Source organism: Nicotiana sylvestris, chromosome 2, assembly GCF_000393655.2.
Source record: "Nicotiana sylvestris chromosome 2, ASM39365v2, whole genome shotgun sequence".
NCBI lineage: Eukaryota > Viridiplantae > Streptophyta > Magnoliopsida > Solanales > Solanaceae > Nicotiana > Nicotiana sylvestris.
This window is the reverse complement of record NC_091058.1, coordinates 80,749,753-80,821,841: the sequence shown is the minus strand read 5'-3', so window position 1 is coordinate 80,821,841 and position 72,089 is coordinate 80,749,753. Positions and strand designations below refer to the sequence as shown.

Genomic DNA, 72,089 nt, shown 5'->3' with positions numbered 1-72,089 from the left:
GTTATATGCGACCTCCAATTGAGTCGGGCTATCATGGACACGAGGTGCGGTCCGCGTTCCCGTAAGGGAAGCGAAGCGACTATAGAATGCACGCTTTGCTCTTTGCGGTCGCATAAGGTAGAGTACGATCGCGTAGGATGGAAATAGTAGAGGTACGCATTTGCGTAGGAGCAACCGCGTTCGCGTAAGACAAATTTGAGGGGATGGTTGGCTTGTGCTATGATAACGCGGGAGGATGCCCGCGTTTGCGATGAAGGATAGCTGGGCAACAGATTTAAATGTTCAAAATGAGGGTTTGAGTTCATAACATAAAAATTGATTTGGGAGCTTGGTGAGAGGCGGTTTTTGAAGAGATTTTCACGTGAATGTTTGGGGTAAGTGATTTTGACTAAATTTTGTGATTATATTCTTAATTTCATCATCTAGTTTGTGATTTGGGATGAATAATTGGGGGAAAAGTAGAAGAACCTTGAGTTAGATTTTTGAGGTTTTGAATGAGATTTTGATATCGGATTTGAGTAATATTAGTATGTTTAGACTCGTGAGTGAATGGTCTTTCGGATTTTGTGACTTTTGTTGGATTTCAAGACGTGGGCTCAGGGCCAGGTTAAGCCAATTTCGGATTTTTGGCTCTAATTTAGTAGTTTTCTTGTGGAATTGATCCCTTTAGCCTATATTAATTGTATTGTACTGCTTATGGCTAGATTCGGGACATTCGGAGGTCGACTCGCGAGGAAAGGGCATTATGGAGTAGAGTTTTGCTCGGACCGAGCTAAGTAACAGTTATAAATGTATGTAACCCCGGATTTTGGTGTCTTGTGACTATTTTATAGGTGACACGCATGCTAGGTGACAGGCGTGTGGGCGTGCATCAAAGGGATTGTTACTTGGTCCATCCCATGAGACTGTAAAGTCGAATAGCTTTCTGTTAACTACATATTCTCTCTGTTTTAAGGAAATTTGACTGTAATTCATGTTAGAAATCATTTGTTGTTTTGTTCTCAGTCATGATTATACATGCGTATTATACCTTCGTCTCTTCTTATTTCTTGTTGATACATGTTATTATCTCTGTTTGGGATTATTTCTATGATTTCTGAGAGCCCGGGGGACTAGAGAGGTTGGTGATTGAGATGGGGCCTGAGTGCCGAGCTATGAGCTATGTGAGTATATGGATCGAGTTGCATGCCGCAACGAGCCTGAGGACTATTTATATATATTGGAATGGTTTGTACACCACAACGAGCCTTAGGGCTATTTATCTATAGTGGATCGAGTTGCACGCCGCAACGAGCCTTATCTCTCTCTCTCTCTATATATATATATATATATATATATATATATATATATATTAGATCGGGGTGCACGCCGCAACGTTATGGAGCTTGGGCTGAAGGAGACCCTCCGGAGTCTGTACACCCTCAGTGAGCGCAGGTACCTATTGAGTGTGCGTATTGAGGTCTGAGAGTTGAGTGATTGAGTTGTTGAGATGAGTTGAGTGACTGTTGCCTTGAGAGGTTGTACTTGCTTTCAATTGTTGTTGCACTTAGTTGTTATCTTCGTTGTGGTGCAATTTCTTAAAGATTTTATATCTGGCTTACTTGAGCTTGAACTGATTTGACCTAAAACTGCCGGATTAGAAAGCATGTTTAATCTTTACTGAAATTTCTGAAAGAACTGTATTCGCATAGCTCGTCACTGCTTCTCAGTTCCTTAATTGTTTATGTTACTTACTGAGTTGGAACTGCTCACATTACTCCCTGTACTTCATGTGCAGATCCAGGCGTGTCTGGTCACAGAGGGTGTTGATCTCGTGCGTGGTTGAATATCGGAGACTTACGAGGATGTTGTCGGCATCTGCAGTCCTTGTCTCTCCTTTCTTGTTATCTTTTCTTTTCTGTTTTGGCATTCGGCACAGACTATTTTAAACTCTGATTCAAGACTGGTTGTAGATGCTCATGACATAGTGACATCCCGATGTCGGGCTATTATTTCGCAGCTGTGTTTTTGGGTTTTACCCTATTGTTATGTAAACCTCTAGTTAATTTAATTGTATTAACTCATTTCTGTAATATATATTGAAAGTATATTGAGAATGTCGGCTTGCCTAATTCCACGATAGGCGCCATCACGGCGGGCTAGGTATTTGGGTAATGACAAGTTGGTATCAAAGCCTAGGTTACATAGGTCTCACGAGTCATGAGCAGGTTTAGTAGAGTCTTGCGGATCGGTACATAGACGTCTGCACTTATCTTCGAGAGGCTGCAGAACCCTTAGGAAACTTCACATTCTCAAATCCTTATCGTACAAACCTGTTGATTTCGGTAACTAAACTTTGTTATTCTATTCTCCCACAGATAGTGAGGACATGTGCTATTAGTCAAGATGGACAGCCACCAGTTCCACCACTTGGGGCTGCGAGAGGCCGAGTTCGTGGTAGAGGTCGTAGTAGGGGCAGGGGTGCAGCCCGCACAGCAACCAGGGTAGCACCTACAGATCCACCAGTTGCCGCAGTTCAGGATCAGGTCCCAGTTGTAGATGTACCAGCGGGACCAGCTCAGGCACTAGTTGTGCCCATTGTTATTCCAGGTCTTCAGGAGGCCATAGCTCAGATTCTGACGGTGTGCACCAGTCTTGCTTAGGCAGTCTCTGTTTCGGCCGCAGCAGCCACTTCTCAGGCCGGGAGAGGTGCTCAGACTCCGCCACCCGCACACCCCAGCAGGTGATGCAGGGACTCCAAACACCGGGGGCACCACCAGCCCAATCGGTTGCAGTTGCTCAGGACTATGTTGTTCCAGTCATACCTGATGATGAGAAACGTAGATTGGAGAGGTTTGGGAGGCTCCAGCCTCTATCTTTCAGAGGTGCAAAGGGAGAGGATGCCTAGAGTTTCTTGGACAAATGTTGGAGGATCCTCCGTACAGCAAGTATTTTGGAGACCAGTGGGGTCTCGTTCACTACTTTTCAGTTTACTAGAGTTGCCTTCACTTGGTGGGAGGATTATGAGAGGCGTATCCGGTTGGTGCAGTGCCACTTACATGGCAGGAGTTCTCTATTCTCTTCTTGGAGAAATATCTGCCACAGTCTCGTATAAAGGAGCTGCACAGACAGTTCGAGAAGTTGCATCAGGATGATATGACTATGATGTAGTATGAGATGAGATTTTCTAAGTTGGCCCGTCATTAAGTTTGGCTAGTTCCCACTAATAGGGAGAGGATCAGGAGGTTCGTTGATGGCCTCACATTTCAGTTATGGGTGTTTATGACGATAGAGAGGGTGATCGGTGCTACTTTTGATGAGGTTGTTGACATTGCTTGGGAGATAGATTCTGTCCGCTGCCATGAACGGGTTGAGAGGGAGGCCAAGAGGCCTCATGGATCAGATAGTTTTGGTGGTGTTCCTTATGAAGGTCAGTTCTACCATGGTAGAGGTCGACCTTACAGGCATGCTCAAACGGCTCGCCTAGTTCACTGTGGTGCATCATCTGGCCATGGTTCTCACAGTTCACATCAAGGCCACTCATATCTAAGTGTTATTCCAACTCAGAGTACGTCCCGTGCTCCATCGTGTCAGGGCTCATCTATGCCAGGTCCTTCTACTAGTTATCCCAGTCCTCGGGGCTCCCTTCAGTCCCCATCACTAGCTCCGGGGAGTTGCTATGAGTGTAGAGAGCTTGGTCATATCAGGAGGCAGTGTCCCCGCCTAATGGGAGATCCAGCTCAGCAACAGAGGGGTCAGCCTTCGACTTCAGCACCAGTTACTTTACCACCCACCCACCCAGCTCGGGGTGGAGCTCAGCCAACTAGGGGTCGCCCTAGAGGGGTAGGCCGATTAGGTGGCGGTCAGGCCCATTTCTATGCACTCCCTCGCAGACCAGATGACATTGCTTCAGACATAGTGATCATAGGTATTATCTCAGTATGTCATCGAGATGCTTTTATATTATTTGGCTCTGGTTCTACCTATTCATATGTGTCGTCATATTTTGCTCATTATCTGGACATGCCCCATGAGTCTCTAGTCTTATTTGTTCATGTATCTATGCTAGTGGGTGATACTATTATTGTGGACCGCATATACTGGTCATGTGTAGTGACTATTGGGGGATTAGAGACTAGAGTTGATCTACTGCTCCTTAGTATAGTTGATTTTAATGTGATATTGGGTATGGATTGGCTGCCTCCATGTCATGTTATTTTGTACTGTCATGCTAAGACTGTGACATTGGCGATGCCGGGGTTGCCAGGGATTGAGTGGCGAGGTTCGTTAGATTACATTCCCAGTAGAGTGATTTCATTCTTAAAGGCCCAGCGGATGGTTGGGAAGGGTTGTCTTTCTTATTTGGCCTTTGTGAGGGATGTTAGTGCAGAGACCCCTCTATTGATTCTATTTCGGTGGTGCGAGATTTTTCGGATGTGTTTCCTGCAGATTTGTCGGGCATGCCATCGGACAAGGATATTGACTTCGATATTGATTTGGTGTTGGGCACTCAGCTTATTTCTATTCCACTGTATGGTATGGCACCGACAGAGTTGAAAGAATTGACGGAGCAGCTTCAATAACTCTTTGACAAGGGGTTTATTTGGCCTAATATGTCACCTTGGGGTGCACCATTTCTATTTGTGAAGAAGGAGGATGGTACTATGAGAAAGTGCATTGATTACAGGCAGTTGAAAAAAGTCACAATCAAGAAAAGGTATCCTTTGCCTCGTATTGATGATCTATTTGACCAGCTTTAGGGAGTGAGGGTGTTCTTCAAGATCGATCTGAGGTCTGGGTATCACCAGCTGAAGATTAGGGACACAGACATTCTTAAAACAACTTTCAGGACCCATTATGGTCATTATGAGTTCCTCGTGATGTCTTTTGAGCTGACCAATTCCCCAGCAGTGTTCATGCATTTGATGAAAAGTGTGTTTCGGCCTTATCTTGACTTGTTTGTTATCGTATTCATCGATGATATCCTGGTGTACTCTCGTATCCAGGAGGAGCATACCCAACATTTGAGGGTTGTATTGCAGCGGTTGAGGTAGGAGAAGCTTTATGCTCAATTCAGTGGCGTTCTTGGGGCACGTTGTGTTCAGTGAGGGTATTTAGGTAGATCCGAAGAATATAGAGACTGTCCAGAGTTGGCCCAGACTATCCTCAGCTACAGAGATTTGGAGCTTTCTTGGGTTGGCGGGTTATTACCGTCGGTTCGTTCGGGGTTTCTCGACTATTGCATCGCCCTTGACCAAATTGACTCAAAAGGGTGCTCCTTTTAGGTGGTCGGATGAGTGTGAGGCGAGCTTTTAGAAGCTCAAGACTGCCTTGACCACAGCTCCAGTTCTAGTTCTACCATCAGCTTCTAGTTCTTATACAGTATATTGTGATGCTTCTCGGATCGGTATTGGGTGTGTTTTGATGTGGGGGGGGGTAGAGTGATTGCTTATGCTTTGCGTCAGTTGAAGCCCCATGAGAAGAACTACCCTGTTCATGATTTGGAGTTGGCTGTCATTGTCCATGCATTGAAGATTTAGAGGCATTATCTATATGGTATGTCTTAAGAGGTATTTACCAATCATCGTATCCTCCAGCACTTGTTCAAGCAGAAAGATCTCAATCTGAGGCAGCGGAGATGGTTGGAGCTGCTAAAAGACTATGATATTACCATTTTGTACCATCCGGGAAAGGACAATGTAGTGGTTGATGCCTTGAGTAGAAAGGAAATGAGTATGGGTAGTCTTGCATTCCTTCCTGTTGGTGAGAGACCCCTTGTAGTTGATGTTCAGGCCTTGGCCAACTGGTTCGTGAGACTGGATATTTCGGAGCCCAGTCGGGTTCTAGCTTGTGTAGTTTCTCGATCTTCCTTGTTTGATCACATCAGAGAACGCCAGTATGATGATCCTCATTTCCTTCCATCAAGGATAGGGTTCAGCACGGTGATGCTAGAGATGTGACTATTGGTGATGATAGGATATTGAGGATGCAAGACCGGATATGTGTGCCCAATGTACATGGGCTATGGGAGTTGATTCTTGAGGAGGCCAACAGCTCGCGGTATTCCATCCATCCGGGTGCCACGAAGATGTATCGGGATTTGAGAAAGCACTACTGGTGGAGGAGGATGAAGAAAGATATAGTTGGGTTTGTAGCTCGGTGTCTCAACTGTCAGCAGGCAAAATATGAGCATTAAAGATCGGGTGGCTTGCTTCAGAGGTTAGAGATCTTGAAGTGGAAGTGGGAGCAGATCACCATAGATTTCGTAGTTGGGCTCCCACAGACTTCGAGAAAATTCGACGCTATTTGGGTGATTGTGGATCGGCTGACCAAGTTCATGTACTTCATTCCAGTCGGTACTACTTATTCTTCAGAGCGATTGGCTGAGATTTACGTCAGAGAGATTGTCCGCCTACACAATGTGTTGGTTTCCATCATTTCAAATAGAGGCACACAGTTTACATCACAGTTATTGAAAGCCGTACAGCGAGAGTTGGGCGCTTATTTTGAGTTGAGCACATCATTTCACCCTCAGACAGACGGACAGTTCGAGCGCACTATCCAGATATTTAAGGACATGCTACACGTTTATGTCGTTGATTTTGGGGTTTCATGGGACTAGTTTCTGCCACTCGTAGAGTTTGCTTACAACAACAGTTATCAGTCGAGCATTCAGATGGCTCCGTACAAGGCTTTATAAGGGAGGCAGTGTAGATCTCCAATGGATTGGTTTGAGAAGGGCGAGGCTAGGCTATTGGGTACTGACTTGGTTCAGGATGCATTGGACAAGGTAAATAGATCCATAAGCGACTTCACATGGTGCAGTCGAGACAGAAGAGTTATGCGGATAGGAAGGTCTGCAATGTGTCTTACATGGTTGGGGAGAAGGTTCTGTCGAAGGTTTCACCATGAAGGGGTGTTATAAGATTTGGGAAGAAGGGCAAGTTGAGCCCTCGGTTTATTGGGTCGTTTGAGGTGCTTCGTAGGGTTGGGGAGGTGGCCTACGAGCTTGCTTTCCCACCCAGCTTATCGAGTGTACATCCAGTATTTCATGTTTCTATGCTTCAAAAGTAAATCGGCGATCCGTCTTATATTTTGTGTTTCAGCATGGTCCAGTTGGATGGTGATTTGACTTATAATACTGGTGGCCATTTTAGGGCGGCAGGTTCGAAAGTTGAGGTCAAAAGATATAGCTTCAGTGAAGGTGCAGTGGAGAGGTCGACCCGTGGAGGAGGCTACTTGGGAGACCGAGCAGGAGATGCGGAGCAGATATCCACACCTATTTGAGACTCCAGGTATGTTTCTAGACCCGTTCGAGGACGAAGTTTGTTTAAGAAGGGGAAGATGTAACGACCCAATCGATCGTTTTGAGAGTTGTAGCCTTGTTCCCCCCATTTCCTTCTTCTTTTATGTTCTACAATTGTATTATGGCTTACTGATCACTCCCAACTAGGCCTTATAAAAAGGACAATGCGGACGTTGCAAATATAACCTGAGTATTCTGCCCAGAGTCGAATCCACAGAGAATTAACCTATCAATCACTATCTTTAGAACTACTAAACTCTTGAGAACCAATTTTCCCAAATGTTTGAATCACAGTTGATGGTGTCTTCAATAACTAAAATTGCAATTAAATAAACAGTTGTAAACTAAGGATGCTAAGGTTGTAAACAATAATGAGAAAACGTTAAGGTAATGACTTCCCCTATTGACGGAATCCCTTCTGCTTATGCTTCATACAAATTGACCAACACCTCTTTATCAACCATGAACGCTCATCTTACCGTAAATCTCTCCCGAGTAATCACAGTAATATACTCAATGCACTCTCCCGAGGTACACTAGCTAGCTCTAATTAATACGGTTCACTTTAGATTGCACTCAAGTCTTCGTTATCCCTAATCTCGCCTTTAAACCCGCAGTTATAGATCCCTCTTATACTTTGGGAGTGGTGTTGTTCAACAATAACCTAAATATGTACTCTCTCCCGAGTTATGCACACTAAATAGGCATAGCAAATTGAGGATCCTGTCAATTAACTACAACATACATAAAGTTGAACAAGTAAAGATTGAGACTAGCAATTTGTATTAACATAAACAAGAAGTTCATCCCCAAATAGGTTCCATCAAAACCTTAGACAAAGGATTTAGCTACTCCTAACTATGGATAAATAAACTAAAACAATATTCATCATAAAACTTGCAAGAAAAATAAAGAGAAGAAGAAACCAAGATGTTTTGGGTGCTCTCTCACACTTGTTCTTCTTGCCAAAAAACTCTCCAAAATAATACATGTCTCTCTTGGGCGAAGTCTAGTGTTTAAAATAGGGTTTTGGGCTAAAAATCTCATGTTTTGCACTTTAGTCCCTGAAATTTCCGCCTCCTGCCACGGTTCTACCGCGGTCGCAGTCAAACCGTGGCCAAACATGGCCTCTGATTCTTCAATTGTCTGCGTCTGCACTCTGCCGCGGTTCTGTCGCGGTCGCGGTGAAACCGCGGTGTTTCATCCTGTTACCTTTGGAATTTGGAAAAATGAAAAACATGAAAGTTGTAACTCTTTGCATTATCTTTCCAACCATATATTACGGAGCCAAAATGGAGTTCTGAGTAAAACGCTATGTGCATTTTACTAGACAGTATGCAATATGTCTCATCGAGTCTTCGTTTGTTCTCAACTATCAAATTTGACCCCCGAACACGATCCCGGATTAATTCCTTGAGCTTTTACTCAGACTTCAAAGCTTCAAATCACTTAAATTCATTTCATAACATCTATATAGCTCGGAATCACACCTACAAGGCATAAAACACATAACTAGTGCAAAACACTGGCGATTAAAGTGCAAACTCAACTAAAGTGCAATAAATTAGAGTGTAATAATCAACTAAAATACGTAATTATTGCCAATCATCAACACCCCACACTTAAACCATTGCTCGTCCTCGAGTAATCAAACTACACTTTATATAGACACGACCTTTTTAAAGCAATTTTCCTAACTCATCACACAAAGAATATTTAAAATAGACTAAGCACAAAAGCGTAACATCTTCATCTCAAGATTTGACTCACAAGTACCACGCATTATTCACAACTCACCTACATACTCTAATATAGAGGTCACTGACATTACCTTTCCTTCATGAATCAAGTGTCCTTACATAACAACAACAAAAAGAGTGGTTCCACACAATAAAATTTAAGAACACTTAGGAACTCAAGATAGAAAGAATTCACTCACTCTCAGAAATAATATTCATATGCCACAAAAGATGCACCATAAGCTTGCCCGTAGTGTACTACTCTACTAATCGAGCCCATTCAATCTAGGATCAATTAGGACTTTATTTGGTTGTAATGTAGGCTACGGGACGGGTAGGATACATTTAGATATAAGAGTGACTACACCTCCCTAAACACTTTAATACATATAATTTAACATTCAAACCCCATACTTATGTCAAACCAAACTCCACCTTCACATCAATATACATCAACTCCCAAATTATTTAAGCACAATTATATCAAGAGTCACCACTATCAAAGAATATTTTTTTTTCTTTTCCTTTTTTTTTCAATTCAAGTGGCTCTTGCTTTTTCAAATCAGTGCACATTTCTCCTTATTTCATTGGTTCCACTCAAAAGACAAGCCAACCACCCCACACTTTAACTTTTAGAAAGTTCATTACAATTCAAGTGCTCATGAGAGGTTACAATGGTTCAAATATATGGTTAATTCAAACAAATGGGTAAGGCTTGTAATGTGGTTGCCAAAGAAACTAGATTACAGGCTCAAAGGGGTTAACTACGATACATAACAATTAGGCGGGTAAAATATACATATCTGGCTCAACAAAGAAATGCCTATATCACTTCCAAGACTGAACAAAACTACTATTTCGCTTTGCAAACACACAGGGCAAGTTCTAGACATCAAATGCAATGCACAGAATACAACAAACCTCACACACGCATGACACATAACTCACTCAGGATTGGATTCATCAAGACACTCTAGCCAAAGCAGTTGAGCAAAGTTAAGATAATACAATTTAAGGTACTTCTACAAGAGTGAAAAATTGATCCCAAGCGTCACAACCAAAGTACTCACTATTCTCAGGCATAACAAAGTCAAGAGATATTGCTTCACTTCAAAATACAATACAATGGCTCCTACTCCCAAAAAAAACTAACTACACCCGGTTCAAATAAAACCCTTGGAAAAGAACCGTGGTTTAAAGAAAAACCAAGGGAGAATTACTACACTACCTAGAAAAGAACAATAAAATAAAATAAAAAGAAGCTACATGGACTACTTCCCTCAAGAGTACTGTCCAAGTGGTCCGTCCTCAAGAAGAGTCCTGTACCTTTGTTTTTTTTTTAGATCCGACTTTGACCCTCAAGAGACCCGTCGACAAGCGTCCGTCGTTGGGCCAAGTCAGTTATTCCTAATGTGAGTACAGTCAACTATACACAACAACACATATACAATATTACAACATGTTCCATGTCTATGTACACTACAATACAGTATCAAGGCAAGTCTCCCACCCCACACTTAAAATTGTGCATTGTCCCCAATGCACATCATACTAATAAGAGGGTAAAAGAAACTCCCTGGTAGGCCAAAGGCCGAAGCACTAGCAGCTCATGGGGTACTCAGACTTCTCCCAATCTTGGTCCTTCGTGCGGGTACCTCACACTTAGTTCCAACCAATAGTTTGTTGTTACATCCTTCCAATGGCTTTGTGTTCCATGTTCCTAAAATTAAAAAATCTACACTACAAGAATAATACAATAATAAATAAAAATAAAATAAAATAAAATAAAATAGGGTTGCCTCCCAACAAGCGCTTGATTTAAAGTCGTGGTACGACGCAAATAATTTTACCACTTTTCTCGCCACTTGGACGATATGAACTGTGCACCTAGCTTGGAATCAAGCTTGTGACCACGAGCGATAGGGGTGGTAAGTTGATTATCGAGCCGAGCCTTAAATTCTTCATTTTGCACTTCTTGGCTCTCATGTGAGGAATGTCATTTTGGTTTTTTGTTTCCTCAAATTGTAAAATGTATGGTTGTTGCCTTTCCTCCTCGCAGTCCCTCACGGACTCATGTAGTTTAATTTTTATATCACTACACAATTCTAATGTTGAAAAATGCTTGGAATGTGACTTCAAACCTTCATTTTGCAATTTTTCTATTCTGACATCCTCTTCTTCCCTCGGACTAGAGTCATTCTCAACCAGATTTTTATTTACACCAGTTGATTCTAAGTCCATGTTTTTTTCGGCATCATTGGTACTCATGGGGTCGGTTGGCAGAGGTTCAATTCTTGACTCTTCAAATTTTAGCTCACATTCTTCCTCATTTTTAAGAATGGTCTCCAACATGAGCATTATTTTCTCATTTTGGGCATTTGAGAGTTCTTGGTTTTGATTAAGTGCCAAGGAATTTTGGAGACTATTTTCCAAAAGCTCCTCCAAGGCACTTTGTTCTTTGTGTCCTCCTTCAAGTAAGCACTCCAACATGAGCTTGAACTCTCCCTTTCGGCCATGCTCAACTTCTTCCAATTCGTTAGCCCTATCATTTTCATCAAAAACAATAGAATCATCATAGCGGGGGCTTGGGGAAGGGAAGGACCAATCAACACAATCATCCCAATGACCATTTTGAAAACCACACTTATCACGAATACTCCACTCATGAGGTGCGCACAATCTACCCCCGGGAAAATTTAAACAATTTTGCCACGAGTGTGGTCCTCCACAATAAAGACAAGGGTCATCACAGTATGAACAACTACCATCCCACCAATTTTTATTATATGATGCCATTTTTCAAAACTAAGAAAATAAACAAGACCCAAACAATAAAAATAGACTAAGGTAAGAAAAATTAATTACACAAATATTCACAAGTTGGGTATAGAGAAAACTGACAACACAAAGAATTTTTGTTTTTGTATCAATAGTAATTGATAATTCCGTTAACTCCCCGGCAACGGCGCCAAAATTTTATCACTCCCAACTATGCCTTATAAAAAGGACAATGCGGACGTTGCAAATATAACCTGAGTATTCTGCCCAGAGTCGAATCCACAGAGAATTAACTTATCAATCACTATCTTTAGAACTACTAAACTCTTGAGAACCAATTTCCCCAAATGTTTGAATCACAGTTGATGGTGTCTTCAATAACTAAAATTGCAATTAAATAAACAGCTGTAAACTAAGGATGCTAAGGTTGTAAACAATAATGAGAAAACGCTAAGGTAATGACTTCCCCTATTGACGGAATCCCTTCTGTTTATGCTTCATACAAATTGACCAACACCTCTTTATCAACCATGAACGCTCATCTTACCGTAAATCTCTCCCGAGTAATCACAGTAATATACTCAATGCACTCTCCCGAGGTACACTAGCTAGCTCTAATTAACACGGTTCACTTTAGATTGCACTCAAGGCTTCGTTATCTCTAATCCCGCCTTTAAACCCGCAGTTATAGATCCCTCTTATACTTTGGGAGTGGTGTTGTTCAGCAATAACCTAAATATGCACTCTCTCTCGAGTTATGCACACTAAATAGGCACAACTAATTGAGGATCCTGTCAATTAACTACAACATACACAAAGTTGAATAAAAGTAAAGATTGAGACTAGCAATTTGTATTAACATAAACAAGAAGTTCATCCCCAAATAGGTTCCATCAAAACCTTAGACAAAAGATTTAGCTACTCCTAACTATGGGTAAATAAACTAAAACAATATTCATCATAAAACTTGCAAGAAAAATAAAGAGAAGAAGAAACCAAGATGTTTTGGGTGCTCTCTCACAATACCTTAGACAAAGGATTTAGCTACTCCTAACTATGGGTAAATAAACTAAAACAATTTTCATCATAAAACTTGCAAGAAAAATAAAGAGAAGAAGAAACCAAGATGTTTTGGGTGCTCTCTCACAATTGTTCTTCTTGCCAAAAAACTCTCCAAAATAATACATGTCTCTCTTGGGCGAAGTCTAGTGTTTAAAATAGGGTTTTGGGCTAAAAATCCCGTGTTTTGCACTTTAGTCCCTGAAATTTCCGCCTCCTGCCACGGTTCTACCGCGGTCGCGGCCAAACATGGCCTCTGATTCTTCAATTGTCTGCGTCTGCACTCTGCCGCGGTTCTGCCGCGGTCGCAGTGAAACCGCGGTTTTTCATCCTGTTCCATTTGGAATTTGGAGAAACTCAAAACATGAAAGTTGTATCCTTTTGAGTTATATTTCCAACCATATATTACGGAGCCAAAATGGAGTTTTGAGTAAAAGGTTATGTTCATTTTACTAGACAGTGCGCAATATGCCTCATCGAGTCTTTGTTTGTTCTCAACTATCAAATTTGACCCCCGAACACGATCCCGGATTAATTCCTTGAGCTTTTACTCAGACTTCAAAGCTTCAAATCACTTAAATTCATTCCATAACATCTATATAGCTCGGAATCACACCTATAAGGCATTAAACACATAATTAGTGCAAAACACTAGCGATTAAAGCGCAAACTCAACTAAAGTGCAGTAAATTAGAGTGTAATAATCAACTAAAATACGTAATTATAGCCAATCATCACTTACTGGGTTAGTTGATTCGGGTCCGAAGTGATTTCGGAGTGAATTGAGCTGTCACGACCCAAAATCCACTATATGTCATGATGGCACCTAATGCCCACGTCAGGCAAGCCAACGTTGATATATCAATTTATTTAATCATTTTATTACTTTCAAAATCATAATCTCCATTAATTTAGTGATATAAATAGAATTTTCAGGGTAATATGATAATAAATATGCAATTACAATAACGAACAACCCATAGGAACCCCACAAACCTGTTGTCACAAGTGATGAGCATTTTCTAAGGAGTACGACAATAATACAATATATGTCCCGGATGTAAATAAGACAAGATAAAATAAATAGTACATTAGGGACTCGGTGGACTGCGATGCGTAGCCTAAATTGCCGCTCATATAGAGTCTCCTCAATAGATGCGCCTACGCGCCAAAATGATCACCAAATAACCTGTCAGATCCTGTACATTTAGTCAGAAGTGCAACATGAGCACATAAATCAACGCGTACCCAGTAAGTATCTAGCCTAACCCCGGAGAAGTAGTGACGAGGGGTCGACATTGACACTTACTAAAGGTCCAAATAAACAAATGATAATTCATAACAGGTATGAAGTGCACAACAATAGTGGAGTAATATGTAATTCCATAATTTCCGTTAATTTCTTTTAAAGTACGAATTTGTAAATCTCGTATTCTACATTAACAACTCATAAATGTCAAGTGCCAATACCATATAAAATGTCGGGCATTACTGGGAAGATTAGCTCGTGAATATTTGGACTACTAGCGATATAACGCATGATTCTGTCGAGGTTGTTCGGCCCGGTCCAGAATAATGTGTACACTACCGAGGGTTGTGCACCACGAACGGTAGATGCATCTATATAGTTACGTACGGACTTTAGCTACGTATGTATGCTCGTCACCTTGTGCGTACGTAGTACCCACAACTAGTTGCACATAACAATAAATACCACCTAGGGGTAGTTTCCCCCTCACATGGTTAGACAAGAGACTTATCTCGCTCCAAAATTCCAAAACCGGATCCGACATTAATCTACTACCTCAAACTGATGCCCATCGATTCAAAACTAGTCATATGAATGTGCAAATCAATATGAATATACTCTAATACCCATAATTAATTAATTTAACCAATTCTCAACTCCGCTCGAAAAGTCAATAAAGCCAGCCATCGGGCCTACATGCCCGGATTCTGAAACTTTTTGACGATAAACTTTATCCATAATACTACAAACTCAAATATATAATTTTTCCCAATTTCATGTCCAATTTCGTGCTCAAAATCCAAAAATACCAATTTCTAGGTTTTTCTTCAAAATTCCAAATTTCTACCAATTTCCATGTTTAAATCCATATATAAACCATGCATTTAACTCATAATGTGCGGGAATTACTTACCTTGACATAGATGATAAAAACCTTTCCTCCAAGAGCTCTAAAAATCGCCCAAAACTAAAGAGAAATGAGTGAAATGAGCAAAAATCCCGATTTAAAACAATCTGCCAGGCCAGTCCTTCATCGCGATCGCGGGAGCTCCTTCACGATCACAAAGGCTAAAACAACAACCTCCAATATTTCCCTCATCGCGTTCGCGAAGCCTCAGACCCCTGCCCCTGCCCCTTTGCATTCGCGGGCCACGATCCGCGTTCGCGAAGGCCAAACTGCTCCAGGCCCAGCTCCCCCTTTCCTTCTGCGCGTTCACGACCGCCCCTTCACGTTCGCATAGGTTCCTCAGGCCCTTATCCACGTTTGAGACCTCTATGTCGCATTTGCAATTAGAAATCTCCACCTGTCCCAAAAATCCTTCTTCGCGAACGCGATAGCCACCATGTGGTCGCGATGAAGGAAAATAGAACCAGCATCAGCAGCAGCAAAACATGGAGAAATGACCCGAAACCCTCCTGAAACACACCCGAGGCTCCCAAGACCTCGTCCAATCACACCAACTAGTTCTATAACATAACACAAACCTACTCGAGGTCTGAAATCACATCAAACAACACCAAAACTATGAATCGACGATCAAAATCCTTCTTTAAACTTTCAAACTTCCAAACTTCGACGAACGCGTCCAAATCATACCAAAACATTCCGGACTGATGCCAAACTTATTGCACAAGTCACAAATCATGATACAAACCTATTTTAAGGATCGGAACCTCAAATAAATATCGATAACACCAAAGTCCACCTCAAACTAAACTCAAGAAATTCTTAAACTTTCAAAATGCCAACTTTCTACAATAAGCGCCGAAATGCTCTCGGACCACCTGATACTCAATCCGAACATACGCACAAGTCCCAAATAATCAAATGAACCTATTGGAACATTCAAATCTCAATTCTGAGGTCGTTTAATCAAAAGTCAAACCTTAGTCAATTCTTCCAACTTAAAGCTTCTGAAATTAGAATTTTCCATCCGAATCAACTCTGAACTTTCCAAAACCCAGTTCCAACCACACGTACAAGTCATAATACCTAAAGTGAAGTTACTCAAGGCCTCAAACTACTGAACGATGCACTAGAGGTCAAAATGACCGATCGGGTCGTTACATGAGCGGCAAGCTCGATTTACGATTAACAAAATATAGTTTGAATTCAATTCCTCTTCCATGAATCTGCCTACAACATCTATAACATCATAATTATTCTTGCCATATCATTTCCAGCCCAAAACATCATAAGAATATTCTTCAAAAATAGTACACACGCCTAACACCTTAACTTTTATCGTCAACCTCTTATTTTTCATGTTATCTCATTTTATCAGCTTAATTAGCACATAGATAACATTAACAACAGTAGTGATAACATAATCAAACTATTTATAACAATTTCCAACCACGACAAACCACATATATAGCCCGAACACATCCAACAAAAGAGATAACGATTTCTTATGCCATGTCAATTACTATCTTGTAGATTTCCTCTCAAACAACTCAAGCAACACATGATTAACCTTAATAAAAACCAAGAACATGATTTAATTACCTTAGTCAGTATATACAACTTGAAATCCCAGCAGGAGTAGCTCACAATTACCTTCAATCACACCACAACACTATAGGAGTTATATTTTCTTCTAGAATCTACTTTTGTGTTCAAGTTGGTGTGTAAACACTTGTATTTTGCCTTGAAACTCTAATATATATGAAGGATATACTGATTATTACCTTAATAAACAAGAACAATACAAAATTTGAGGTTACTTCACTTGAAGAATCCTCCAAGCAGCCACAAGAATAAGGAAGCGAAACTAGCAATCAATTCGGGTTTGTCGATACTAGAATACTAAGAGAGTATTTTGCAGAACTTAGACCACTTTAAACAAATCCCACATGATCTGGAACCACACCAAAATCAGCAACCATAAGAAGAACAAGAAACTCACTAGCGCCAGGGGATTCTCGGCACTTAATTTGTATTGTTTGCCCTTGGTTTGGGTCTTGGATCGTGAGAGAACTTTGAGAGAAAGTTTTTAGGTGTCTAGGGTCTGAAGAGAGTGAAAAATAATTAGTAAAAACGTGCTTTAGGCATCACATATATATATATATATATCAAGATATCTCAACTGCCTAAGTGGGTCCCATAGGGAGCTGTTTGCGTAGTCTCGCAAAAATACGAATATCTCTTTACTTTGATGTCACATCGATGAACGTTTTAATTAGTTAGAAACTATAATCATAGATATTCAATCTGGTAGGTGTATCATTCCGTAATTCCAAGTAAATAGGGAGAAAAGCTCAACTACATTTGACCTAATTTTCATTACATTTATGAAAGTAACTTGTGATGACCTTTGCCAACTTTTGTTCCACAACTCGCTTGACTTCAAAGCGTAATACACGACTAAAATAACTCATGAAATAACCTCCTTATTATGTTAATCACCCAGGTGTCACCCTCAAAGTATATGTTATAATATTCTCAACTTGTCGACTTTCAACGAAACTTATTTTCTTCGATTTGCTTAGCTTCTAAGCCTTACAACCCTCTTGGTACTTGTTGTTAATGATCTTAAATATTTGTAACCTCCAAGGTAATATGATTAACATACTTTATGTACGTTCAAAGATGATCTCATCTCAAATCTTACATCAATTGACTTACGACGTACTTTTGTATACGAAAACACATCATTCCCCCCTTTGGAACATTCGTTGACCGGTGCGCTTATCAGTCTCATAACCTATAGCTTTTATGAATACTTTAATATTGTTTGCCATCTAGGCAACTGTTCTGTGAATAAATCCAAATGCTAGGGCATTCCCCCCCCCCCACCACCACCCTTTAGGCCTCTTTCTCACACCACGACTTACGGTCAGAATTCTTCCAATCTCGTAATTGTTGCTACCTTCTGTTATGTAGTTTGTACGACTCTGACCTTGTTTGTGCACCTATGCGACTCTTCTCTCCTTTTTCCTCCAGCTTTTAGCCAATATCTAGGCCTCACTTTGTGAACATATACAGAACTATAACATGTTGTCCGTCTGGGATCTATAGGTGTATTGAAGTTCTTCCCTCGGTACTTTGTCGAACTTACGACTATTGCTATATTTTGTTTCATAACCTCTATTATCTATACTTATGGATTTACAATATCTAGGTAGGTTATACTATACCATAACACTTACTTTGATTTATTATTACTGAGTTCTGCTACCCAACTCCAAGTTACTCTCTCGTTGTTTATCCTATATGTAAATATCTAAGTCCTTTAATGCTTCCTCATTATTGTTCATATTAAGAATGACAGTCTAATCTCATCTCATACTTTGGAACTTTTATCCATCTATTATTGATCTCACTTTAATGTTGATCTATAATCTACCACTGATAACTTGAAACCTCTTATGTAATATATTGTCACCAGGGCTCACATCTCATCGGGGAACATTTGTAGTTATTTGCCTGATCCACCTAGGGACAACACTATACTTTAATAATCATATTTCATAGCATCCCAACGTGATTCATCTTATGGGGGTATTCTAATAACATGCAATTCATGAAATACCTTTTCTTTAAATCATTACTCAATAAAAGGCCTAAGTGTCATCCTCTTATCTATCTCAATTACACCCTTATTCTACTCCCATAGAAGCATTCCATCTCTTCTAAATGCACCTAGTCTTATACTCCTCTGAGTTAATTCAAGCTATACTGATGTCACGACCCGAAAATCCCACCCTCGGGACCGTGATGGCGCCTAATTTTTCACTTGCTAGGCAAGCCAAAGTTAGAATAGTGTATCCATTTTTAACAGTTCAAACTAAGTAATAATAAAGAAACCAAAATAACTGAATAAATTCTGAGGTAATGAGCGAAAAACATAACAACTGAAATCTCTAGTACAACCCGAATCTTATGTCATAAGTGCACGAGCTACTAGAATACTACAGATAAAGGTCTGAATAAAAGTAAAATTGTCTGAAAGAAAAATACACATCTAAGATAAAGTGGGAGGGGACTTCAAAGATGCGAAAGTCGAGCAGCTATACCTCAAGTCTCCACACTAATAGTCAACCTGAGCATGCTACTGATCGCCGCTAGGACCGACTCTAAAATCTGCACAAGAAGTGCAGAGTGTAGTATGAGTACATCTGACCCCATGTACTCTGTAAGTGTTGGGCCAAACCTCGACGAAGTAGTGACGAGGCTAAGGCGGGTCACTTACACTATAACTTGTATGCAGTATAAAATAATGACCGGAAAGGAAAATATAGAACAAAATAAAGTAGTTAACTTAAGAAAATAGCTCAATCCTCAAAGAAAACCAGTGAATGCCAGAAATACCAATCCCTAGAGTCTCGTATGAAACTATCGAAGCTAACACAACAAAATAAGGAATAGAAATACATAAATTATTGCGGCGCACAACCCGATCCCACCGTACAATACTATCCTCCCTCATTCCACTATACACATATCAATAATAATAAATAAATATATGTTGCGGTGTGCAACTCGATCCCACTATATAATCAGAATCATTATAGTAATTCACCCTTATTTCACCTCATCAATCCATCCTTATTCCACATGTTGCGGCGCGCAACCCGATCCCACTATATCAATATAAATCCACCATTATTCCACCATATCAATCCATCCTTATTTCACATGTTGCGATGCGCAACCCCATCCCACCATATCAAATATATAAAACGATGAGTGAAATCAAATTAACTACTCAAATCACAAGAATCTCTACGATTCATGAATATGATGCAAAATCAGAAAGGAAATCTCGTGCCAATTTGAGAATTCACTATAATCAATGTTTAGCAGTAAGAGAAGTTAAGTAAATGAAAATTAAAGGGTGCAAGTAAGTCAATTAAGGCAAGTAGCAGTCAATCGCGGAAACATGGGGGGATCTAACATTTTTAACACTAGAATAATAGATGGTAAGTAGCAAGTAAAGGCATGGGAAGAATTTGAAGCACATAACAGTTAAGACATGGAATGAAAATATTAACGAAATATGGGAAAAGCAAGGAAACAAGTACGTTGGTGTGCGTATATACACTCGTCACCTCGCATATACGCCGCTACACATGAATTTCATATAGTACATACCTCAAACGTTCCTAATTCCCTTAAATCAAGGTTAAACTCAACACTTACCTCACTTTGCAAACAACTCAAGATTCACTCACAGTCTTGCCTTTCGACCAAGCTTCTAAACCAACCAAATCTATCAATTTATTAACCAAACGATTCAAATTAAGCTTTAGAAACTACTCACGATTGAAAGAGTTTCAATTTAGATCATTATTGAAAAAGTCAACAAAAAGTCAACCCCAGGCCCGCATGGTCAAATCTCGAGGTTTGGACCAAAACCCGATCACACATTCACCCCCCCGAGTCCGGTTATGCAATTCAATTCAAAATCCGACCTCAATTCGAGATCTGAACCTCAATTTTACAAAAATCCCTAATTCTACCCAAATCCCTAGTTTCTACCATGGAAATCCTAGATTTAAGGTTGAAATCTTATGAAAGGTAGTGGGTAATTGAAAGAAAGTAGATTAGAGTCATTTACCAATGATTAAGGAAGAAAAGCTATTGGAAAATTCGCCTCTAGGGTGTTTAGGGTTAAGAATTTGAGAGAATAAGCTAAAATCCCGTCTATCTCAGCTTTTTGACCAGGCACAGATGTCGCAATTATGACCTTCGAAAATGCGAAGAAGCTCCATCTTTGCTATCATCGAATTTGCGAAGATTTGTTCGCAAATGTTAATTTTGGCCCTCCACAGATGCGACCCTTTTTTATTGCAAATGTGATCCCTCGCTGACCTAGTCATTCTTCGCAAATGCAAGAAAGTGGTTCGCAAATGCTAACCTGACAGGGATTTGAAAGTTCGCAAATGCGAACATTGAACTCGCAATTACGAGATCAGAGGTTGCACAAGAACCAGAAGTTCACCAGCTATTTTTCCTAAGTCCAAACCACTCCAAAGCCAATTCGAAACTCACCCTAGCCCTCAGGGCTCCAAACCAAACATGCACACAAGTTCAAAAATATCATACAAAATCGTTCGCACGATCAAAATACAAAAACAACATCTAGAACTATGAAAAGGACACCAAAATGAATAAATTTTCCAAAGAACTTTCATTTTAACAACCGGGCATCTGAATAATGTCAAATCAATTCCGTTTTGCACCAAATTTTATAGATAAGTCATAAATACAGTAATGAACTTATACCAACTTTTCGAACCAAAATCTGAACCCGATAGCAACAAAGTCAAACTACAGTTTATTAATTCTTTAAACCTTTAGCTTCTAGTTTTCAATAAATTTCGATAATTCGAGCTAGGGACTTCAGAATTCGATTTCTGGCATATGCCCAAGTCCCAAATCATGATACGAATCCACCAGGACCGTCAAAATACTGATATGGGTCTCTTTGCTCAAAATATTGACCGAAGTCAACTCAAATGAGTTTTAAGGCACGATTTCACGTTTTCGTCAATTTTTCACATAAAAACCTTCTGGAACAATATAGGGACTATGCACGCCAATCGAGGAAGGTTAAACGGAGCTATTCAGGGTTTCAGAACATAGGATTTTAGTTTAAAACTGTAAATGACCTATCGAGTCATCATATTCTCCACCTCTAAAACAAACATTCGTCCTTAAACGGATATAGAAAAGTACTTGGACTGGGGAAAAAATGTTGATATCTAATCTGCATGTCCGAATCAAACTCCTAGGTGGCTACCTCGATCGGCTGACCTCTCTACTGCACTCGAACTAAAGGATAACTCTTAGACCTCAACTGTAGGACCTGTCAGGCTAGTATAGCCACCGGCTCCTCCTCGTAAGTCAAATCCTTGTCCAATTGGACTGAGCTGAAATCTAACATATGGGATGGATCATCGTGATACTTTTGGAGCATGGACACATGGAAAATCGGATGGACTTTTGATAAACTGGGTGGTAATGCGAGCTTGTAGGACACCTCTCCCACTCTCTGAAGAATCTCAAAGGGTCTGATATACCTAGGGCTCAACTTGCCCTTCTTTATGAACCTTATCACACCCTTCATGGGTGAAATCCGGAGCAACACCCTCTCTCCGACCATGAACGCAACATCATGAACTCTACGGTCGGCATAAATTTTCTGCCTAGACTGAGCAATGAGAAGTCGATTCTGAATAATCTTGACCTTATCCAAGGCATCCTGTACCAAATCTGTACCCAACAACCGAGCCTCCCCCGGCTCAAACCATCCAACTGGCAAATGGCACTGCCTACCCTATAATGCCTCATAGAGAGCCATCTGAATGCTCGACTCTTAGATGTTGTTGTGGGCAAACTCTGTAAGTAGCAAGAACTGGTCCCAAGAACCCCCAAAATCTATAACAGAAGCGCGAAGCATGTCCTCCAATATCTTAATAGTGCATTGTCCGTCCATATGGGGATGAAATGATGTGGTCAACTCAACCTGCGTGTCAAACTCACATTGTACAAACCCTCCATAAGTGTGAGGTGAATGGCGTACCTCGATCAGAAATGATAGACACGGGCACACCGTAAAGACGGACGATCTCGCAGATGTAGATCTCAGCTAACCGCTCTGAAGAATAAGTAACTGCCGTTGAAATGAAACGTGCCGACTTGGTCAGCTTGTCCACATTGACCTATACCGCGTCGAACTTCCTCGGAGTCCAACAACAAAATCCATAGTGACACGCTCCCACTTTCACTCACGAATATCTAACTTCTAAAGCAAACCATCAGGTCTCTGCTGCTCGTACTTAACTTGCTGACAATTTAGACACCGAGATACATATGCAACTATATTCTTCTTCATCCTCATCCACCAATAATGTTGTCGTAGGTATTGATACATCTTGGCAGCACCCGGATGAATAGAATATCGGGAATTGTTGGCCTCCTCAAGGATCAACTCATGAAGCCCATCCACATTGGGCACATAAATACGGCCCTTCATCCTCAAAACCTTATCATCTCCAACCGTAACTTCTTGGCACCACCGTGTCGCAGCGTGTCATTAAGGACAAGTAAATAAGGATCATCATACTGACACTCTCTGATGAGCTCGTACAAGGAAGACCGGGAGACTGTGTAAGCTAAAACACGACTAGGCTCTAAAACATCTAACCTCACAAACTGATTGGCCAATGCTTGAACATCTACAGCAAGCGGTCTCTTACCAACTGGAATGTACACAAGGCTGCCCATACTCACAATCTTTCTACTCAAGGCATCGGCCACCATATTAGCCTTCCCGGCTTAATACAAAATGGTGATATCATAGTCTTTCAACAGCTTCAACCATCTCATATGCCTCAAGTTGAGATCCTTTTGTTTGAACAAATACTGTAGACTCTGATGATCCGTGAATACCTCACACGACACACCGTAAAGATAGCTCCTCCAAATCTTCAGCGCATGAACTATGGCTGCCAACACTAAGTCATAAACAGTGTAATTCTTCTCATGAACCTTCAACTGTCGTGACGCAATAGCAATCACCCTGCCATCTTGCATCAATAATACACCGATCCCAATGCGAGATACATCACAATACACCGTGTAAGATCCTAAACCGGTGGGCAACGCCAACACTATCACTATAATCAAAGTAGTCTTGAGCTTCTGAAAGCTCAACTCACACTCATCCAACCATCTGAATGGGGAACCCTTCTGGGTCAATCTGGTCAATGGGGCTGCAATAGATGAAAAATCCTCCACGATCCAGCGGTAATAACCCGTCAAACCTAGGAAGCTCCGGATCTCTGCAGCTGAAGTAGGTCTAGGCCAGTTCTAAACTGCCTCAATCTTCTTAGGATCCACCTTTATGCCCTCTACTAATACAACATGTCCCAAAAAGGTGACTGAGTCTAACCAAAACTCACACTTTGAAAACTTGGCATATAACTGGCTATCTCTCAAAGTCCAAAGTACAAACCGAAGATGGTGATCATGCTCCTCTCGATTAGGGGAGTAGATCAAGATATCGTCAATGAATACAATCACAAAAGAATCCAAGTAGGCTTGAACACCCAGTTCATCAAGTCCATGAATGTTGTTGGGGCATTTGTCAACCCAAATGACATCACTAGGAACTCATAATGCCCATATCGAGTTCGAAAAGTTGTCTTAGGGACATCGGATGCCCTAATCCTCAACTGATGGTAGCTAGAACTTAAATCAATCTTTGAAAAAACTTTGTCACCCTGAAGCTTATAAAATAAGTCATCAATCCTCAGCAACGGATACTTGTTCTTGATAGTGACTTTGTTTAACTATCGATCGTCTATACACATCCTCATCGACCCATCCTTCTTCTTCACGAAGAACATGGGCGCACCCCGGGGCAAGACACTAGGTCTAATGAAGCCCTTATCAAGCAAATCTTGCAACTTCTCCTTCAACTCTGACGGGGCCATAAGGTATGGCAAAATAGAGATGGGCTGAATGCCCGAAGGCAAATAAATATATAAATCAATATCCCTATCGGGTGGCATCCCCGGCAATTCTGCAGGAAACACCTCTAGAAACTCACGAATAACTGGTACTAAACCTCCATACTAGAATCACGTACATAGGCCAAATAGGCTAAACACCCCTTCTCAACCATATGTCGAGCCCTCACATAAGTAATAATTATGCTGGTAGAGTGGCTAGGAGTCCCCCTCCACTCTAATCAAGGCAACTTCGGCATGGCTAAGGTTACCGTCTTGGCGTGACAGTCCAATATAGCATGATAAGGTGACAACCAATCCATACCCAAGATAACATCAAAATCTACCGTAGCAAGAAGTAGAAGACCTCCACTAGTCTCAAGACTCCCAATAGTAACCACACACGAGCGATAGACACGATCTACAATAATAGAATCTCCCATATGCATGGACAAATACACAAGTGCACTCAAAGAATCACGAGGTATAACCAGATATTCACCAAAATAAGATAACATAGGAGTAAGTAGATCCCGAATCAAATAGAACCGAAGTATCTCTATGGCAAACAGGAATAATACTGGTGATAATGACGTCAGATGACTCGGCCTCAGGCCTAGCTGGGAAAGCATAACATCAAGGCTGGGCCCCACCACTCTAAACTACTTCTTTGGAACGGCCTCTAGCTGGTTGGCCTCCACCTCTAACGGCCTGACCTCCACCTCTAACGACCTAACCCCTACCCCTGGCTGGCTAAGTAGACGGTGGAGCAACTTGTGCCGGAACCATGGCATGAGAACTCTATTGTAGCATGCTACCCAATAACCTCGGACACGACATCCTGATGTTCCCAAAAACACCACACTTAAAACACATATCCTGATGTTGTGGCTGCTGGAACTGATGCTGAGGCAAACGGGCTAGATAACCACGGTGATAGCTGTGAATCGGAGGTGCACTGACAGGAGTTGATGGTACATTGTAGGTTGGTTGCCCAAAATAAGGCACATACGGACCACAACTCCCTAAAGCATTATGAGATTCCTGAAGCGTTGAATGAAATGGCCTGGGAGGATGGCCTCTACCAAAAGCACCCCTACCTCCAGATGAGACACCACTGAAACTACCGAAATGACGGGGTCTCTTGTCTGACACCGGTCCCCTCTCTTGAGCATGAACCAACTCGATCCTTCTAGAAATCTCCTCACCTATTTATCATATCTTACTCATAATGCTTCATTTATTGTCTTCTTATTCTCCTACTAATATTTCTGTCTATCACTTTATTATAGAAACTTCAACAAAACATTCTTTCATTTTTTTAGCTCTCTTTGCTCTATCCACTGGCTCTACGGGTTGCCTAATATTCTCTCTTGACTAGGGATGAGACCCATACTAAGGTAAATAGTCATCTCTTCTAGGATTCTAGTGCCTATCTTCTGTATTCTCAGAATATTCTAGTATTCATATCTAACTATACTTATTCTAGAGTGCACTATCTCGTTGTCTCACAATGAGAAGTACTATCATATTTGCAATATCCTTCGGAAATGTTAGCTAATGCTAACAATTCATACACCATTTTGGGTTACTCTAACCCCAACTGGATCCTGATATCCCTTCCTTCTCTTAAACTATATCTTAGCTCCTATAGAGCCTAAGTGAGATGGGTGTGGCCAGTTGTACATACCTCTATTTCTGTTGAATGTAACTCAAAATGCTTATATTTCTCTGACTGAATTATAAATGATGATTATCTTCACTAACTGGGTACCTCGTACCCTTCTTCACCTTGCTTTTTTTATTAGTTGAAACTTGTATCTACCTTCTGATTCTCTCATTGCTTTTTACCATATGGGTGGATAGATAATCATGTATTGGGGCTCCTTATCAAGAAGCTTACACGTCTTAGAATACACATGATCTACTTAAGACCTTTTTTTAACCATCATAAGCATGATGAAAAATCGAGTTCCTCTGACTCAACTCTTCCAGAACCACATTCAATCTCTCACCAACTATCTTTCTAGATGTTGATGTCGTCATATTATGAATGAAATGGAATTTGGGAGTTTGAATTCTTACAACTGAGCTCTACCACACGATCTAGAGTAAGAAGAAAGAGTAATAGTCTTAAATGTCATGTAGCCTCCTACTTATAAGTATGATGCATAATAAACCCATAAACAAGACTTTACTAGACACGGCTTGTAGACTCCCTAAGACAAAATTGCTCTAATACCACTTTTGTCATGACCCAAATCAGAGGACCGCGACGGGCACCCGATGCCTTACTCGATCGAGTACCAACGTAGTGTATCTTCTTATCACACCATCATAGGTAAATGGCCCAGAAGGGCAGTCATGAGATAATCAGAATAAAACATAAGGGAATACTAGACATAGAACGACCCAATAGGATATAGAAACTTATACATGTGACATACATGCCTATAAGGCCGACATGATCATTTGTACACTTAACACATAGGCCGATAAGGCCATAAAGTATCCATATACATGACATATGTCTACAAGCCTCTAAGAGTACAAAAACGTTATAAAGGTCAGGACATGGCCCTGCCATACCAATCAATATATGTTCAAATCATACTAACAAAATAGGCAACTCCGGAACAAGTGGAGTGCACCAACACCTTCCACTGAGTTGATAGCCTAGTAGGAAGACTGCCAACTAGTCTATCGGAACCTGCAGGCATTAAATGCAGCATCCCCAGGCAAAAGGAACATCAGTACAAATAAAGTACCAAGTATGTAAGGCAGGAAAGCATAAATAAGAACAGTAATGTAAAGAGAGATAAAAAAGATACAACCTGTAACATCTAAGTGCCTCTGAAGGCGACAGGCATAAAATGCATGATACATATATATACATATACTTTTAATAACATATGCCTCTGTGGGCATCGTCATCATTATATCATACCCGGTCTCGAAGAGGATTCGGTAAAAACGTACACAACCATCATAAGGCTCGGTAGAATCGTACCCGGCCATGTGAAGTTTGGTAAAACCCAACTGATCAGTTGTTACATAATAGGTGTCGTACCAGGCCGACTATAGCGCGGCTCGGTGGAGTAAAATAGATACATATATATACTGCATGTTGCACTCATAGAATCACGTTCTAAACCTTTCGGAGTGACGTAACGTCATTGCACCCTTGATTAACATTATTGACATTCATACCATCAATATGAACCTCAATAGGATTCAAGGATTATATATACTTGCTTAGAATAACATTATAAGGAAAGAACGACATGGACAGTCTTAGTTGCTAGGAGTAAATCCGTTATGAAATAGTGTATCGTTTATGTTCATTTCACTTTAGGTTATGCCAAAAGAAATAAGTAAGTGCCTTAACATACCTTTGCAATCTTCTCTCCAATCGTCAACCAAGCTCAATATGATCTTCTTACATCTCCAATGAGTAAACCGACTTCGTCGTCATCACATAAGCGTTGTAGCTCTCATATATTGAAACCAACATTCTCCAAGAAAACGGATAGCACCTCCCTATTTGTAATACATCCCATAAGTGACTATAAGTCACCAAATAGCCCAAACAACAACAATATAATTCGTAATAAGCTCTCCGATTACTTCAACAACCATTTTGAGCGGCAAGCTTGATTTACGATTAACAAAATATAGTCTGAATTCAATTCCTCTTCCATGAATATACCTACAACATCTATAACATCATACTTATTCTTACCATATTATTTTCAGCCCAAAATATCATAAGAATATTCTTTAAAAATAGTCTACACGCCTAGCACCTTAACCTTTATCTTATTTAATCAGCTTAATTAGCACATAGATAATCTCAACAACAATAGAGATAACATAATTGAACTATTTATAACAATTTCCAGCCACAACAAACTATATATATATATATATATATATATATATATAGCCTACAAAAAGAGATAACGATTCTTTATGGCGTGTCAATTACTATCTTGTAGATTTCCTCTCAAACAAATCAACCAACATATGATTAACCTTAAGCACAACCAAACGCATGATTTAATCACCATAGGCAGTAGATACAACTTGAAATTCCTAGCTGGAGTAGCTCACAACAACCCTCAATCACACCACAACACTGTAGGAGTTGTATTCTCTTCTTGAATTCACTTTTGTGTTCAAGTTGGTGTGTAAACACTTGTATTCAGCCTTGAAACTCTAATATATATGAAGTAGAAAATGATTATTACCTTAATAAACAAGAACAACACAAAATCTGAGGTTACTTCACTTGAAGAATCCTCCAAAACAGCTATAAGAACAAGGAAGTGAAACTAGCAATCAATTCGGGTTTCTCGACATTAGAATCACTTTGGAAGACTTTAAATGCCTAGGGTTGATATGAAAACCCTAAGAGAGTATTTTACAAAACTTAAACCACTTTAAACAATTCCCACACGAGCTGGAACCACACCAAAATCAGCAACCACAAGAAGAACAAGAAACTCACTAGCGCCAAGGGATTCCCAATCTTGATTTGTGTTGTTTGCCCTTGGTTTGAGTCTTGGATCATGAGAGAACTTTGAGAGAAAGTTTTTAGGTGTCTAGGGATTGAAGAAGGTGAAAAAGAATTAGTAAAAACGGGCTTTAGGCATAATATATATATATATATATATTCACACATACACACACACACACACACACACATATATTATATATATATATATAACCGCCTAAGTGGGTCCCATAGGGAGCTGCTTGCACAGTCTCGCGAAAATGCGAATATCTCTCTACTTAGATGTAATCGACAAATGGTTTAATTCGTTAGAAACTAGACTCGTAGATATTCAATAAGGTAGGTGTATCATCCCGTAATTCCAAGTAAATAGGGAGAAAAGCTCAGGTACATTTGACCTAATTTTCAGCACATTTATGAATGTAACTTGTGATGACATTTGTCAACTTTTGTTCCACAACTCGCATGACTTCAAAACGTAATACACGTTTATCATACGATTAAAATAACTCATAACATAACCTCCTTATCATGTTAAGCACCCTAGTCTCACCCCAAAAATATATGTTATAATATTTCAAACTTGTCGACTTTCGACGAAATTTATTTTCTTCGATTCATTTAGCTTCTAAGCCTTCCAACCCTCTTAGTACTTGTTGTTCATGATCTTAAATATTTGTAACCGCCAAGGTAACATGATTAACTTACTTTATGTACTTTCAGAGATGATCCCATCTCGGAGTTTACATCAATTGACTTACGACGTACTTTTGTGTACAAAAACATGGGGTGTAACAATATTTATTATATACTATTATTAACATTAATAATACACAATCAATATACACAATAGCTCAAGAATTTATGATAAAATATACATTAACCTATACATGGTTTTTACTTAGTATTTTATCTGGTATAATTTATACATGATTTACTGTGTATAATTTATCTATTATAATTTATACATAGCTTATTAAAATTTATACATGATTTATACAACATATATTATTGCAATTATGAGGTTATATTCCAAGCTTCGGTATGTATATTACTATACATGTTATTTTTCAAATTTATTAATTTTATTTTTGTAAATGAGAACAAATGGGTTATGCAAAGTGACCAGTAAGCGTAAGTATTTTTTGGATAGTATAACTTGATTAGCATTTAATTTTTGTATATCAAAATTATAAATGACTACTGCATTAAAAATATTCCCTAGGAAAGAAATGGGAGACAAATGTTTGAAAACATGTGCAATATATATATGGAAAGGAAGGGAATCAATTTATGAGTTTGGATTAACTTAGTCTGAATTAGGTTTCCTTATTGGTGATGGAAATTATGAAGCTGATGTAGGGCGCTAAATTAGGCCGTGAATCAATTTAAAGAGAAGATTACGAGATAAACTAAACCCCTTTTGACTTTTTGTTAGAAAATTAATACTTTCGATTTCTTTAAACGTGATTATCGATCCAAATTGATAGCTTTCTGCTAGGGGATGTATTTATCTTGTTGCCATGTATGTAGGGGTGAAATTCCTAAATGCCCAAGTAGCCTCCAACTTATAGATGTGGTCGACAACACACAGATAAGAAGGGTTGAGTCATGGGAGAGCCCAGAGCCTCTAAGCGCACATGCATGGATCCATAAAACACACCAGTCGTTCAAAAAAAAAAAAAAAAAAGGCAACAGGATTGCACGTTTATCTGAGTCCACTATAATTATAATGTCTGCTAATGCGATTGAGATTTAGGGGTCATACAACTCTGCTTTATCCATTGAGCAGCAAGGATGTTGAACAACAATATTTTTTTTTATCAATAATTAGCATTGTACTCTAGCCACTTACTTCAAAATACGGACTACGGCCAAACCAACAGCAGATATAGAGACAAGGGTACCTATACAATATTTTATTACATCATATTTTGCAGCTTCCAACTGAGCCCTTAATCCATGAATTTCCTGGGATAACATAATTACATAAAAAGACAGAATGGATTAGTTCAATTTACCGGGTATCAAATGTCAGTTTATAGCTGCGTATTACACTTACTCGGTCAAGTTTGTTAGTGAGGTTAGTGGTTTCTTGATTCTGATTTGCTAGTTCATCCCGGATTCTCCTGCAAATGAAGCACAACATTTAACTCTAGCCGTAAACAGCTGACTAACAGTTAATCTACAAACATATTACTAATGATTATGTGACTGGTTACTTAATTTACAAAGATAATGAAGATAATGCACAAAATAAAATAGTGACAGTAGCTCCTTACCCCCTTTCAAGATTGAGATCCAACCTATGGCCAGCAGTGACTTTATCAATTTCATACCTGCAATAACCCAAAACGAAGACCGGAGAAAAAAATTATCAAATCAAGCACACTGTAATATGAAAATGATTACAAGAAAATATAGTTTTTGAAGGCCAACCTCAATTCACTGCGCATCTTTTCAATGTCACTTTTAAGTTTTTCAGTTTCATGTTGCAGTAGAGAAAAGTGGTTCTCCTGGATCACCGAATTAATAAAGCATGAATCATTTTACAAGTTTGGACACCCATGAATCATCATTAAGGAAAAAGAAATTGTTTCAAATGTAATAAGACATATAGAATTAGAGGTTTACAAATTTGCACTACCCTCGTACTGGTGATACACTTTGTACATATCTACATAAAGTCCAATAAATAGACTCACATGATCTCATATCTCTTTTTTTTTTTTAATCAAGCACAGGATGACATATCTACTCACCAATAAAAATGTGACTTGCTCAGCAACCATATCTAGCCTGCTCTTTCATTCCAACTATAGATAACTAGTTAACTCAATTACAATGTCTCGTCATACCCCCTGGTTCAGTCATGTCTTCTCAAACAACAGACAGCTACTTTGACCACATAAACGGTATAGAATCAAAATAGAAGATGTTCCACCAAACCACCAAACCACCTCGCTCATTCCCTCAATGTAATTAGTGTCACAAGACTGGTTACACTCGAGAGAAATGCTACTGCCTGCATGCTGCGGCTACCAGAATGTTTCACACGAAGAATCCATAGACAACACATGCAGAACATTATTCCCCTACCTGAAGCAAACTGTAATGAGTTTCTCCAGTCCCAAACATTTCACCAGTTGTCTCATCAAATAGCCCCCGTGTCAGGAAATTCTATTGCATGTTTCATAGTCATCCTTCCTTGGTGATCGATCATTGTCTTCGCTATTCTTTGCCGTCAACTTTAGCCATTAAAGTAGCTAATGGTTCTCAAATGGCAATCCAACAAAAACAAGCTAATCATCTTTTCCTTTTTGACTTTAAACTCTACCTTTACATTCCTAAGCATCCTATTAATATCCTTTCAACCAGTCGCTTGACTAGCACAGTTAACTACTAAGTAACTCCTTGAGCACTTTTTTGTATGCAAGACCGGAGTTCAGAACAAATCATGAGTCATGAAAGCTTACTACCTCAACCTCTACAGAACTTCCACTACAAGGTACAAGCCAAGCTGCAGTTACTGTCATGGGCTGCTTTCCAGACACGCCCCATGACCCCTTGGCCGCGCCCAATGGCGGCCTAGCAAGCCTCACAATGCCTAGCACCATGGTCGGTCCCGTGGTCTTGGCTGCGCCAAGTGACAAGCGCGCATGCGCCTCTGTCGCTCTACCGATGCCTCTCGCCAGCGCCCAGCGGCTGGCCAATGACAACAGCGTCGCGCGCAGATCCTGATGCCTCGCCAGCAGCCAACTGCAGGCCCATTCCAGCAGCGCCTTGTGCACAGACCCTGATGCCAAGCACCAGCACCCAGCCTCAGGCAAACACAACAAGTGTCGAGTGCGCAGATCCTGATCTGCAAGACAAAGTTGCTGCCATCGGACTTGTTTCTACATTGTAATAAACTAAGTCCTTTTCATTGTAATTATAGGCTAGTTTACATCATTTTCATTCAGTGTGCTTTTACAGCTTTATTAGGGCAAGTCATGTAGCTTTGGTTTATTTTTTTTAAGCATTATTAGGGGGAATCAAGCAATCAAAACATTTCAAGCAATCATTTCTCTGTACTGGTGTCTCTCCCCCTCGACACCGCATCTTTTGTAATCAGCTTTCATTCATCAATAAAATCATCATCATTCAAAACCCAATTCTCTCTCAGCTTCCGCAATTGCTCGTGACATTGGTTTTCCCGCACGACACTAACAATCTAGTCTAGCGTGCGGAGGGGACCTCATTAGCAGACAGCAACCGCACTGACATCGGTTGCTTAGCCTTACGTTGCCCTTCCAAAGAACATCAGGAAGGCGTTGCGTAACAGTTGGTATCAGAGCACAAGGCTCGACATCGGACGAGGGAACACATTTGTCATCATCACCATTTCTGACCATAGTGAATCATGGGGAGCGCCTAACATCCCTAGAAGAGACGGTTGACCGATTACGACCCATCATGGATACGGTGCCTGAACAAAATAACAACCTAGTGCAAAGGTTGGACGACCTGGACCGCAGAATGCGGCAGGCTGAAAATGACATTGCAAACATCAGTCGTGACTCTGAGGATGACCGGCAAACGGCAGCCATTGAAACTGCCAATATTCATGGCAAATTTGAGGACCTCCAACGGGAGCGTGCCGACGATCTAGCCCATCGAGAACAAGAGGCAGACAGACTAACTGCCATGCAGCAAACCATAGACGACTTGACAGGCCAGCTCAACGTTGTCAATGTTGTCCTACAGAGCTTACTTCGAGGAGGCGACAACCACATCAGGGGTGCAGCAAACCTCACCCCCATTCCACAAAAATTTAAGATACCGGAGCCAAAGCCATACAACGGATCCCGGGATGCTAAAAAAGTGGAAAATTTCATCTTCGACATCGAACAATACTTCGATGCTGTGGGTCATTTAGAAGAATCCAAAGAGGTAGCAACTGCTGCCATATATCTTCAGGGCGATGCCAAACTTTGGTGGCGAGTCAAATACGAAGCCATCAAGGCCGGTGAAGATACTCTCCAGACATGGGATGAATTGAAGGCAGTCATACGCCTGCAGTTCTTCCCCAAAAATGTGGAATACAATGCAACGAGAAAGCTACGGGAGCTCCGCCACACCAGGTCAGTGCGGGAGTACGTGCGCGAATTCTCCGCACTCATGCTAAACATACGCGACATGGGGGACAAAGACAAACTCTTCGCATTCATAGAAGGTTTGAAACCTCATGCCCGTATGGAACTACAGAGACAACGGGTAGACACCCTGCCCAAGGCCATTCAAGCTACAAAATGTCTTGGTTATCACTTGGGAACTCAGAACGACAGGCCCCAACCGCATGTCCGAGGGGATTCAACGGGAACCATCCCAACAATGGTGGCCCAAGCAAAAGCGGGGGAGATCGGAGTGCATCCAAAACTAAGACTCCTCCCTCCAGCACCAACAATGCTGCCTCCATCAACAACAATCAGGGGAGAAAGCCTCCCTCAAAATGCCTTCATTGCGGTGGGGCACATTGGAACAATGAATGCCCAAACATAAAGATCAATGCTCATCAAACTGTCGAGGATGAGTCAGATGCATCAGACACATCAGAAGCAGACCAGGTAGGCGCCGTCAATGCAATTGTTGGCTCTATCCCACATGCCTTAGCGGGGACCAGTGCATGTCCTCCTAAGAAAATCTCAGGCCCAATCACCAAGAAAGGGAAGGAAAAGATGGACCAGAGGCTTCTTAAACAAATGAGGACCCTAATGTTCGTCGAATTGAAAGTGAACGGCAAGCCCATTCACGCATTAATAGACACGGGTGCTACCCATAACTACTTGGCTTCAACTCAGGTAGAGCGCCTGGGTCTAGTTGTGCAAAAGAGTAAAGGTCGCGTCAAGGCTATCAACTCGCCACCCCAGACATTGGGTGGAACAGCAACAGATGTCCCAGTGAAACTTGGCCCATACAAAGGAAGCATCGATCTGCGCATCGCAATCATAGATGACTTCGACATAATAGTGGGTTTGGAGTTCATGAGGTAAACCAACACCATACCGGTACCATATGCCAACATGTTTCTGATGATGGGAGAAAACGGGGCTAAGCCCTGCACCATACCATGCATTCCCATAAAGATGGCCGTTGGAAACATCTCGGCCATGCAGTTGGAGAAGGTAGCCAACAGACATGAACCCCTGGTTCCGGCTACCCTTCGCAACAACAATCAGCCATAATGTCATCGGCCTCAAAAGACTGGTGACGCTCCTCAGCGTGTGAAGACTTGTTAGCCATGCCACAAGGACAAGTCGGATCACTCATCACAGACGGGACCCTTGCAGCCATTACATGTCCCACAGAGACCATGGGGAAGTGTTTCCCTCAGATTCATCATGGGATTGCCCCAAGTCGGTAATCTTGCATCCATCTTGGTTGTCATAGATCAGTTTTCAAACTATGCAACTTTCATAGCAGCCCCGCAGAACATCTCAGCAGAAGATACAGCTCGACTCTTCTTCTCGCACATTGTCAAACATTGGGGCCTGCCGAAAGACATTGTTAGTAGGCGCGACTCACGCTTCACTAACAACTTTTGGACCCATCTCTTAAAGTGCTTTGGGTCGACATTGAGTCACAACTCAGACATCCATCCACCATCGGATGGCCAGACAGACCGGTTCAATGACATGCTGGAGGAATATCTCCGCAACTTTGCAACCGGGTCCAGGAAGCATTGGGTGAGGCTCTTGGATGCTGCTCAACTGTGTTTCAATTCTCAAAAGAGTCAACATACAAACAAAAGCCCTTTTGAAATTGTTACTGGACAGTAACCGCTTCTCCCGCAAACGGTGAATGCATCAACCAGGCCGAAATCTCCTCGAGCTACCAACTTCTCGAGCGAATGGGAAGCGCAACATGGGGATAGTGCGGAGCTATCTCGTCAAAGCCCAAAAGCGGGCAAAATGGTTCACCGAACATAATCTTTGCTTTGCCCATCATCAAGCAGGGACAAAGTAATGCTATGCATCCCAAAGCGATACTTGTTTGAAGAGAGGACCCATGACCCTCGCTTGCAACAAAGCCCCTGCCCATTGAAAAACGCATTGGAAAGTCCACATACCAGGTGAAAACTCCATCCTGGTGGAAGATCCATCCGGTCTTTCATGTCAGCCGCATGAAATCATTGCATCGCTACCAAAGCAAGCTCAAAGAACAGAGGGGCGCAGACCTCCCAACCATCAACCACTAGACCAATCATCATCATCATCATCATCATTATCCTGACATGGCTCTAAGGACGGTGCCAACTCAGGTGGGGGAGAATGTCATGGGCTGCTTTTCAGACACGCTCCATGACCCCTTGGTCGTGCCCCATAGCGGCCTAGCAAGCCTCGCAATGCCTAGCGCCATGGTCGGCCCCATGGTCTTGGCTGCGCCAAGTGACAAGCGCGCATGCGCCTCTGTCGCCCCACCGATGCCTCTCGCCAACGCCCAGCGGCTGGCCAATGACAACAGCGTCGCACGCACTGACAATGTCGCGCGCGCAAATCCTGATACCTCGCCAGCGCCCAGCTGCAGGCCCATTCCAGCTAGGGCTGTGCACGGATCGGATTTAGCATATTTCGGATTTGAATTTCGGATTTCGGATTATAGAAAATGCAATCCGAATCCGATCCGAATTATATCGGATCGGATTTTAAAGTTTGGATCGGATCGGATATCGGATCGTATTATTATGCCTCAAAATTAAACTAATATGTATATTTTCTTTGTAAAAGAGGCAATACATTAAGAAAAATTCATGTTTATGCAATTATGAGAGTACTATGGTGCCAATATAGCTAAATCTAGCAATTGTAAAGGTAATAACTTGGAGGTTGATGTAAATTAAAGTGTAGTATTTATACATGTCCTAATAATTTCGGATTACGGATTGGATTGGATTAAAATATACCAATCCGAAATCCGATCCGAAATCCGAAATTTTAATAAACATAATCCGAAATTCGATCCAATCCGAAATCCGAAATTCAAAATTGAATGGATCGGTTCGGATTTCGGATATCCGATCCGAATGAACAGCCCTAATTCCAGCAGCGCCTCGCACACAGACCCTGATGCCAAGCACCAGCGCCCAACCTCAGGCAAACACAACAAGTGTCGTGCGCGCCAACAGCATCGCGCGCGCAGACCCTGACCCGCAAGACAAAGTTGCTGCTATCGGACTTGTTTCTACATTGTAATAAACTAAGTCCTTTTCATTGTAATTATAGGCTAGTTTACATCATTTTCATTCAGTGTGCTTCTACAGCTTTATTAGGGCAAGTCATGTAACTTTGGTTTATTTTTTTTAAGCATTATTAGGGGGATCAAGCAATCAAAACATTTCAAGCAATCATTTCTCTGTACTGGTGTCTCTCCCTCTCGACACCGCATCTTTTGTAATCAGCTTTCATTCATCAATAAAATCATCATCATTCAAAACCCAATTCTCTCTCAGCTTCCGGGATTGCTCGTGATATTGGTTTTCCCGCACGGCACTGACAATCTAGTCTGGCGTGCGGAGGGGCCTCATTGGCGGACAGCAACCGCACTGACATCGGTTGCTTAGCCTTACATTGCCCTTCCAAAGAACATCAGGAAGGTGTTGCGTAACATTACTCATGCACTCTCCATACACGATTGTTATAGTTGGACTAGATCTCCTTTAGCACAGTGTGGTGGATACATCTTGAGTTAATATGCACTTCCCGACAACATAGGATAGCTGAAAGAAAATAAACACTCGATTGAAACAACATGCAGCCTGCTTGTACATTCTAATTTTCCATTACGTTTTTAGCTAATGGTGTTCTTACATATTGCTACCTCATAAATTAAATGCATTCACTACACTATAGATCAGATTTCTTATTCCAGTTATTTTTTACAACACTTTATATTCACGACCAACTAGTGTATTTGGAAGAGAGCATTTTGTCCATAACTTGGACCCTTGGGAAAGAGAAATTAACACACTTTGCTTCTAAGTGTATAACTAGGGAATTTTTTAATTAGTTCTAGGATATTCTTGAGGTGGATGGATATCACGGCTATTTGCCTCATTCTAATTAGAATATCTATCTGCAGATGTCACTTAGTTTTTAACTCGTCCTTTCTTCGCATATGATCAAAGGAGCATGTCATCTCTGAAATTTCACTTGTGCCACATCTAAGGCTCCCTCCTTATCATCAATCTCTACCACCTGTTAAGCCCACACACCTTCCCCAGAAACTCACCTCCTGACGTACAAATGGTGTTATCAACTTACACCTACTCAACATACTCAGACCTTGCACCAAATCCTTACATTGCCTCATACATTACCATCTTCATCACCTCTTCATACATCTGTCAAATCAAGTTTCAAGGTACGGAGAAAAAAGGACCTTTCTAGCAGGTCCCTTTGCACTATGCAGTTCCCATTTTTTCATTTGACTAGTGCAAATATTTGATATAGAAGTTCAAATAGTTATTTTAAACAATAGTCAAATGCTAATGTAAAGCAGATTATTTGGGGAAAGAGAATTCATATTGACGCTCAATCATGAATGATACTAACTAACGCGATTATTAATCTAAAACTCACTATCTACAGTTTCATTGACTATTTTTTTTCCATTTTAAGAGATTAAATTCATGTTACTATACTCAGATAGAGATGTAGACGAGCTTTTGCAACATCAAGTCGGACATTAAACCCAGAAGCCGCACTAGAACAGGTGGTGTACATATAAATAATTGCTCAAGTATACTAAGTATATTCTTCACTAAACGTTTTAAATAATACAATCAGCATACCAACTAAACAACTGAGATCATAAAAAAAAAATTACACACCTGAGATTGGCTCATTATAGAACAGACTGATATCTCAAGTATCAATATACAGATAGATGTATTTTTTCTGACCATATATTAACCAACTTCCTTAAGAGAAAGGTCTAGTAGTATGTGGGCAGAAATGAGTATATTTAAGTGGGCAGACATGAGTATATTTAAGAACCTACAGGATATTGGACACCGCAATTTTGATAAAACTGTCACACAGGATACACATCTCTAATGCACCGGCAGAATGATTTTTTTTTTTTTAAAACCAAGAAATCCCCGAGGGCCAATGCACACTGTTTGAAACTCAGTGGACAATGGGCCCACCCCTATACCCTCCTCCCTTAAATACCAGGCTTTTATATGATAGTAGTACAGTACACAACTAGTTCATAGGAGAAAAATTAAGTTAGTTAGGTGTTGGAGGACTAACAGGGCAAAAATGCTAGTTTTGAGCTAGGAGAAACCCATCCAAATCATTATTGGCATATTTACCCAACCGAAACATATGAAGGAATCAATGTAAGACTATTGGATCAATGGGTCCTTAGCACTTAGCAGTTCATGCAAGGGTTGGTCATTGGTGATATCTAGAAAAAGAAAGACCCTTATAATATCTTCCTGGTGTGAAGAGTTCTCGTAAGATCACTCCAGTTCTGGAAGAGAACATTTTCTTTCAATAAAGGCCTTGACAATTCCCAAAGGCCATATGCATAATGGATGAACAACTCATTCGGCATAATACCACTCCAAGTCCCAACCTTTACCAAAAAACACAATGACGAAGGAGAAAATTTTCCACCAACAGAATCTCTTTATAAAAAAAAAGGGCATGTAAACCACTCCAAGTCCCGACCTTTACCAAAAAACACAATGACGAAGGAGAAAATTTTCCACCAACAGAATCTCTTTATAAAAAAAGGGCATGTAAAATTTGTTAAGACCAATCAATGCAAAACTAAATTAGCCATACTCAGTGCATCAAAATGTGAATCCACAAATTTTACAGTGAAGAACGGATACCTGAGAGCTTTGAACTTCGGACTTAAATTTGGACAACTTGGATTCTTGAATCATCTCAAGCTATATAGATGAAAATAATATCACATTCGTACAAAGTTTAAGCTGATTAAATTAAAATTACATGTATAAAAAATTTAAAAAAATATATATACATACTGTCTGTAACTCTTCTTTAGAAACAAAAGTCTGAGCAACATTTTCCAAGCTGTCATTCAAAACCTCAGTAATAGCAGCAGTAATAGCCTCAGCTTGCTTCGTAGGCACCCCTTGTGCTTCCAGTCTTCTCACCTAACCAAAAAAAATCATTCTTAGGCCAATTTAAAAACTGAAAAAGCAAATACTACTCATCATTCAAATTCAATTTCAATTTCAATTTCTGATAGAAGCAGGATAAAAAAATGAAAAGCGAACAAAAAGAAAGAAAAGAAAAGAAAAGAAATACTAATTACAAGAGCTAGAGTGTCGACGAGGAATAAGCGCTTGCCATTGAAAGAAGGGTTCGAAATGAGTCTGCCGTGGAATTGGTTGCGTCCTGAAAGAGCTCCGAGTTTAGGTCCGAAATACCCGACCCGCTTACATGCCGCATAAGCGGCCATTTGAATTCATGCGAAGCAATCGTCTTCGTGGTTGAGTATACAGTTGAATTTGTGAATCAAAAAGTAGAAGTGAATGGTATTCTTATCAATGAGCAGGAGACGGAACACGTTTTTCTTGGGGATAATGAAATAGTAGTTCAGGATTTCTTTATTTGGTTATTGTTTTTAATGTTTGAACATTTGCTTGCTTCTCCTTTCAACTTCCATTTTCAGGGAAAAACCGCCACCAATGCAACATGCTTTTATCCTCCTTTTACCTCATATAATTTCGATCCTTGTAAAAGGTTTGCCGGTAATAATAAAGAGAATTTTCACAATGTGAAAAAAAAAAAAAAAAAATCCTAAAATGTCTTTTTTGAGTTCGGTTGAAGAGTAAAAAAATATCTATTGAAGATTAATAGTAGTAATGTTAGTTAATCACACAGTTTTATTGAATACTAAAGAGTGATAAAAAATCATTTCTAGCAACTAAACGCTAAAAACTTCACTTATTTTCCATCACACCAAACACAGACAAAAAATAGGATAATATTACATTCACTTTTTGGATTTTATGACCAGTTAAATGTATTCTGAAAATTTTGGAATATCAAATAAAATAGGATCGAGCTAAGAAAAAAAGAGTTAAAGAAGTTATCTTGACCGAAAATAAAAAATGAAAGAAAAAAAGAAGTTATCTTGAGCCACAACGACGGGGCAAGAACCTGGCGTCTTTCATTTAAGGAATGCAGGTTCTTTGACGCGACGTTCCTACTTTATATTTTTAAGTAAAATCTAAGGAATTATTAGTAACAATTACCACCTTATAAAATAGTAGTAACTAGAAATAAAAGATTCTTACTTTGATATTGTTGGAATAAGAGCATTCCTTAAATGAAAAATCAATAATACAAACACCAAAATAAATCTCATAAGACATATTACATGTTTCCCCTTTAACCTATTCCAAGGCAAATGAAGCAAACGTAAACTTTATTTGGTTCAGCTCAATGCTCTTTTATCCATTTCTTCTATTTCAGGATCAGAATCCTACTTTGGCCGCCGGTAGAAGATGTCATCAACACTTTCTTTTATACGGTTTCCCACTTTCCGCAAGTTCTTGGCTACTCCCATTGCAACCAAGTTAGCATTCCTGGTAAACCTGTATTTTCAAGGGAACAAACATCATCAAACAATTCTATACAGTGCCTCACTTGAAGCAGACATCATTTATCAATATTCAAACACTGCTTGCCTGGTAAGGAACTCATCACCAGCTGCGTGAGTTGGTTTATGTGATCGAGGCTGTGGAACTCCATTTCCATCTTTTAAAAATATAAAAAAGTTCAAAGAAAACAGAAGAACCAAATTAGGTTGCCAATGATCAAACCAAAACATAAAGAACGTAATAGTCCAAATAACTGCAAGGGGTAACGAACATTACAGAACAAGATGCTGAATTACATTGCATATCAAACTATGATCAGCTACTAAATCATATGCCACATTTAGAGGTTGTCATCTGCTAAAGATCCTACATGGTATGCTAATAGCATGAAAGGCGTGGAGAGGTAACAACAGTTAACACACAGAGAAGCCAGAAAAGATATGTTTGAACCCGGACTAGGAATTTGTCTGCCACCTTCTCCTAGAAACTCTCGCTTGACTCATAAAAGATACAGATCAGCTAAAAAAAATACATGTCACAGATAAAACCTCAGACATTAGTTTAATGACCAACAAGTAATGGTGTGCGGAGATGTTTGGGCTACTCATAAGAGTATATTATGCAGATATAAGTTTCTATCAGCATGATAAAAAATCAGCATTCAAACTTCTAATTTCTACAGATAAAGGACATCTTAAAATCGCGAGAGATCGTTTGTTGAAGGTTGAAAAGCTGGGGAAAAAAAATAGGAGTAGTGGATAGATCCCGGTCCCAAGTGGCTAAAGTTACTGCTGGATTGATAATCTCTTCACAAGCACAATTGTTCTTGCATCGATAGGTTTTTTCTTTGTCCTGATTGAAAAGAGCTATGACGGACAACTTCAAAAGGTCAAACCAGCCATTCCATTCTGGATGTAAAACGTTGAATTCGATAACCTTAATCTTGCCGGATGTCCATTATATAAATTTTAGGGAAAATTTCAAAGACCTGCCCCCAGGTTTTGCCTCATCACACTAACCTCCCTTGTGGTTTGCGACATTACGCTTAACTCCCTTATTTTGATTTTTGTAACAATAATTTTAATTCATTTTTCATTAACAGGGAAAAAAATATGATCCGACTGATTTGCCTTTCTTCCTAACATTTTGCTCCTTTGAATTTATTTTAATGAACATCTTCTTCAACAACAGAGCTTTCACATAATCTTTGAGATGACTTCCACTACTATGAATGAAAAAGGTAAAGGAAAGGAAGCAATTCCTCTTGCTAGCTCTAATTTCACCACTTCTGTATGGTCACTGCACTTCATATTTGAATCATTAAATGAAAATGACAAATATAAAAACACTCTGATAGAAGGAACAATAGTTAGATGTCTTAATACCAAATCGTAGAAATTCCAATTGCCAAACATCACCAGAAAGTAGAGTTTCAGTTACCAAACATGAGTAGAAAAAAAAGAAAGTAGTAATTAAAATAAGGAAAAAGAAAAACTTTAACTTTTCAAACATTGTGACCTCGTAGAGGAAGATAAACGACGAGATTGTGCACACAGCACCGCCGAGTGTCTTTGTATGAAGATTAATTGCTTTTACATAGAAGATGATGAGAAGACCTATAAAAAAGTTGAAGTGCAGTCACGCAGTCACTCCTAGCGTAACTTTTTCTGTTCTAAAGGAATTAATTGAAGAAGATATTCATTGAAATATATTAATCAAAAGAGCAAATGTTAGGAAGAAAGGCAAATCAGTCAGAGTCTATTTTTTCCTATTTATGAAAAATAGATCAAAAATAATTTTTACAAAAAGATAAATAAGGCAGGTAAACGTAATATCTCAAACCACAAGGGAGATTAGTGTGATGAGGCAAAACCTGAAGGGAGGTCTCTAAAATTAACCCTATTTTATTTATAATGTGGCTTCCAAGCTTAAAACAGTCATTAGACTTTAAACAACAAGGATAAACAGTTCTTCAGCAACAAATAGAAAAGTAATTTTAAGTTTTCAACGAGGATTTGTTGATAAAGAATATTTCTGAATTTTTTACTTCAAGAACAATAAAGGAATAACCCTCAGGGGTTGGCCTGGTGGCAATTGACTTGAGCCTTGGGGTTTGCTCCCTTTCAAGGTCTCAAGTTCGAAACTCACTGGGTGCAAACAATTTCTGAGGGCCATCGGATTGGGTAAAACCTGAATTAACCGTGGTGCACTTGAGGGAAACTCCTTGCCGAGGGCCTGTGCACCCCCGGGATTAGTCGGGGCTCTTAGAGACTCGGACACCCGGTGCAAATAAAAAAAAAACAAATAAAGGAATGCAGTAGGTAAAGCAAAAAATAAACTTTCACCAAGCATGTAATTAATTATGAAAAATATGTTACTGGAAAATGATAATGTTCGGGAAACTGGAACAAGAACACATCCCTATGTACAAAAATGTTCGAACCAAATTTAGACATCCATATGAAGCAGTAACACACTACACCAATAGCATTACATCAGACGCATAATTTTTTGGCAGGGAAAAAATGAAATCATGGCAGTCACCTTCTTTCTTTTGGGCATGAGCATGAGCAGGAGCAGGAGCTGCATCAGCTGAAGTGGGTCTTTTATCCACCAAAACCTACGCCATGCTATCTAAGTTAGTTGAGCAACATTTTTTGGAGTAAACAGAAATAATACAAAAAACATGAAGTTATTAGTGGCTATATCTTACTATAACTCTTTCAAAGGATTAAATTGCATATAAACACAATACTGGTAACTGGTCAGAACAAAGAGAAAACTAAAAACTAATATGTCAAAGCATGACATCTCCTACAGAAATTAATTTGCCTTCTTCTCCATGTATACCCGAGAACACATCAAACATGAAACAAGGCATGAAGCAAACTTGAGCATTTAAAGTAGAATGCTAACCTCAAGGCCAACACAGACTGGCAATTCTGTTTGTGTCTCTTGAGCATCAGTTGATCGAGATTTCTGATCCAAGTATACAGAATAACCGACACAAGCATATCTAAAATCCGTAAGGCTCCGACCCTCTTTAGAAGCTTCCATCTCAGATTCCCCAACAATATACCGAGGTACTTGTTATCAAACATCAGAAACCAGTCTCAGCACACATTCAATACAGGGTCTAATTTTCAATATGCTATAAATGATAACAACAAAGGAACATTCAATGCATAACGAGATACAGTAGCAGAGGTCTATGTGACCAACAATTGAGTACGTCAGAGATTCTAGCTTCCTGTTTTCCTGCAGAAATGATTTTTCCTCAAAAGGATAGTTCACATAACATGGAATCACCAGACCAGAACTAACTCAGCTGCCCAAAATGCTTACTTTTTAGAGTATTACAGCACAAGTAACATGTATCACTAACATTATATAGAGAGACCTCAGACCAATTTGGAACTATGCCTTAATCCTAAAGTAGATGGTGCTGGATATATGAATCCTCATTATTCATTCGGCTTCTAATCTTCGATAAATTGCCTTTTGGGACCAATTAGGGATTCTGTAAAACTAGAAGCTCTACATTTTCTACTGAGCCATTGAACATTAGGTACTAATATTTCACCAGTAAGAAACCTGAGAAATTTCTTTATTTTAAGCTGCAAATTGTAACGAGCCCTGAATTATGAAACTTATAATTCCACGAAAAACAGAAAACAGGAATCAATGCAAGCAATAAAAATTAGCAAAAGAAATGGCCAATAAGCAAGTAACAACACATTTTTAAAAAGGCAGAAAAAAAAAGGAAAACGAAAAGGGTTAGAAGGGGAACCTTGAGGAAGGGAACGGCTAAGGCCGAGACAGAGAGGATTGCGAGAATTGGATTTGAAAGTAGAAGAATAATATAGACATCCTTTGCACGACTTTCCTTTATTCTTCGATGATGATAATCCTTCTACTTCACCTTCGCCGGAGCCTGTCCCTCCGGCTCCGGCATCTTTGATTGGATTTATGCTTTTGCTGTTGCCGTCGATGCAGCAACTGTCGTCTTTTCCGTTCATATCATTATCTTCCCTCATCTGTTTCTCTTCTTCTTGGCTCGGCTCCACACCGAAATACTCGATTCAGAATTTTTTCTCTTTCGTTTATCAACTGTGAAGCGTGTTTAACTTTTTATTGTTCCTCCACGTCGGCTTGCGGTTCGAACCCAGGTGCATAGCCTCACCATTTAAGTGACCTATTTTAAAATTAAAAAATAAAAAGGTAGACCTATTTCGATCAAAATCAAAATTGGCAATTTAATACCCGAAGTCGGATGGTCCAAATACGCAATACGGTACGGACTTGGTCCTTATCCCAAAAAGAGGGACCAATGACCCGATTCCGCTCCAAGCTATTTTTTTAAAAAGAAAATTACCATATAATTGTTTAACGTACAGTTTTCTTTTTTCTTCCATTACCTCAATCATAGAATCATAGAACAAATGAATTGAAAATTATAAAATAGCACGATAAAATGTGAAGAACAGTAAAAAAGTCTCTTTCATTCTTCACCTTATTCCTTGTTTTCATTATAGCGTTTTAAATTATTTTTTGTGGAGCAAAGGTTTAGGATGTGTTGAGATAGGCTGAATCTGTGGCCCAGGCCCAATTATTATTTATTTGTTGGACTACATCAGATTAGGCCCATTTAGTTAGTCCTTTAGTTAGCTTTTATTTCTTTATATTTGTTATACCATGCCATTTTTTCTTCTTTATATATATTGGGCCATGTATATATACAAAGGGAATTTTTACCTCCTATAGTAAAGGTTGATACCTTATTTATTTTAAATAAATATTCTTTTAAAAATTATATTCCATAGCTACTTTTTGATTTTTATAATCAAATATCTATTTATGGTTACCTCCTACCCTTAAGCCATAAATTACTCTTTGTATTATTTTTCTCTCTCATTCTTTCAGATTGTTGCCGCTTTCTTCTCCTCTTTTTCTTCCTTGTTATTTCCTTGTACGCCACCAAAAACCTATAAGATTTCTCCTTCTTCTTGCTTTCTACTTTCAGAAAATCAAAAAAAGCCCCAAATTCAAAAAATGACATCTTTCGCAGAGGCACCACCGGGGAACGAAGCAGCAAAGGCAAAGATCTTCAAGACAAAGTGTGCTCTAAATTTTGAGAGTTTCGAGTTAGAATCGCGACCCTCTTGACGAGACGACATTAGAGTTATTCTTGAACAAAGACGACGGAGTTTGGGGCTGAGCAACTTGAAGAGTCTGTTACCTTTTTTTCATTGTATTTCAATGTATCTCGTTGTATTCTATGTATTTCATTGTATTCATTGTCTCTTTTTTTTCTATTGTATTTCAATGTATCCCGCTGTATTCTATGTATTTCATTGTATTCACTGTTTCGTTATATGCCATGAAGGTATTCATATGTTTTTTTAGTTAATATAATTTATGTATTCAGATGTATTATATAATTTCTCTTAAGATTGCTATGTGTTTGGGGTATTTTTCGGTTGAGAATCTTTTTTATAACTGGAAATACAAATTTTATGTGTTATAATTGAGTTTGTTGAATTATATTAGGAGTCTATTATGTTAATTGATTTACTTTTCGTTTAAAAATAGTGTAATCCCTTGTTTCACGCCGTGAATACAGTCGAATACAATAATCTGTCCAACTATAATCCCATATTTCACGCCATGAATATAGTCGAATACACTCGAATACAACAACTGATTAGTTGGACTTCCCTGATTCACGCCTATTTTTGCTATTGTATTCATGAATACAGTAGCTTAAATACATCTAATACATTTTATAACAACAGAAAATGTATCTATAATCCGTAATATAGCAAATGGTATCTATAGATAGCTAATTGCCACTAAAAGATAGTGCTTTATGAAAATTTCTCTATACAAAGGGACCCGGTTTTGTAATAGTAAGAATTCATTTTTATGTGTCGAGTCAATAAGAAAGATCTCGAACTTTCTCTATCTCTTTCTTTAACCCTAAGTTCTTCTTCATTGAATCTATGAGAATGATGAACATTAACATGGTATTAGAGCACAGATCTGTGCTCATCTAGTGTTACGCTTCCGACTGATTCTACCCTCGTTGGTTTTCGTTGAGTTTTTCAAAGTCCAATAATATTCGTCGATTCGGTGATATTTTCGGTTGATTCTTCTATTTCCGGTGGGTTTTCTTCGCGCGATGGAGTTTTTCGGTGTTAAATCTGAAGGTTTGTTCGATATTCTTCAGGATTTGACCACTTGTTCGAGCTAGGGTTTTCTCCTTCGTTTTTCCTTATCTTTGAAGGTCGTTCTCTTTCCGGTTGCGAAAGAGGTTGATATATCTATTCTATTTTTTTCCTATTCTGGTGATATAGTTGTTGGTTTTCTCATTACTTTAGCTGTTTTTTTAATTTGTTGCCAATATGATAAATGGTAATTCTGATCCCACTCAAACCCATGCATCTTCTACTGGTTCGCGTACTGTGTTTCATGAGAACGATTATACCCATCCCTGTCACCCTTTTATATGTTCACCTTTCTGATGTACGTGCGATTTCTTTGGTCTCTACTCCTTTTGATGGAACATGTTATGGTAGATGGAGACGCATTGTGTTAGTTGCTTTGTCTATTAGAAATAAAATTGATTTCATAACGGGTGCTACTAGCTCTTGATGTGTCACCCTTAGCAAGACAATGGAAAAAGTGCAATGATCTTGTAATATCTTTGCTAGTAAACTCCTTGTCTAAAGATATTGCTCGAAGTGTAGAGTATTTTTAATTTGCTAAGGATATATGGAATGAATTAGAAGAGAAATATGGTAAAGCTGATGGTGCCAGGGTCTTTGAGTTAAAAAAGGAACTGACCCATATCTCTCAAGGCTCACTTGATATAGCATCCTATTTCAATAAGATAAAATAGTTGTGGGATGAAATTGCCTCCATCTCAGCTAGTAGTGCAAGAGTTTGTACTTGTGGGGCCAAATCAGCTAAGGATGAGGAACAAAGAGCTTATCAATTCCTTATGGGTCTAAATGAACTTATGTTCAAACCAGGAGTAACATCTTAATGATGAAGCCTCTTCTTTATGTTGGTACAGTCTACAATATTCTTTTCTCTGATGAGAAGCAAAGGCAGGTATCTGTTGGGGCTCAATTTCCCTATAATTCTGTTTCCTTCACTGCTGGTGTGCCGAACCTTACACCAACTCACAATGCCTTTTTGCCAAAGCCTAATTTCCCTTCCAAGGTCTCTTTTGAGTCTATTAGGTCTTCTAGGGTATGCAAATATTGCAAAAAAACCTGGTCATAGCATTGAGAGGTGCTATAAACTGCATGGTTTTCCTCCCAATTTCAAACCTACAAAGAATTTGGGGCCCAAAAGATCAGCTGCTCATGTTGAGCTTGAATCCAACACAATGCCTGGTATTCTGACTATGGAGTGTGATGTTGATGTGTCTCAGTCTCAATGTCAAAGTTCCTCTGCAGTGCCTGGCCTTACCAAGGACCAGTATTCCCAACTGATGATGTTACTTCAGCAGCAAGCCCAAATCACTACTTCCCCTCCTGGTTCCAACCTTATAGGGTCTGCCAACTTTGTTGGTATATTGCCTACCTAAAATGGAGTGTCTTATGGAGTTTGTATGATGAGTAGAGTAGATGGAATAGTGTGGATAATAGATTCAGGAGCATCTAATCATATGACCTCCATTAAAAATTTGCTTTTCAATATACAAACTTTACCAATTCCTTACTTAGTCTCTCTTCCCAATGGTTATAAAGTCAAAGTTACTAATATTAGCTCTATAGTCTTATTTCCTGATCTTATTCTTTACAATGTTCTTTACATTCCTAGTTTCCAATATAATCTCATTAGTGTTCATAAGTTGTTATGTTATGATGCTAATATTGTACAGTTTACCAAGGCTGTTTGCACTCTACAGGACCCTTTACTGAAGAAGCCAGTGGTGCTTGGTAGGCTGGACAATGGTCTTTACAAACTCTTTCAACAAGCTACTTCTGCTGGGCAACAGTGTTCTGTTCCAGTTTCTCCTATTGTTAATACTTCTAGTTCTGTTTCTTGTTCTTTTCCTGCAACTAGTGATACATTTTCTTAAATACCATTGATGTACCTAATAAAGTCAACAATGTTGATGTTGCTTGGCACTGTAGACTTGAACATGTTCCTTTCTCTAAAATGAAACATATGAATAATATTGGCTGTATTTTTTCTTCTAAATAGTCTTTTACTTGTCCTATATGTCCTTTAGCAAGACAAACAAGATTGTCTTTCCATGACAGTTATATACGAACCACTAAAATATTTCAATTGATTAACATAGATACATGGGGTCCATATTCTACACCTACCTATACTGGCTCTAGGTACTTTCTAACCATTATTGATGACTATATTAGAGCCACTTGGACTCATCTAATGGGTGCCAAGAGCAATGCTTTTGACCTTCTCAAAGCCTTTATTGCCATGGATTAGACTCAGTTTTAGTCTGTAGTCCAAACAGTTAGAAGTGATTATGCCCTTGAATTGGGCTCTAGTATTGCAGGTTTTGTCTATATCTCTAGTAAAGGAATTATTCATCAAACTTTATGTCCACACACTCCATAGAAAAATAGAGTGGTGGAGAGAAATCATAGACATTTACTTGAGACAGCTAGAGCTCTTCTCTTTCAATCTCATCTCCATATTCAATTCTGGGGAGATTGTATTCTTACTGCCACATACTTAGTCAATAGGTTTCCTTCTACTTTACTTCTTGGGAAAACTCCTTATGAAATGTTGTTTGGGTCTGTACCTGGATATTCTCGTCTTAGAGCTTTTTGGTGTCTTTGTTACTCTACTGATACCAAACCCCATAAAAATAAATTTTACCCTAGGTCTATTCCATGTGTCTTTATAGGATATCCTTTTGCTAAGAAGGGATACAAATTATATAATCTCTCTAGCAAAGCAGTATTCATCTCAAGGGATGTTATTTTTAAAGAACACATTTTCCCTTTCCTTAGTTCATCTGTTGGCTTACTTAATTTCCCTTCTCTTTTATCTTCAGACACTTTTGGTCCTTATCATTCCTCCTCCTCCTCCTCCTCCTCCTCCTCCTCCTCCTCCTTCTTCTTCTTCTTCTTCTTCTTCTTCCCTTGATCTTCCTGCCCTTGTTCTTTCTTCTCCTTCTTATTCTGGTTCTCACTCACCTTCCTCCAATCCCCATATTTCTTCCCCTCCTACTTCTGATCTTCCTTTGAGAAGATCTACTAGACCTCATAATCCTCCTACTTATCTTAAAGATTTTGTCTGCCATTCATCTTCTCTCATTCTTCCATCCAGTCATGATGCTCCTTCTATTACTCAACTTCATATTCCTGAGTCTCACTCCTACTCCCAGGCATCAATTGTCCCTGAGTGGCAGGATGTTATGAGGAAGGAATTTGAGGCCTTGGGAGCTAACAAAACTTGGGAAATTGTTCAGTTGCCCCATGGCAAAAAGCCTATTGGCTGCAAATGGGTTTACAAGGTAAAGTATAAAGCTGATGGGAATATAGAGAGGTATAAGGCTAGATTAGTTGTAAGGGGTGATACTCAAGTGGAGGGTGTTGATTCCATGAGATATTCTCTCCTGTTGTCAAAATATCTACTGTTAAGACCCTTATTGATGTGGCTGTCAAATAGGGTTGGTCTATATTTCAACTTGATGTCAACAATGCATTCTTGCATGGTGATCTTGATGAGGAAGTTTTTATGAAACTCCCTCCTGGTCTTTCTATTGGGTCTTCTTCTTCTTCTTCTCCTTTACTTTGCAAACTTCAAAAATCTCTATATGGGCTGAGACAGGCTTCCAGGCAGTGGTATGCCAAGTTGTCTCAATCCTTACATTCTAGGGGTTATGCACATTCCCTCAATGATTACTCTTTGTTCACTAGGGGTTCTGGTAACTCTATGGTTATTCTGGTTGTCTATGTGGATGATGTTATATTAATTGGCACTGATGAGTCTGAAATTTCTTCTCTTAAGGCCTTTTTGGATCTTCAATTTAAAATTAAAGATCTTGGCTCTCTTAATTACTTTCTTGGGATTTGAAGTTCTTCATACACCTTCTAGGGTTCTTTTGCATCAGAAAAAGTCTATACATGATCTTTTAGTTGCTTTTAACTCTTCTGATTGCTCTCCTATCACTTGTCCCCTTAAGTTAAATGTGAAGTTAAAGGCTAAAGAAGGAGATCCTCTCCCTAATCCTGAAAATTATAGAAGCCTCATTGGTAAGCTCAATTTCCTCACCCACACCAGACCTGACCTCAGTTTTGCTGTGCAATATCTCAGTCAATTCATGCAATATCCCTGCTTTCCTCACATAAAGACAGCTTTGCACCTGTTGAGGTATCTCAGAGGCACTTCTGACTTTGGCCTATTCTTCTCTAATTCTCCTGATCTCTCTTTGCAGGCTTATTGTGACAGTGATTGGGGATCTTGCCTGATAGCAGGAGATCTGTTTCTGGTTTCTGTATATTTCTTAGTAACAGTCTTATTAAGTGGAAATCCAAGAAACAAGCAGTGGTCTCTTGTCTTCAGCTGAAGCTGAGTATAGATCTATGAGCAAGGTTGTGGCAGAAATTACTTGTGTATGTAGGGTCCTATCTGATCTTGGGGTATATTCTGATTCTCCTGTTCCTCTCTATTATGACAGCATCTTTGCCATTCACATTGCTCGCAATCATGTCTTCCATGAGTGGACCAAACACATTGAGTTGGATTGCCATTTTGTTCGTACCAAGCTTGTTGAAGGTCTCATCAGTTTGTCTCACACTTCCGGTGCTTCTCAACTCGCAGATGTATTCACCAAACCCTGTGTGGGCCTTCTCATCATCTTCATATTCGCAAGTTTGGGGTTCTCTCATCCTCCAACTTGAGAGGGGCTGTTGAGATAGGCTGAATCAGTATGGCCCAGGCCCAATTATTATTTATTTGTTGTACATCAGATTAGGCACATTTAGTTAGTCCTTTAGTTAGCTTTTATTTCTTTACATATAATGGGCCATGTATTTATACAAAGGGGGGATTTGCATCTATACCTGCTTTTTGTGTCACGTTTTAACTTGTGCCCGCTTTGCCAAAAAAATTACAAGCGTACCCGCTTTTTCGCATAACTTCAGCATGCGGGGCTGAAGTAGCAAAGACAATCACGCAAAACTTCAGCATTTTAGTAGCCGGGCCTGAAGTTCAGCTCTAGAGCTGAAGTTTTTGTTTTGTAACTGGCGAACTTCAGCTCTAGAGTTGAAGTTTTTATTTTATAACTGGCGAACTTCAGCTCTAGAGCTGAAGTTTTTCTTTTGTAACTGGGAAACTTCAGCTCTAGAGCTGAAGTTATTTAGTTCATTGTATGTTTACTACCCCAAATGACACTTTTTTCACATAATTTTTACCTGGATTCTTTTACTGCAATTGTTATGGCCCAGTTCTCAGTTCCTTTTCTTTTCAATGGAACAATGACATAATATACAAACTTGAAGTTCATCATCCAGGAGTAAAAGCTAGATAGAAAATAAGCTTCTGGTGCAATATCTCGCCTTCACAAACGGTAGCAGTCACACAATGTCACATGGAAATCATTTAAGCATGAGATTTTGTAAGCAAAGTCAACCTATTGCACCTTTTAGTAAAAAAAAAACATATTGCACCAGCAGATCATCTTTTCTCTATGATATTAGACTAGTAGACTAGATAGAAAATAGCAGCAGAAGAAAGGGGCTGAAGTTATTTAAAAAGTGGGTACAAGTTGAAAGTTTTAAAAAAAAATGGGTATAGGTTAATTGGGGGCGACCAAATAGGGCACCCCGTGCAATTTTTACTATACAGAGGGACCCGGTTTTGTAATATTAAGAATTCATTTTTATGTTCTGAGTCAATAAGAAAGATCTCGAACTTTCTCTCTCTTTTAACCCTAAGTTCTTCGTTAGAATCTATGAGAATGATGAACATTAACAGGATGACATACCTGAAATTCAACATTTTTTTTTTCATGGTTCGACAGTTGATTATTCATTATATACTTGGTCTTTTACAACCAATGTCGTATTATTTGTTGACATTATTATAATCCAAAATGAATAAGTATCTACTGCTCCATTACTTTCCAAAATTCCAAAAGAAAAGGTAAAATATTACTTTTCACAATCTGGCATGAATCAAATGAGAGCAAAGTCGCGCGAAACACAGAACTTTAAACCACCTGCTTCAGTCGTGATTTTAGATTCTTGCTATATCATTCATATTCAGAAATTTATATGTGGTATACCAGTGGTCATAGAATGACCTGGCTAAAACTATGCACTTCCTGTAACAGATACAATCCCCTAAAATGCATTTATCTAAGGAAGAAAATGTGTTGCAAGTTCCAACGTCTGTCTTTACAGCGTGACGCGACCGAGAACTACCGGATAATAGGCATCAAGCTCAAGTAGATTTAAAATCTTTTGGGTAGCCCATAAATAGGAGGAATGACCATCGATGAGTTCAGTCACATCAACCTGTTAAAAGTGAAGGGTTTGAGCAAGAAATGATGGAGATTCAAATTTGGTTATCCTTAAGAGGAAAAGTACAAATGAAAACTTACATTCTCAATACCAGGAACATCAACTGGTTGAATTCCAGCCAAGCCTCGTGTAAGGAGACTGCTTAGAAGAAAATGCACAAAGTTACACAGAAACAGAAGCATAAACGACATATGAAACATGAAAACATAGTGTCCCTCCATATAGAACATTTGCCTACTTTCATTTTTTGGAATGTCCCAAATAATTCTCCAATTTCCTTAAACAGAAGTTCTAATATGTTTCAAAAAAAAAGTTTTATATGACCTAACCTTAACTCAAAACAGTTACTCCAGTGTCCTTATTTATTGTTCTACAATTAAGAGTATCAGAGTATGACTATGTTTTTCAACGAATATTTAATGTTTCATATTTTCAATAGTTCTCTTAATATTGTGCCAAGCCAAAATGCAGACAGGCAATTTGGAGAGCATAAGGGAATAGTTTAAGACAGGGTATGCAGAGCTCAGCATCAGTCATTGACATGTTTCACATCAATACTATGCTTGCAGATAATGCAAACCTGGCACGGAAGGCAATCCCTAGCATCCAATCATTTGTAGAGTAAGCATTCACAAATCGACCAGCCACTACCTGCAAAATAGGAAGAGAGATCCTCAAACATTAATGAGGTAACCAAGTAGACGCGTCCAAGCCTTATACTTGGGAAAACAAATGAGGAAAGGACAGGGAATAAATATGCTTATTCTAATAAGAGTAGTTGAAATTAACAAAGTGGGAAGCCAAAACCTTTCTAGCTGCTTCCCAGTTCATATCCTTAATTGCAATGGGTGCCCCAAGAAGAACAACTCTTTCCACAAGTCCAGCTGTGAAAATGCAAGAAAATACTTTAGGATCATATTAAGCCACTGATAAACTGTAAGAAAGAAAAACATTTTTAAAGAACACTTACAATTACTCTCGCTCTCAGCCAGAATCCGGAGACATTTAAAGATAACTCTTGCCCCAAGTGAAAACCCTACGAGTGTCACAGGTCTGAAACATATATGGACAACCAACAGAATTGGTTGATGTGAAAACACAATCTTTCAGGGGACTCAACTGGAAAATGCTCAGAATCTATTTAAGCTGTTTACCTATGTCCTTGTAACCCTTTCTGTAACACTTCTGCCAGAAGTTTTCCTGCCTTGTCAGATCTGCGAATAATAAATGGCAATGGACAGAATTTACTTTTCCAATCTAAGTAGGATACTATGCTTTGACACAATATAATAGAGTAGAACTGCTTGATAATTAAGAGGCATGATTGGAGCTAGAATTAGTTCCGCCAAAACAAAAGATGGAAATACAGAAAACTTAAAAAAAATTAAAAAAATGATGAATAAATGATAGATAGGTTCTTCTCATTATTACCGCAATTATATTAATCTCTTCCTTTTACTTCTAATCGTGTCATATATATAAATGGAAGATAAAACAGCTTCATCACATGTTCCTCCTTGATCCCAACCCCAACCTCAAAAAAGAGATTGTAAATCAGATACACAAACAAACAAGAACCTGTCCACGGCAATAGTCCATTTGCTGTCAATAAAATCAGTCATAGCAAGCAATGTTGCTGGCAATGCGAATGCTGCCAAAAGAGTTTTTAAAACGGTCATCATAGCACCACGCTTCATCAACTCCATTGCAAGTCCTGTAATTAGTGATGATGTCAGCATCATAACCAAATACAGCAGCAATTTAACTGGCCAATGTATCATATGCTAAAAGCAAAGTAAAAATTATTACTTGATGTCAACCAATCCTGAATTGCAGTGCTTACAGCAATAAGATTCTTCGACTCCCACTGCAGCACGTATCTGAAGAAATTGAGAAATGTAAGAGTGGTTTCTGCTTAATAAGCTTTCACTGACAAATATGGGAACTATCAAAACAAAATAGTCAATAATTTTTGTTGACCTAGGTGAATGAAATCATCTACCCAAATGGAGATCAACCAACAAAAAAAGAAAAGAAGATACATTTTACCTCTCAGAGTTATCATATTGACCTTCCCAAGGTCTTACAAAATCTTCCTCCTTAAAAACAAGTCCTGAGATCAAAACCTCAACTGCCAGCCGCTGATGCCAAAAGTGCAAAGTGAGAACAAACATAGGTGAGCTCCTGTGGCCCATGACTAAAACTAAAGATTATGACAACTATGAGAATAAAGATGAAAGAACTCGAAGAGACACAATACAGACTGCAATGCCCACCTACTAACTGAAATAAGGAATGAAGACAGGAGTCACAAGACAATTTCAAGTAGTACAAAAGAGAGCTAATTACTTACACCCTGGTTATGGTTTTCTCCTATAGACTTGAACTCAAATTCATCAACATCTCCGGTTCTCCTGGCCATTTTACTTCCTGTAAGTCCAGCTCCAGCAGCTGGGTAAGCAAAAATATCAGGACTACCCTTAGTAGCTGGAGCATAATTTCAAGATGTTCAGTCTCCACAAATCAATCTAAGCCTTTGGCTACCTGAGAAGTGCAAAAGCACTATTTTTGAGGTAAGAACAGTAGGGTAGATGATTTAGCTCAACTTTATTATTTTTTGTGTATGAGCTACTGAGTGAATCTGCTTCTAGCACCATCTTTTTGTAACTTTTATTACTTCTTTGGTACTATTCTTAATAAATTACCTTACCTTATCAAAGAAGAAGAGAAGCGCAAAACCACAAGCGGTGCTCATACCAAAAAGGTGAATGGTGATACAACAAGATATCTTATGAAACATGTGTTTACCTCCGAATGATGCTGCTACTGCAACAGACCCGGCAACACTTCCTGCAGCACTAGCAACAGCAGCAAACCCACTTGCTCCAATCACAGGAACAAGGGCTCCCAAGGTAGGGGCTAAAGCACCAAAGCCTGCAGCTATTGCCGGAGCAGCTAAACCTGTTTACGAACAAAACGAAGGCAAGAAAATCATATTATATTTCATCTCCTATGAGGGTTCTCAACAGATCACATTCCAACCCCTTTAAGAATCTAAAGAAGACTGAAAGGAGAAACAATTTGATTCCTGTAAGGCTTGTCAGATCATGTCTGCACCAGCTAAAACATAGGAAACATGAAGATGCTAAACCTATTTAAGAGTAAATGAAGACTAAAAGAACAGAGAAATCCATTTCACTTTCCTAAGAGGTTTTTCTAATCATGTGAGGACACTAAGAAAGTCAGGGATGCCATACCACCAGTAACTGCCAACAAGGTTCCTCCGGTTACCGCCGCCGCACCTATTATACCTCTTCGTTTCCACTTAGCCCATGAGCTTTTAGGAGATCGGCTTTGTTCCTTTGATTCTTCCTCTTTCAGCAAAGCCATTGCAGAACAAGCAACTGTGGTTTCGATGGCTTCCTGCAGCAGATAATTTCTTTTTCAGTGTCTGTACAAGTTTAAGGAGGTCCATGATTTAAGTTACTATAGCCTTGGGCGAGATGCAAAATTCTGCATCATTACAATAAGCTCCTTTCATATGAAGTAGCTGCTTTACTAGTCTAGAAGAAAAAAGATTGCTAGATTAAATAAACAAAAAAAGCATGTCTTTGCTTGTGCAGTCATATCATTGTAAAGAAAAAGAAAATTCGACATCAAAAAGTGAAACTGGCAGTTACTTAATCTCAATTATTCTTATTTTTCTAATGATAATATGACTGCTCTGACAAAAAAAAAGAGTGGAACCCACAGATGAATAACATTTGAAATATCAAGACATGAAAGAAAACAAAAATGAAGGAATAGACATGCACTTACTTCCCACTACTTAGTTAAAGCAAGGAGAAGATACAACTGTGGCTTAAACAGAAAACCTCCTATGAATTAACTTGTAACCAATGATTTTCTAGAAACATACTTCAAAAAGATGAGAAGAACACTTAATTATTTAAAAGTGACAGCATTCTACTAACTAGATGTCGCTCATGCCGTGATTAGAGGTGGACTTTATCACCCACAGAAAAACAACATGTTTGCAATAGCCTTTTTAAGATGATTATCACTTCTGTTGGATAATTTTAAATGACACAAAGCTAAATGATAGAACCCTTCCAAAACTTTCGTGGCATATACAAGAATATTAGAATTATCAAAGATATCCTGTCGACGAATTAACCAGAGCTTAGACTGAAGATTTGCCAATTCTGTAATATTTCCACTTTTAAGAATTTCTTACTGCTGGACATGAGATGATAGGAAGAACGTAAAGAATGGTGGATAAAATGTTTAAATTTTTAAGGTATTATGTTGGAATAGCTGTGGCAGCGAGGGGGGGGGGCGTGATTATAAGTGGAACGAGTGTTGGTGCCTCATGTGTAAGAGTGCCTGTGAGGAAGTAAACCACCTACTACTTCATAGGCAGGGAGCACAAGCTTTTGTGTAAGCTGTGGAATATGTTTGGAATACAATGATAATAGCAGGGAAGGTAAAGGATTTGATGCTAGCGTGAAAATGCAGAAAGAAGAAATAGAGACAGAGAGCATAAGACATGGAAGTGTAGCACCTCTAGCAATCATGTGTACAATATGAAGAGAAAGAAACTGGGGGCTAATATTGGAATAGCTTTCAAACATATTAAAGAAATCTTGTTAGTTTTTGCATATCTTGGAGCTCCTCCGTGTCCTCATTACAGTAAACATGATTGGATGCTTCTTGTAGAAAATCGTGTCTTTTGTAAGGCTCTCTACATGATATACATCTTGTATGCGGAGTTTCTCCAATCTTTTGAATAAATTCATTAACTTCATTAAAGGAAAAGGTGGAATGGCTATACCCATCAAAAGTAGAAGCATCCTGAACCTTCAAGTTTCTTTGGGCAGAATAACTTATTGAGTTCACATTACTAATTTGGGGCTCTTACTTTATCTCTTTGTTGGGAGGTTTTTCAATTTGACCTTTCTCCTAGTCTGGGGATGAGTATTGTATTCAAATTGGTGCATAAAGAAAGAATCTATTCATTGTTCTAGTAAAAAGTTGAACATTTTGATTCTTCCTGTCTCACATCGCGCATGTATGGAATAGGATATCCAGTAGTTAAAAGAAAAAGCTCCAGTACAGACAACAGCGAGAAAATACATGATTGGACGAGAACATTGCAGAAATTACATATGATGTAGATGCAGGAAGATACCACTTTGATCCATTTGATATCAAACCATGTTGCCAGCAACCGCAAAGCCACGCGATGCCGTGCATCATAACCCCTCCTCCTTCGTGTATATTTTTTACTCTCTTCAGGTGTTTGTGCAAGACAAGCTGAGAAAAGTTGATAAAGAACAGTGAGTTTCCTAGAGTATTCAAGCGCCGATGCCTCCTCCACTGGTTTTTCATCAACCCCACCAACTGACTCTAAATGCGCCTGCTCAATGCTAGATGGCTTCTTGCTTTTCTCTTGGTAATTTTCAATATTTGTGGTATTTTCCACTTCGGACCTGGATTGCATATCAGCAACAGATAATTTCTCCCGACACTCATGTTCATATTCTTCCCGCTTCTCCTGCTTGGACACATTATCCAAAGTTTTCTCCATGCTTGATGCCATAGCATCTATTGCTTTTGCAAGATCAAGTTCCTTCTCTGCTGGTTCTGAAAAAGTATCACTGCCTTCTTCAGAGACAGAGAGCGGCCTTAGAAACTGTTGAACTAAAGTAATATCAGTCATTATGCCATCAAGCAAGTAACAGCAAATGGCATAAATTTATACAGGCTGAGTCTATTTGTAGAAGCTATTAAAAAGAAAAGGAGAACTGTTTTCCCTTCCGCTAGAAGAATTTATTAACAAAAGCTACAAAGTCCTGTCTGAAAAATTGTAGAGTTTGGTATGCTTGTTATGATGAAATCATTTTCCAGTGTTTATAGTAACCTTAAATAGCTGAAAATGCTTTTCCAAAAGAAAGGAAATCATTTTTCTTTATAAATATGTTACATAATTCTTATGCCATGTAGCATGCTTCAATCAACAAGTAGACATTATTGTCACCTTTAATTTTTAAACATAACGAAAACACAGTCATGATACCTATCTTCCATTTTATACTATTACCATATATCGCATACTTTTAGACCTAATCAACACTGAAAAATGATTCCCAAATAGACTGATTTAATTTAATGCCACCTATAAGTAAACATTTCTAATGATCATCAACATAAGCACAATGCTAATTAGAAAACTAACCGCTCCCACGTGATGCTTTGGTGATGAAGACCCAGCAGTTTCCTCTAGTCCAGGCCATGCTTTTTTATCAATCTCTAGAAATCTGTTCACCACAAAAATTCAACATACAACTTGAATAAATGATCTTCAAACAAACTATAGCGTCAATTATTGAATGCTAATTAAAAAAACACGGCTTAATTGAGAATTAGAAGAACAAGAAAGCAGAAGGATTTAACTGGAAAACTGGGCGAAGCAGGCCGCATGATTCGTTAACCCAAAGTTGAGGACCTTCGGAGACGGAATCACTACTGCTGCTATTGCTAATGCGATCGTCCTCGTCGGACGGAAAACCCAACGGACTAGTTTGGTGGATCTGGGCCTGGTGAAGCGCTAGCCCGAACAGAGCTCCCGCTGCGTACCTTTGCATTGGCGTCAATGTCGAAGACGACATCGTTATTGTTTGAAGAAAAAACGAGTTTCAACTTGTCTGTGAGTGATGAATATAGCATTCGAGTGATCAAATGTAAATTTATGGAAAACTATTCGGTATCTCCGGTTTCACCATTGGCGTTCAAATTCCAAAGCTCTATTTCGTTAAAGCGGTGAAGTATGACGTTGGATGGCGAGTAACATACATTACGCGTGAATGTGAATGCCACCTTTTATCTATAGTCGACTATTTAAGCCGGCAACATTTGTTCTTCTTTTCTTTTTAGCGGAATGAACCATGAATGGGAGGAAAGAGAAAGGTAAAAAAGAAGTATCTTTGGTGGAATTTAACTGTAGCATCTGATAATGCAATAACATCAAAATTGTTAACATTAGACTGCAATTCTAATGTCACATAGATGGTGTTTGGATGGGCTAATCAGCTTTTAAGTTTTTTTTTTTTAATTTTTTAGTATTTGTTAAATTTAAAAAAGTACTTAAATAAGTTAAAAATTACTTAAAACAAGTTAAAAACAATAAGCTAGGCAACCTCAGCTTATTGTTTTTTGACTTAAAAGTTATTTATGATGAAAAAACAGTTTATCTTTTTAAAGTCAATCAAAGGGACTCCTGTACAGATTCTGTACTTGTTACGGTGAGTTCTACACTGACTCAGCATGTTCCTGTTACCAAAAGTAATATTTTAAAGCAAACTTAGTACTACGTATGGCACGAGTTATTTGAATCTGAAACCTTTTTAATCATTTTTTTGACAAAAAACACTTTTGTACTACTTTTAAAAAAAAGTTATATAAATGAGTAAAACGCAGTATAATACTGCGAATAGCTTCAATAAAATATAGCCCCTTCTTCTTCCTTGGACCACTGAACCGAAGAAAACCAAAACCTTCAATTCTGTTGCCCCCCCCCCCCCCGCGTCAAACTTCAAAAAAAGAAATTGGGCCCCACCCGTTACCTAAAGAGCAAGGAGTGTAGGTCCCACATACAAAACAAGCTTTGGATTCCTTCTTTCGGGTGCAAAAATTTGATTTCAATCAAATTTAAAAAACTTAAATCGAGGTATTTCAAGTTTGTTTATGTCGAAACTCGTATAGTACATGCATATTTGTATTGTTTAATGTGTTTCCATGTTAATTTGTGTTATGTTTGTATTTAAATTTGTATCTTATTTATACCGGGATTGATTTATTAGCTTTGGTACAAAAAATTGTTAAAATTTGATAAATTATTTGTATTGTTAAAAAAATAATATTATTTATTTTGTTTGTTGTTCATATTTGTATTTTATGTTAGTTGTTTTTATATGTAATAGTGACCTTTTAGCGTAGTAAAATAAATAGCCTTTTAGCGTGGTAAAATATAGAGTCTTTTACTGTAGTAAAATATAGAGTCTGTTAGTGTTGTAAAATATAGAGCCTTTTAGCGTAGTAAAATGTAGAGCCTTTTAACGTAGAGTCTATGTAGTTTAAGTATGTAGTAACTGCAAACTCTATCCAATTACACTTTACAAAATTAATTATTTAATTATAACAATAAACTTACAAAAGTAACAAATTCCTATATGTTGTAAAATTAACTCAAATATCGAGCCTGGAACCCATACATAATTATTCTGTCCAATTTTAAACATAATTAATTATTTAATTTATTAAGCTAGCACACACAATTCTAAAAATGTTAAAATTGACACGCATAATAATTAAGGATAACTCGGTGCTACCGAGCCTCAAAAATCGAGCCTGGAACCCATACATAATTATTCAGTCCAATTGTAAACATAATTAATTATTTAATTTATTAAGCTAACAGGCACAATTCTAAAAATGTTGAAATTAACACGCATAATAATTAAGGATAACTCGGTGCTACCGGGCCTCAAATATCGAGCCTGGAACCCGTACATAATTATTCAGTCCAATTTTAAACATAATTAATTATTTAATTTATTAAGCTAACACACACAATTAATTTTGTTTAAATTATAGTAGACGACATGGACTTTCCTCCGCCTGCGCATCCCGGACCTGCCGAGGATCAGCTACTAGTGTTGCAGGGCGACCATAGGTCCTCATTTGTATGGGAGGGACAGCTATCGATGCAGCCTCTCGCCCAGGAGACCTGACGATTTATGGGAGTTAATCGGGGAGCATCCTTTCCATGCCCACGTAGTCGCGCGCCTACAGGCTACGGGCTTCTATACGATTTTTGAGCTTGGACGGATGCAGCTTGATTGGTCTCTCATCACGGCCTTGGTAGAGCGGTGACGACCGGAGACACACACTTTTCACTTGCCCACTGGAGAGGCCACCATCACGCTGGAGGATGTTCAGGTTTTGTACGGGCTGCGCGTAGATGGACGGGCCGTAGCACTGCCCCAGTACATTAGATCCATGATGCATGCACAATTTTTGGATATGATGATGCATTTTACTGGTTATAGACCTCAGGGTGACGCTGGGGACAGTCGCGTTGCTTTGTCAGCCATCAGAGATCATATGGCATTTTTGCACCCAGATATTACCGGCGAGACGGAGGATCTCCATATTGAGAGGTACACGCGGTTGGCGCTGCTCCTGCTTTTCGGGTGTGTCTTGTTCGCGAACACTTCGGGGAGTAAAGTGAGTATGCGCTTTCTCCATCATCTTTAGGAGTTGGATGGTTTACCCCAGTACAGTTGGGGTGATGTTGTTCTCGCATACCTGTATAGGAGCATGTGCCGGGCGAGCATGGGCCCAGCGGTGGACATATGTGGTTTTCTGCCCCTCCTACAGGTGACAACAGTTTGAAATAAAATATTGAATGAATTTTTATAAAATTGAAACGCCTTTAAATAAGGCAAGTCCGACGTTGGGGTGTAGAATTTTTCTATGTAAAACACAGTACAATACTACGTTTTATGTATTGAATCATTGTTATGTCAGTTCATTATTGGTGGGGGCAAAAACCAGAGTACAACGCAATTATTTAATGTAAAACGCATTATTATACTGCGTTTTACAAATATATCTTAGTAAAATGCAGTATAGTACTGCGATTTACAAAAAAAAGATTTTTTTAGTAAAACACAGTATTATACTGCGAATTACTTTAACGGCAAAATTTCCGTTTAAGTAATTCGCATTATAATACTGCGTCTTACTCATTTATGTAACTTTTTTTAAGTAGTACAAAAGTGTTTTGTCCAAAAAATGATTAAAAAGGTTTCAGTGTCAGATACCAAATACTAGTTCCTTAATGTTACATTTAATAGAAATACTTTCTATTGAACTGCCTTGGGTGGACACGTACACGAGTTATGGGTGGCAAAGCACACGAGCTAAGATGGTCAAATGTTAACGCAACTTGTAACAATTTTAGAGGACCAACCGAGACAATCCACGCTCCGTAATGTCAATTAACCAGTTCTTATCTGAGAAAGAAATGAGATTTGGAAATTTACGCATTCATTTTTTTGTAATCTCAAATTAGTCCGCAACTCCAAACAATTCTTCTGAAAACAAAACCTCGCGCTTCGGGATGTAAACATAAAATACAAGGTTATAAGATCACCGCTGCAGCTTCTACAAATGGCCGATAGTACTTATCAAAAACATGTTGAAATGTATTCAAAGATTAGTATTCTATTTAGGTCTGCACGAAAATTTCACCTACTTAACACACTGGTCCGGAAGAAAAAAGTTGCATTCTGCCATTTTTAACTGAAACTTTTCAGTTAAATTATAATAATGTTTTAGCTACACGTCAATTTCTTACTCAAAAGAATTTCTGATTATACAAAAAGAAAGCAATTGCCTTCAGTTTACACCTTCACGGGTGTAGATAGTCACAAGACGACCCCTTCTTGCAACGCCCACTCTCATAAAATTTACAAATTCGCTGTCCTTTAGGAGGAGGCCTAGAGTATCCTCCACCACCATATGGCTGCTGTCTGTTCCAAGATGACCTACCCCTACCAAATCCCGACTCTCCTCCTTGAAGAGCCCACTCTCTCGGACCACCAGACCTTTCCCCTGCATACCTCCGCTGGCTATCCCACACTGGATTCCCAGTGAAAGGGGCGCCTCGATTCATATGTGAATTTCCCCATGCAGCTCCCATGCTGCTGCTAAAACCAACATTTGCATATCCCTGAACTGGTCCACCCCATATCGTGTTTCCAGGTGCTGCCCCACGGCCACTCGTCATACCTTCCAACCCTGTATTCCGACCCATAGCAGAAAATGCAGTAGTTTGACTAATGGTACAAGGTATATTGGACCCAGCGTCCCCCTGGGAAAACAAAACATCAGCGGACTTGGTTTCTCCTTCACTACTCGTAGATGAATTTCCACCGGACCTCCTTAATGGATCAAATGCATCAGCTCGAGATGCCCCAACTGTTTCATCCGTCACAGTAGATTGACAAGGTAATTGTTGATCTCCGGTGGAGCTCAAGGCATCACTTCTTACAGGATCATGTGTAGGACCCAGCTCCTCAATCGGGCTAAAGCAGTCATTTCTGCAACCAGATATCATCTCCTCACCGCACCTCATGGCAGAAGTAGGGGAACCCATATTATTTTGATTTTGAGACTCCATGGCGTCAACTTCAGCCAACAGGTCTGACACTGATTCCTCAGCCAAAGTGCTGAACTCTATAGGCTCGCCAAAAAAGTTTGACACTGGATGAGATGGGGAAGTATGATTAAGTTGGTCGGCATTTGAAGTAGGCGTTGCAACATGATCACCCACTGCTTCAGCTGGTTTTGGTGAGGAAACGGAGACAAGACCAGAATCCCATTCTTCAGTAGTAGATGGTTTTGCAGTAAGTTGGTCCGCATTCGAAGTAGGTGAGGCAACATGATTACCTACTGCTTCAGCCGGTTTCAGTGTCGAAGAAGAAACTATACCAGAATCCCATTCTTCAGTAGATGGTTTTGCAGTAAGTTGGTTTGCATTTGACATAGGTGTGGCAACATTATTACCCACTGCTTCAGCTGGTTTCTGTGAGGAAGCAGAGACGCTAGCAGAGACGATACCAGAATCCCATTCTTCAATAGATGGTTTTGCAGCTGGTGAACTTCTACCACATCCATCTATTTCGCGAAGTTGGACTCCACCAACCACTGAACTAGAAGCACTGCTCCAATTATGGCCTGATTCCTGAACAGGAAGACTTGATGGAACAGATTCTCTATTTTCAGCTGCATGCCCGCCTTGAGTTTCACGGTCTGAAATAGGGGTCGGACTTGGCAAATCATGATTATCTGAACCACAAACAGGAATAACAGAACTCAACAAAAGCAGTTTCTCAGCAGCCTGAGCTTCAAGTTCACCATAGCTTGTCTCTGGAGTAGGACTAGGTAGGTCTGGAAGACTCATGTTTCCTTTCTGTTCAAATGAATCACTTGATTTGGTAGCTGAAGCAAATCTAGATCCAGAATCCAGGTTAATTGTATATCTATTACTGGTAAAGGATCCTGGGTTCTGCGCCAAAGACGAGCCTAAATTCCGGCTATTAGACTGTGTATTATGACCACAACCATCATTTATCTGGCACATTGCGCTTCCACGTGAATTCTGAGTTCCATGATCTGTAGCAGGACGACAATTATCATTTGCATTTCCTCTTTCCTGACGCGGAAGAGCTAAAATCACCTCCCGCTGACTAGATGAAGGGACAGGGCTCGACAATTGGGGTTTGTCAGAACAAGAACTATTTCCCTTCAATGAATCCAAGCATTGTGGAGAAGAAGGGGATAACCCATTCATCCTCGTAAACTCTGTGTTACCGTTTGAATGATAATTTGCTTTGTGGGGGTGCCCAGGAGCCTCTCTTTTTCCACATTCTCCCCCTGAGCCAGTAGCAGTCTCAGACCACCTAACACTAGTTCTACTATCCGAGGCAGCTGGTTCCTGTGACTGGCTTGATGTCTGACCATGCACTTGAGGTTCTTTATGGAAAAGCCCCTTTAACGCATTCGTTAAAAGTATCGAGTCGTCATGCTCATGATTTGTCCATATCCTCATTTCAGGAGGAAAAAGCCCTGATGTATTCCATTTCCTCAACTGCATAACGGAAAATGGTCCTTGGATTCTACCAGCAGGGTCTCGGTAATGCCACAGTTTGTCAGTTTCAATACTGTTAGTGGATGACAAGTTCACCGTAGAGAAACTAGCAATTGAAGTTTCAGATCCAGACCTATCGACGGCCTGTTCAGCAGTAAGTCGATTTCCTAGCTTGTCCAAGATATTATATCCACAAGCTTCTCTTTTCTCACTCATTCTACATCGAGCCATGATAGATCCCTCTTCTTTAGCTGGATAAACACAAGAAAACCCTTTAGTTAGCTGACGCTAAACCAACTTTTGAAGGACTTCATAGTACAATCTTTATCTTACCTAGACTTCCTGAAGACATAAGTTTTTCATCCCTTCTACTAATTCTAGTGCATCTTGGTGCCAGATACTCAACTGCATTATATTCCATCAGCAATAAGCAACCATTTTATTTCTTCCTCACCTCCAATCCCCAACCCCCATCCCACAAATAAAAAGGGAAAAAAGTTTAGCAACACCCACGGAGTTACTGGAAACAAAAAGATATAAACCTTTTCTCTTGTAATTGGATCCTCCATCATCTCCCTCAGATTCATAATCTGGGTCCATCTTTGGATCAGCATGCACTTCTGGAATTTCCAGTAGCCTCCGCTGGCGCTCCTCAGGTGTCTTCAGAAGCTCTAACTTCTCTATACATTCTCTGAGCGTAGAATTGTCAAGGAAGTCATCATGCTCAAGGTCAATGTTCTCCAGTTAATGAATACACAAAATGAAAAATTTATAAATATCAAATGGTGCCTCAGCTTTTTCAGTTGAGGCATCAAATCTGATTTTGGCATGTTAAGAACTATCAATGCATATTGCTTCGACAAAGGATATTCTTTCTTGTGCCCCTTCTCACTTGCTCTATCACGAAGATGATTGAGGCGCAATATCTCTGCTTCCAGGGACTGTATTTTAAAATAAATAAGCACAAGCACATCAAAAGCACCATATTTATAACAATCTTTAATGCAAAAACGTAACAGTTCCGCGATAGCAGCTAACAATTTGTAATGTTCTGAGGAAGAGCAGCATATACTTATGGAGTTCACACTACAATGCATGATCAGTTACCATCTCATCGCAGTTAATCTCTCTACATTTTCCTTTTTTCCTTTTTGGTGTGGTACCTTCTTGAAACCTTTGACACAAAGATCATGAACAAAATAAAGGACACTAAAACAAAATGGACCTCTTGACAGATCACTAATTTTTATATTTACTTTTTAAATTCAGATTTACTTTATTCTGTATGTTTGAATTTCTACGCAGGACGTATATCCACCTCCAATGCCAAGAACGCTATGAAATGTTACAATTGTCTAACACTTTTTCCTTGATATATCCTTTTCTTTTACTTGGTCAACCCCATCCCTCACCCCCTTATTTAGAGCCAACAGTGTTTTTCCAACATTTTCCCTTAGGTGACTTGAATTTCCCACTCTTGGTTGGAAGTGGAATGCTCTTACCACTAGAAGATCGCTTTTGTCAAACTTGTTGGTATAACATATTTGCATCAAGTTATGCCTATTTTACATATTCTATATTATTATCATTATTATTATTATTATATTAAATGTATATCTACCAATATCTAACATGATTACTACTCAAACTTCTCTTATAAATTTGCTGATCAAAGGTCGAGGACTAGAAAGGGAATCTATAAGCTCAAAGAAAAGGTGTCTTCCAATTAATTTAAATAATCCTCCAATTGAGAGTGCATCAAGTCATGAGTAACCTGCCTTTCTGCAAGACTCTTTGTTCTACTGAGTTCAGAATAACAAAGATAACCGGTACCCTCAGATTCAGACTACTACATCTACTTTATGAAGAAAGAACAAGCCATCCATTCCACAAGGAGAAAAGCACGGTGGTTTTTTGCAGCAGATGCAGAAGAGGTAGTACCAATTTATATTAACCAGCAGAGAATGTGCTTGCCAATTCAGAAGTCTCACAGGCACCTCTCATAAATTTTATAATAATGGGATCTTTGCCATAATGAGATACTAATGAACAGGGTGAAAATAGGACAGGACCTAGAAATACAGAACTGTTGAAAGATAGAGTCAGGTCATACAAGTTTTAAGGAAAGAATAGTAAATTAGCTTCAGGAGATGAGAAGCCAAAATCACTATTAAGAGAAATGAACAGCAAAAGTAATTGACATACATCATTGAGTTTTACTGCCCGGAGTTCCATAGCTTTCTTCTGTATCTCACCCTGCATTAGAGGGTCATTTAAATTAGAAAATTTTCATTTACCATAGCAAAAATTTTAATACTCAGGTTTGAACACTTACTACAGTAAGCCGTTTCACAAGCCCACATTTTATACTCTGACGTAGTCTTCTGCATTCATCCTGAAATGACAAAATTACGCAATCACATAAGGCCCACAAAATCATGCTGAAACAACTGGAAACCTAGACCCTTGAAAAGATGAAATTCTGTGTAAAGGGCTGCCAGAATTAGAAGTGGAAACTTTTTTATGATAGAATAGCAATTTATGTACAATTTCTGTAAAATGTGAAATAAGCTTTTCCCATAATGCGCCTGAATTTCATCGTCAGCAGCTGACAAAATAAACTCAGCTTGCCATTCATCGCAATGTTACAGAAGACAAGGAAAGATACAAAATATAAAACATAACAAGAAAAAAACAGATTTCCTTCATATAGGCCACTTCAGCACAAAATTCAAGTCTAATAAAAATCTCTAGACCTTCCAAAGCAAAAAACAAGGGTGCTGATTCATTCATGGGGCAATCTTTGGCCAAGCCACTCTCTTCAGAGATGCATGCAATATTTATTACATAAAGAATCTCATGACCACATGCTGATTGACTAAATTCAACATCGAGCAAGAAAAGCTGCCAGACCATTCCCAGGTTGTAGAACAGCAGAAGATAATAAAGACAGCATATATGGCGCATGTCATACCAAAAACCACCAAAATGACACCATATCATGGCATGTGTCAATGTCAGACAGACCGCTTGCAATGGTAAGTGATAACAAGAGGCCGATTGGTACTCCATCAATACAACCATCTCGAACTAGCTCATCCCCTCAATGCAACTAAATTTAGTTTTTTACATTTACGATACATGTATCAGTACCAGACAGACAGCTTGAATGGGTAAGAAGGGTAAAAGGTGATACCAAGAGGCTGATTGGTCTAAAAATACATCCACCTCCAACCCAGTCCTCTTCCCTCGATGCAACTAACAAACCCACTTAATTTTTCAAATTCACATCTAATACTTGTTGGGTAACTTTTGAAGTGCTTTATTTATGAAAGCTGCATCTGAAAAAACTCTCTCAATTCACAATCATACGCCGAATACCTAAGACCAGATGGAACGTACTCAACGCTGCTCATGATCCCCTTACAATTCCATCCTCAAGTTCCCAGTATTACGATCTCATCTCATATCTGAGTGCATCATATATTCACATTAAATGGACTAATTCACAAAAATTATAATTGCTACATGCAAAACTGCCCGGGCCTGTGTGAGCTAAATGTTCCTTCAGTCATAGCTTACATGGTATATATTTCATCTATAGGATGCCAATACAGCTGTTGTTTGTGCTACATTACTTAAGGTAAAAAGTACTAGCACGGCCTAATGTGAAAATGAGCAGCCCAAGAAAAACACTACACAAGATTGAGCTACAATACAGAACAATAAAGATGAATATCACCTTATCTGCTGCAATATGTACTGGTAAGCAAGATTTCTTTAACAATGTCATAGTAAGAGGAAGCAATTCACAAATAGATGAACAAGGAAATGTGTTGTATCTTAATTACCTCACAGAAATCTTGATTTGAAATAGAATCAATGGATAAGGCTTCTTTCTTGTCTAAGTTCAATACTTCAAGTAATACATCAACTGTCTTATCTCTAATCTTATATGGCTCAGATGACTTACTTGTACCTGCATTAAAGGAACCACAAGCTCCATAAACTAGAACAAGATTACATTACATACTGTGGTTAAAAAGCTTCATGATCAATTTGTACCTACAACATGGACAAGCCTGTAGATTTCCTGCTTCTGATCGTTGCCAGGTATTCTTATGCGGACAACTGACCCAATAACTCTGTCATGGAACTTCTCCACATCTTCAGCAAGAGTTTCCATCAAATCACGCCTCAAATATATGAAGTTTATATTGTGAGCATCAATTGCAGCATATTCATCCAGATTAATCTGGGTCATTTTTACTTCACCATTTTTACGAGTTCTACGTTTTTTAGATGAAGAAATATCATTACTATCATCAGGTTCCACATGGCTAGTCATTGTTCCGACAATTCCAGCTGGTATAAAAGCACTCTTCTTTGACTCCTCCTTTATCAAAAAGTGAAACTCAAGAAGCTTCAGCATTTCTATGTGGCCAACGCGTGGCTTTCCGAAAAGGCTTTTGAGCCTCAAATCACAAATTATTTGGCTCTTCCTTCGAGGATCTCGAAGATTATTTCTCTTAATATAGTCGAGCAAAAGTGCCTGGACATCAAACTGAGATATAGCAGAGGTATCACCATCCTTCATATGTGCAACAAAATCCAAAAGCTCCTTTGACGCCCACTCCATGCATCCGTTCACTGATGTCTCCGCAACAGTGCTTTCCTGTTTTGACCTCAAACAATCTTCATTCTGAACCTTTAACTCTTGAACAGGCTTGGTTAGCTCTAAAAGAGGAGTAGAACTGAGAATGCTCGCGTTACCAGAGTCTGAAACTGCTCGGATTTCAGCAGTTGGAGGATCCTTTTTAGATAGTTCTAACGGTTCTATGGGTTTCTTCTGCTCTATATAGTCAAATGACTTGCCTGCAACACTTTTGCCATCATTTGCAACATAATGACCATAAGGCATTAGCTGCCGCTTACCATGTACTGCATCTGATTCTTTCCATGGATTTTTAGCTTGAAGAAGTTCATCGAGTGTTAATGATAGTTTTTCCTTTAGGATTACCCAATACACCTTAAAGAGATATTCCCAGCTGCTTTTGTCATCAAAATCTACCTGAACCTGAGTAGTTTTTAGGTAAATCAAATGAAGTATAATGAACAGTCAAAACTTAGCCCAAGAT

At 39.2% G+C, this 72,089-nt stretch overlaps 4 protein-coding genes across 6 annotated transcripts in view; all 4 read right to left on the bottom strand.

Moving 5' to 3' along the window:
* Positions 1 to 30,811: 30,811 nt before the first annotated feature.
* LOC104210467 (protein FMP32, mitochondrial) lies at positions 30,812 to 40,776 on the bottom strand. Of its 2 annotated transcripts, none has more exons than XM_070168018.1 (7): positions 40,419 to 40,776; positions 40,126 to 40,257; positions 39,970 to 40,029; positions 31,527 to 31,603; positions 31,370 to 31,426; positions 31,150 to 31,216; positions 30,812 to 31,058 (listed from the first exon to the last, which is right to left on the bottom strand). In XM_070168018.1, the coding sequence occupies exons 1-7, from the start codon at positions 40,563 to 40,565 to the stop codon at positions 30,939 to 30,941; spliced, it is 660 nt and encodes a 219-aa protein (XP_070024119.1). In that variant the 5' UTR covers positions 40,566 to 40,776; the 3' UTR covers positions 30,812 to 30,938. The 2 variants fall into 2 exon arrangements, with proteins under 2 accessions (XP_070024119.1, XP_070024120.1); XM_070168019.1 differs by having other exon boundaries at positions 40,454 to 40,776.
* Positions 40,777 to 41,382: 606 nt separating this feature from the next.
* On the bottom strand, positions 41,383 to 45,941 carry LOC104237022 (uncharacterized). Of its 2 annotated transcripts, XM_009791092.2 has the most exons (5): positions 45,503 to 45,941; positions 44,629 to 44,798; positions 44,257 to 44,332; positions 41,800 to 41,869; positions 41,383 to 41,706 (listed from the first exon to the last, which is right to left on the bottom strand). In XM_009791092.2, exons 1-5 carry the CDS (start codon positions 45,747 to 45,749, stop codon positions 41,595 to 41,597), a joined length of 675 nt encoding a protein of 224 aa, XP_009789394.1. In that variant the 5' UTR covers positions 45,750 to 45,941; the 3' UTR covers positions 41,383 to 41,594. The 2 variants fall into 2 exon arrangements, with proteins under 2 accessions (XP_009789394.1, XP_070024118.1); XM_070168017.1 differs by lacking the exons at positions 41,383 to 41,706; positions 41,800 to 41,869 and adding an exon at positions 42,935 to 43,328 and having other exon boundaries at positions 45,503 to 45,886.
* A 7,898-nt stretch (positions 45,942 to 53,839) lies between these two features.
* LOC104237011 (uncharacterized) lies at positions 53,840 to 61,231 on the bottom strand. The gene is made up of 15 exons (XM_009791070.2): positions 60,690 to 61,231; positions 60,472 to 60,553; positions 59,425 to 59,928; positions 57,491 to 57,656; positions 57,042 to 57,194; positions 56,587 to 56,684; positions 56,283 to 56,374; positions 56,043 to 56,113; positions 55,812 to 55,947; positions 55,388 to 55,447; positions 55,204 to 55,286; positions 55,041 to 55,117; positions 54,814 to 54,884; positions 54,314 to 54,371; positions 53,840 to 54,227 (listed from the first exon to the last, which is right to left on the bottom strand). Exons 1-15 carry the CDS (start codon positions 60,902 to 60,904, stop codon positions 54,108 to 54,110), a joined length of 1,986 nt encoding a protein of 661 aa, XP_009789372.1. The 5' UTR covers positions 60,905 to 61,231; the 3' UTR covers positions 53,840 to 54,107.
* Positions 61,232 to 64,570: 3,339 nt separating this feature from the next.
* LOC104237002 (zinc finger CCCH domain-containing protein 44) overlaps positions 64,571 to 72,089 on the bottom strand; it is a 10,341-nt gene continuing 2,822 nt past the window's right edge. Inside the window, exons 4-11 of the mRNA XM_009791063.2 lie at positions 71,017 to 72,028; positions 70,803 to 70,930; positions 69,287 to 69,346; positions 69,157 to 69,207; positions 67,822 to 67,892; positions 67,494 to 67,648; positions 67,285 to 67,356; positions 64,571 to 67,202 (exon numbers count right to left, since the gene is read on the bottom strand). Coding sequence (XP_009789365.1) covers positions 64,711 to 67,202; positions 67,285 to 67,356; positions 67,494 to 67,648; positions 67,822 to 67,892; positions 69,157 to 69,207; positions 69,287 to 69,346; positions 70,803 to 70,930; positions 71,017 to 72,028 — 4,041 coding nt within the window. The 3' untranslated portion in view covers positions 64,571 to 64,710. The remainder of the gene's footprint in view (positions 67,203 to 67,284; positions 67,357 to 67,493; positions 67,649 to 67,821; positions 67,893 to 69,156; positions 69,208 to 69,286; positions 69,347 to 70,802; positions 70,931 to 71,016; positions 72,029 to 72,089) is intronic.

What these genes read in the sequence shown, in the direction of transcription:
- LOC104210467 (XM_070168018.1), bottom strand. Translation starts at nt 40,565, where the DNA reads ATGGCCGCTTATGCGGCATGTAAGCGGGTCGGGTATTTCGGACCTAAA. An exon ending in CCGAAGTTCAAAGCTCTCAG is followed by an intron (nt 31,604 to 39,969) that starts GTATCCGTTCTT and finishes TCGGTGATCCAG; the next exon opens with GAGAACCACTTTTCTCTACT. An exon ending in TCACTAACAAACTTGACCGA is followed by an intron (nt 31,059 to 31,149) that starts GTAAGTGTAATA and finishes ATGTTATCCCAG; the next exon opens with GAAATTCATGGATTAAGGGC.
- LOC104237022 (XM_070168017.1), bottom strand. Translation starts at nt 45,749, where the DNA reads ATGAGGGAAGATAATGATATGAACGGAAAAGACGACAGTTGCTGCATC. An exon ending in TAGCCGTTCCCTTCCTCAAG is followed by an intron (nt 44,799 to 45,502) that starts GTTCCCCTTCTA and finishes TTTGATAACAAG; the next exon opens with TACCTCGGTATATTGTTGGG. An exon ending in CAGTCTGTGTTGGCCTTGAG is followed by an intron (nt 44,333 to 44,628) that starts GTTAGCATTCTA and finishes AGCATGGCGTAG; the next exon opens with GTTTTGGTGGATAAAAGACC.
- LOC104237011 (XM_009791070.2), bottom strand. Translation starts at nt 60,904, where the DNA reads ATGTCGTCTTCGACATTGACGCCAATGCAAAGGTACGCAGCGGGAGCT. An exon ending in ATATCAAATGGATCAAAGTG is followed by an intron (nt 57,657 to 59,424) that starts GTATCTTCCTGC and finishes TATCTGCTGCAG; the next exon opens with GAAGCCATCGAAACCACAGT. An exon ending in TGGACTATTGCCGTGGACAG is followed by an intron (nt 55,448 to 55,811) that starts GTTCTTGTTTGT and finishes TATTATTCGCAG; the next exon opens with ATCTGACAAGGCAGGAAAAC.